This window comes from Humulus lupulus, chromosome 6 (genome assembly GCF_963169125.1).
Source record: "Humulus lupulus chromosome 6, drHumLupu1.1, whole genome shotgun sequence".
NCBI classification, from domain to species: Eukaryota; Viridiplantae; Streptophyta; class Magnoliopsida; order Rosales; family Cannabaceae; genus Humulus; species Humulus lupulus.
Window position 1 is genome coordinate 24,495,667 of NC_084798.1, and position 72,089 is coordinate 24,567,755.

Sequence of the window (72,089 nt, forward strand, 5' to 3'; positions counted from 1 at the left end):
TATTAGATTTAGTGAAAGTTATGTTTGAAAATTAGTGAAGTAGGCTCTGGGAAATTTGCGTGCTGTGGTGATATAAGGATGAATTGATTTATGCTTGATTATTTTGTTTGTTTGTATTGTTGTTATAGGAAATTTTGAAATTGCGGTATGCTATAGAAACAGAGGATACTCTGCCGAATTTTTAAAAAAATTTATAAGACTAGAAACTAATAATGATAGATTCATCTATGCTTGATTATTGTGTTTGTTTTAAATGGTTTTATAGGTAATTTTGAAATTACGGTATGCTATAGAAACAGAGGATACTCTGCCGAATTTTTTAAAAAATTTATAAGACTAGAACCTAATATAAGTTTTTTTTCTAACTTATTAGGAATTGAATATTGTTATTAGTATGGATAAATCATGGATGCTTGAGAGGAGAGAAACATCACAATTTCAAGATGGATTCAACAAATTTTTAGAGTTTTGCCTAAAGAATTGTAGTGATCCACAAAAAATTCGTTGTCCTTGTATCGATTGTGGTAATGGAGTAAAGGGGAATATTACCATGATAAAGGATCATGTATTTTGTCGGGGATTTGATATGAGTTATAGTAAATGGTATTGGCATGGAGAATTATTAAATGATGACCCATATCCATTAGGTAGGCGAGGTGTAGATGATTTTGAGAGTAATGATTTTGATGATCATCCTATAGAATTGCTTGATGAAGCACAAGAAGAGTTTTTTCATAATCCAGAAAAATTTGATAGTATGGTTAGAGATGCAGACAGACAATTGTTCAGTGGTTGCAATAAACTAAGATTGCCCACAATGGTTAAATTTTATAACATAAAAGCAGAAAATGGAGTTAGTGATAAGTGTTTCAGTCAATTTTTAGCTGCTTTCAAGGAGATTTTGCCGCTAGAAAATTGTTTTCCGGAGTCTACATATGAAGTAAAGAAAACATTAAGTTTGATAGGGTTGAAGTATGAGAAGATTCATGCATGTCCGAATGATTGTATTTTATATCGTAAGGAGTATGCAGACATGGACGCTTGCCCAGAATGTGGTTTATCACGGTACAAACCTAACAAAAGTAAAGAGATTAGGAAACTTATTCCTCAGAAAGTGCTATGGTACTTACCTTTGATTTCGCGGCTGAAGCGATTATATCGAAGTGCAGAACACTCTAAGAACTTAATATGGCACGAGACTGGACGAGTGAAAGATGGTAAACTCCGGCATCCTGCAGATTCACAGGCCTGGAAGAAGGTAGATTATATCAATCCAGAATTCAAAAATGAACCAAGACATATTCGTCTTGGTTTAGCTGCTGATGGAGTAAACCCGCATAGATCTCTTAGTAGTAGGCATAGTTCATGGCCTGTCTTCCTGGTTATGTACAATCTTCCTCCTTGGTTGGTGATGAAAAGGAAGTTCATGATGCTTTCATTAATGATTTCGGGCCCAAAACAACAAGGACATGATATCGATGTTTACTTGGCACCATTAATTGATGATTTGAAAGAGTTGTATGAAAATGGTGTTGAGGCATATGATGGTTTTAAAAAAGAAGTGTTTAATTTGAAAGCGGTGTTGTTATGGACTGTTAATGATTTTCCAGCATATGGTAACCTATCAGGTTTAAGCACAAAAGGTTACCAAGCTTGTCCAATTTGTTGCACCAACACAAGGGCCCGTCGCTTGTCAAATGGACGCAAAATGTGTTATATGGGTCATCGACGATATTTGCATTTAAGTCATCCTGACAGAAATAAAAAAAAAAAGCATTTGACGGTACTGTGGAACGAGACATTGCTCCTTTGCCATTGTCAGGTGAGCAAATTCTTAAGGAAGTAGAAAAAGTTGACTTTAGGTATGGGAAGAAGAATAAAAACAAAAAAGTCAATGGATGTTTTCAAAGAAAATCAATTTTCTTTCAACTTCCTTACTGGAAAGATTTACTCGTTAGACATTGCTTGGATGTCATGCACATAGAAAAAAATGTATGTGAAAGTATAATCGGTACATTACTTGATATCCCAGGTAAAACCAAAGATGGTTTGTCTAGTCGTTTAGATCTTGTTGAAATGGGTATAAGACACCGCTTGGCACCTGAAGAAAAGGGGGCTCGCACATATTTGCCTCCTGCTTGTTTTACATTGTCTAAAGAAGAGAAGCAAGCCGTATGTCAATCATTGGCAGGGATGAAAGTGCCTGATGGTTACTCATCGAATGTTCGAAACTTGGTGTCTATGGAAGATTTGAAGTTAATTGGAATGAAATCACATGATTGTCATATATTAATGCAACAATTACTTCCAATTGCCATTCGGTCAGTTTTACCAAAAAAAGTTAGAGATAGTGTGACAAGTGTGTGCATCTTCTTTAATCAACTATGCGGAAAAGAATTGGAAATGAAGAAGTTGAATGCATTGCATGATGAAATAGTTGAAACCTTATGCAAGCTTGAAAAATATTTTCCACCATCATTTTTTGACATCATGATACATTTGATGGTCCATTTAGTAAGAGAAGCCAAGTTGTGTGGGCCAGTTTGGGTGAGATGGATGTATCCATTTGAAAGGAATATGAAGGTGTTGAAAGGATATGTACGTAATCACCATCGCCCTGAAGCTTGTATGGTTGAGTGTTATTTAGCTGAAGAAGCTGTGGAATTTTGTTCAGAGTACATGGTTGGAATCGACACAATCGGAATTAGCAAACCACGGAATAACTCGGATGGAGTTGATAGAGGATTACGAGGGAAAGGAACAGTAGTGACCATATCTCGTGCAGAATTAGATCAAGCTCATTTAGTTGTGTTGGAAAACAATCCCGAAGTTCAACCCTATATAACGTAAGTTATAGATTTAATAAACATTATACTCATTTTTATGTATAATTGAAATTTTAATATGTTGTATTTTGTATTGTAGTGAGCACATGGAGTTATTACAATCAATGATTCCCAACAAGGTTAAAAATAAACAGAAATGGATTATAGATGAGCACAATAAAACATTTAGTCGATGGTTGAAAAATATTATTCTAGCAAGGTTGGGAGAAGAAAACCATGGAGTGTCGACAGAGTTAAAACGCATATCATTTGGACCAAGTGTTCATGTAATAAAGCACAATGCTTACATTGTTGGAGGAAAACGATTTCACACAAAGTCACGAGATGATGCTCGAATGGTTCAAAATAGTGGAGTAAGTATTGTGGCAGAAGCAGTGCATTTCGCTAGTGCAAAAGACAATAATCCAGTTGCTGGTACTATGGCATATTATGGGGTTGTTGAAGAAATATGGGAACTTGATTATTCCTTATTTCAAATTCCTCTGCTCAAGTGTTCTTGGGTGGACAACAATGTTGGGGTTAGAATTGATGAACTTGGATTCACTTTGGTTGATTTAAGTAAGAAAGGTCACAAGAATGATCCTTTCATCATGGCTACCCAAGCAAAACAAGTGTTTTACATAACTGATCCTGCTGATAATAAATGGTCAGTTGTTTTATGAACCCCAGAAAGGCAGTTTATAGAAGATGAAAATGACGAAGAAAACGATGATTTGTTCCATGACAATTTTATTGTTGGACAACCAATACATGAGCAAGTTGAGAAAATCCATGATTTCCATGAAGTTGATGATGATGGGGAATATATTAGAAATGATATTAGAGACGGAATATGGGTAGATTGTGGATCAACCAAGAAAAGAAAAAAGAAAAGAAAATGTGTCCAGTGAGTAATGTATTCATTTTTATGTTAAATATGTATTTATTTATGTCATAATTGTAACGTTAATTCTTGTTTATGTGCAGATGACAATTTCTGAAGGGGAGAACACACCAAATAGGCGAGGCCCAACAAAGAAGAACAATATCAATAATCAAAAAGCTAAGGGAATAAAGAGAAATATTCAGTTTAATGATAAAGGTCAACCTATAGGGAAAGCATATAGTGAGATGCAATCGTACCTTAGAGTTAAAACTAGGAGAACGGTCTCTCTCAATTATAAGGATTGGAGACAAGTCCCACAAGAATTGAAGAATAGAATATGGGAGGATGTATATGTAAGAAAATATTTTATGAATATTTTAATTACTTTAATATATTGATCATTTTCATAAATTACTTTGCATTTCATTAATCATTTTCTTTCTATTTCAGGGTGCCTTTAACATTCCAGAAAATTGGAAACCAGAATTAATGAAAAGTGCGAGAAGAATGATGAGAGATTTTAAGACCAACATCACTAGTGACTACATCTACCCTTTGGCAGAAGACGGTCTGATAGATGAACTCCAAATCCTTCCTAAGAAATATCCAGAACTTGACCTAGAAGATTGGAGGACATTTGTTAGCCACCGTTTATCTCCTGAGTTTATGGTACTATTGTGTATATCTATTATGTATATGATTTATTAGTTTTGAAATACTAATAATTGCTTAAAAACTTATTGTTACCTATTTAATGTAGGCTTTGCGGGAAGCACAACGTGAAAGATCTCTCAAATATACTTCGAGGCATCGTACATCTCGTAGAGGGCTTGCCAATGTTAGAGAGGACCTGGTAAGTAATTCACATCACTATTTTATAACTGTCAACTTGTTATGAAGAATATTGCACTCACCAACTTTAATTAATTATTGTATGTTGTAGAAAACTGAACTAGGTGTGGCAGATGTAGAACGGTACCAAGTATGGATAAGAGCATGAGAAAAGAGGAAGGTTCTTGTTACAGATTTGGACAAACAAATTGAAGCAAGAATTGTAAGTGGTTTCAAGCAAGTATTTTAAAGTAATTTAGGAATGATAAAGTTCTTATAAGTCACTAATATAAGTGACCACTAGTTTGTTCCACAGAATGAGCTGAAAGAAAAAGTTAGTAGTGGAGAAATCATTGCAAAGGGTCGGAATGACATATTAATGCAAGCTTTAGGGACACCTGAGCACCCAGGGCGTGTTAGAGCACTTGGGTATGATATTATTTTTTATTTGTTGCATTTAACTTAATTCTATAATATTTTAGTTTTAAAATAAATTTGGTTGATTATTGTAGGTCGTTTGCGAAGATTTCGTCCGTCTTTGGAAGAAAACCAAAAATAGCAACAGAAATGGCTGATGTTGTTAGTAAGAAAGATGCAGAAATTGCGAGGCTCAAAGCAGAACTTAAAGCTTTAGAGGAGGAAAAAGCTAAACAAGCAGGTGGGTTAGATGATATGGATGAACACGACAATGATGACGAGCAGAGCGACGAAGAATACCACACACCGCACATGCAGGATGACACACCGTACATGCAGGATGTGTTACTTTGTTCGGATAATATTCATAATGTGGTGGCAGAGGGTGTTATCATTGATGGGGTGGGTCCACTGACTATTCATGGTGTCCAACTGACAGACGAATATGCGAGGGTGCGAGTCACCAAAATGTTACAAGAGGATGCTGAAATCCCATGTTCTGTTGGGGAGATACAATATGTTCGAGATACTTATGACACATTTCTTCCTTGGCCAAAAGATTTAATTATGACTGACCAGGTATAAACAAATTCTTTAATTTGTTACCTATTAAAATATTTGTTGGTCCAGTATTTTAATATTATTTTAACTTGATGTTGTGTAGAGTTCTCTAAGAAAGAAACCTCCTATGTCAAAAAGTTCATCCAAGGATATGTCAAAACCTCCTATGACTAGCCCGCATCTGTCATCAGCTGGGTCTCACATCAATCCAGAAAACACTCTGACCGAAGGCCAACCATTTGCCGATCACATCATGAATCGCATCCATGTTAGCCTTCAGTTTATGGTGAGAGAATTTTGCAGAGTTAAGGGAATAAACTCAGTCGTCTCCATTCCAGTGGACCCAACATTCATGAATCGCGAGTCAATATTCCTAACTTCAGAGGATGTGGAACAAGTTGCTACCTTGCATATGATTGGAGGCTCAGCAATGATATTCGGATTAAGGTATCCCTTAAACTAATTCTTTGGAATGATAGGAATTTAGAATCAGTTATGAGTACTGCTCTGTGATCTGTTGAAAATTTTCATAGACATTGAATGTTTACAGGTTTGGGAAGTCCTATTTATAGGGGAAACTCTGCCGAAATTTTTCAAAATATTTAACACTAAAGAAAATTTTGCAGATGCATTTGGGAGTCTCTATTTCCAAATCAGCGTGTCTATTACAAGTTTTATGACATTGAACGTCTTAGCATTAATAATGTTAACGATGTAGAGCGATCAACCATTGACTTGGCGAATTGGTTGATGACCATGGATAGAGTTGGTCAACTTTACTTTATACCTTGGAACATACGGTAAGAAATAGTGTAAAAAAATTTTATTTGATTAGTCATATATTAAAAATTTAATTATTTTACTTAACATACGCTTCTTATTTTAGGGAACATTGGATGTTGGTGATTGCTATGCCAAAAGGAAAAATCGTGTTCTTAGATCCATTGAAATCACACAAACGTCCAGAAGAAATTGATTCAATGATAATGAGGTAAGTTTTAAATTTTTTAAAATATTTCTTAATATGCAACAAATATTACATGTTACTACATTTTAATAACTTTTGTTAATAATTTTCTTTTTAAATAGTGCATATTATAGAGCTTCTTCCAATGCATTACTCGGCAATCCCACAAAGATATTCAATGTTACATGTCGAAGACAACCACAAAGTCATGAATGTGGTTTTTATGTCTTGAAGTACATTAGAGATCTTGTACGGGCATCAAATGCAATGACTACCCTAAAAGAAAAAGTAAGTTCATTTTTTATAATTTATTTGCTATCAATAATCTATGAAATTAATTTATATTTATTAATTTTACAGTTTGGTGGGAAGACGCAATATTGTGAGATTGCAGACCTCTTGCCAATCCAACACGAATGGTTAGCCAAATTGATACCATACATTTATCAGTAAGCCTATTTTTGTTTAGTTGTAAGTTTAGTATTTTGTAAATGTATTAATGTTAAGGCTATGTAAATGTATTAATGTTAAGGCTAGTTATCTTACTTAAGTACTTGTATTTTATATGTTTATGTACAACATTTTTAATTAATAAAAGTTATCATATATTTATTCAAAAAAAATTCTTAACCAATTTCAATTGTAAAAATATATATAATTGTAATATTATATAATTAAATTGTTGAAAAATAATTAGGCCAAAAAAAATATATATTAATTAGATCAATTAAATAAAATCAGGCCAAAATATATATATATATATATTTATATAAAAATAGAAACCATCCATTTAAAAATAATTAGAAACATATATTAAATAAAAAATGCGGGCACTTTCTACTTCGGTTTTTAGGTAAAACCGAAGTAAAATGTACACTTTCTACTTCGGTTTTACCTAAGAACCTAAGTAGAAAGTCCCCTTTTACTTCGGTTCTTAGGTAAAACCGAAGTAGAAAGTGTACATTTTACTTCGGTTTTACCTAAAAACCGAAGTAGAATCCCCACTTTCTACTTCGGTTTTACCTAAAAACCGAAGTAGAAAGTACCCAGGATGCTAGCGTATATACACTTTCTACTTCGGTTATTAAGTAAAAACCGAAGTAGAAAGTGGGGATTTTACTTCGGTTTTTAGCTAGTTTTTACTTCGCTCCGAACTACTTCGGTTGCGAATTTTAGCGAAAACCGAAGTAAATCAAGCTTAAAAACCGAAGTAAAAGCCAATTTTCCTTGTTGTGTCATTTTAATCCTTAACCTCTTGATAAGTCCAGAATCTTTTTGACCGAGTCTTCTGCCTCTGCTGAACGATTATTAAAATATTTTTCAATTAGAAAGCCATTATTTTATTCAAGCTAAATGAATATCTTTTCATTCTTGAACTCTATAAATAGGAGCTAGTACCCAACCATTTCTTCATTCTTCAAGCTGAGTTTAGAGCCTACAAGCTGCTGGGATTACTTTAGAGTGTTAAACACTTGGGTTGGGGTTATAAACTTTATGATTATAAGCTTATCAAAGAGTTGGGAAGTATGATTGATAGTGTATTTCGGTTTCGAGGTGTAGTTCGGGTATAGCAATTTCAAAGGTATCCCTATTCTTAGTTCCTTTTTGTATTGTTTCATTAAGTTCTTATAGTTTTTCTCTACTCAAATCCTAACTCAGTATTCTTTATTCTTGATTAGGCATCTAAAGTTCTTTGAACTTGAGGTTCTTGTTGGTAAGTATCTTCCTGATGGTTTAGTCCATTCTTTTCATCTCTTTTCTTTTAGAATACTCACCTCTCTATTAATGGCTTTTGGGAGTGTTCCAAAATCCCGACCTTGTTCTCATCATCCCGGTATTTTGGTAAGGAAAATAGGATAGTTCTTATGTGATATGTGCTATGTTTATATAAAAGTGTTATAGTATGATTTTATGTGTTATGATATATGCATGTTTTGGGGCTTATAGTTGTTATATAGCAAACCCTAACATTTTTATGTTTTGGGCTTATAGTTGTTATATAGCAAACCCTAACATTTTTACATTTTGGGGGCTTATAGTTGCTTAACTAGCAAACCTCATTGTAGTTTGAGGCTTATAGTTGCTTAGTTAGCAAACCTCAATAGTGACCATGTACATGGGTTAGAATTATGATATATGTGTTATAGTATATGATAGATGTTCATAGCTTATGTGTATGATTATGTTTCATGCTTGTAGTAGATTTTCCTTGCTGGGCATTAGGCTCATTCCTTTATGTTTTATATGTGCAGGAAAATAGTTATGGTGGCGGGAAGGTTCTTGGCAGCTTGGGAATGTGTATTGAGGAATAATGGAATCGGTGGAGTGTGTGAACGATTCGAGAATGAAGTTGTTTCTAGTCATTTAAAATTATGCTTTACATGTATTTTCCGCACTTTGTTTTGTAACGAATTTTAAGATTTAAAGTTATGATTATTTTAATATTTACAAAACAATGAGATCCCATATCCTAAATATATTTTCATGTATTTAACATTTGCTTTACAATTATTAACAAAGTTATGGTTATTTCATATGTATGTTTTCTTAAGATTAGTAGTTAATGGTCCAAAGTCTACAATAGTTGGGTAGTTACAGTTGGTATCAGAGCAACGGTTCATTCGCATGAAGTTCTCCTCGATACACACACTCAAAGCTCTGAATCTAACCACCAAGTAAGTGTTTAAGTTATAGTTATTATGTTTATATGTATTGCTAACGATTTTAGTCATTATGTTTTCAATTAAGAATGAACGGAGCATTAACTTATGAGGATATCCTAGCCATTAAGGCTTTAAAAAGAATTAGAGAACCGAGAAACACCGTAGGAGTGTTAGAAAGAATCACTCGGAGGCTGCTTTTGTTCCACAGAGAAATAGGTCACCTCCAAGAATCTAAGCAGATCATGGTGAGAGCAACAGAGCGATACATTTTAGTAATTAGACTATTTAGATATTATCATACTGTAACTGCAGCCTTAGAGGAAATATGGGAAACAATGGATGATGAAGATGAATTGTCGGTAGCAATGAGATATTATTTTCTCTTAATTAGGTTCACTTCAAAATTAAAATTTTAGTTTACAAATGAGCAAAAGCATAGAATTTTTACGAACCTTCCTCGAGGGCATTTTGGGGCACATGATAATGAGGACTATGAGGATTTAAATGATGATATGCTAGATGAAGGATTGGATATAGAAGATCCCGATTTTTAGAATAATTAGTTTCATTGTTTGTTTTAATTTATTATTTGTTTTCTTTTATGGTTGTAAATAGTGAAAACTTTATTTTCCAAATTAATATCATGGTTATTTTGTTATCATGTATGAGTTTGATTTTCTTTTGCAATCATAATAAATAATAAATAAAATAAATAATGACTAAGTTCGGTGAGGGTGGATACAAATCAATGAACCAAGTTTCTATATTGAGAGTTAGGGGGCCATAGTAGTGGGAACGATTTTACTGATCCCAGCCCTGCCTCAATATGGTTAACTTTGGAACAAAGATGAGTTTCGAGCCTGAGAATTAAGTCATATAGGATGATTAGAAACAGACTTAGAAATAATAAAGATGGCTTGTTTTTCTAAGTATAGAAACCCACTCTAATAATAAAGAAGACTTATATAATTTTCATAAGAAGTCATAATCAATAGGTCTGAGTTATGTTTGTTTAGATTAACTTTTTGCCTTAGAGCCTATTAGGGTAAAGTTCTGACATGTTTCTCTCAACTTTTAGAACTCTGTTGCGACGTCGCTCTGAAGATCTGCTCGCACCAACGGAAACGCCTCCAATGTTTCTCTGGTGAACAATGAAGCCCCTCCAGTTCACAGAAGGGGAGTGTGTGCTCTTGCCAGCCGCAACGCGCCGCCGCCAGCTGACAACACTGCAGAGATCACCAGACTGTGACAACAAGTCGAGGAACTATTACAGCAACAGCAACAATAGGCTCATCCCCAGACTCAACCTTCGCCGCCGCCGCAGCCGTAGCCACAGCAAATGGCCTCAGCACCCCAACAAGTTGGTCCATATGGGGGATGGCCAGTGGCGAATTATGCGATGTATCCAGTACAGCACATGGAGCCATTTTACGAGCGATTCCGTAAGCAACACACTCCAAACTTTGAAGGGACTACAGACCCCTTCGAGGCAGAAGAGTGGCTAAGAAACGTGGAGCCAATCCTGATGCACATGAACCTCAGAAACGCGGACCACATATCTTGCATTTCGTCCTTGCTCAAGAAAGATGCCAGGATATGGTGGGACTTAGTCCAGCAGACGCATGATGTTGCCGCCATGACTTGGACTTGATTTGTGGAGCTGTTCCACAAAAAGTACTATAATTCGACTGTAATCACTTCAAGAGTTGAGGAGTTCACTGGCATGAAGCAAAGAAGTTTATCAGTGGTAGAGTATGCTCGGTAGTTCGATCGTTTGGCTAAGTTCTCACTGGAAATGGTTCCAACTGACTATTTAAGGGTGTCTAAGTTCTTTAGAGGACTTCGACCGAAGATCGAGCTAGGGGTTAAGTTAGCAAACCCAGGAAATACTACTTATGTCGACGTTTTAGAGACGGCAATAGAAGTAGAAAGGTTATAGGCTAACATTAGTAAAGAAGAAGCCAGTAAGCCTGAGCCTAGACAGCAGGGTCAATCTCAGACAAGTCAGAACAACAACCATAATAACAACAATCATCCCAGCAAGAACAACAACAACGGTCAGAAAAGAAGGCATCCTGACAATAAACATTCTGACAGTGATAAAAGGGCACGGACAAATAATGGAGGTAATAAGTCGGGTTATGTAGAATACCCTCCATGTGCTAAGTGCCAAAGGAAAAATCCTGGGGAATGCCGAGCAAACACCAAAGGATGTTACAACTGTGGTCAAGAGGGACACCGAAAGAAAGAATGTCCTCAGCTTAAGACAGAAGGGGAAAAGGAAGATAAGATGGTTCCTACCAGGGTTTTTGCCTTAACCTAAGGAGAGGCTGATTCTAGCAATAAGATGGTCACAGGTCAGGTTTCTATCCTCAATAGTATATATTCTGTATTATTTGATTCGGGAGCCACTCATTCGTATATCTCGTTATGAATGATAGAAAACTAGACAAACCTTGTGAAAGATTTAGAACTAGGTTTGTAACTGAGTTTCCTTCAGGTAAAGTAGTTCTATCATCACGGATTGTACGAGGCGTACCGATCAAGATTGAGGACGTAGAACTAGAAGGAGACCTGATAGAACTGGAGATCAAGGACTTCGACGTGATACTAGGCATGGACTGGCTAGCAAAGTATGTCGCGACCATCGACTGCAAATGCAAGAAGGTGATGTGTGAAACTCTTGATGACCAGAAATTATGCTTCATGGGACAAGTTTCCGGACTACGTACACCGCTAATATCATCTCTCAAAGCTCAAAGGATGATAGAAAAAGGGGGTCAAGAATTCTTAGCCAACATCACAGATGGAGTAAAGGAAACACCGCTTAAGGTTAGAGACGTCCGCATTGTAAGAGAATTCCCAGAAGTATTCCCCGATGATTTACCAAGATTGTCGTCGACTCGGGAAATTGACTTCACAATAGAATTAGTACCAGGCACCGAGCCTATCTCCAAGGTACCATACCGGATGGCTCCTACGGAACTCAAGGAGTTAAATACACCGCTGCAAGAACTCCTAGACTTGGGTTTTATTAGGCTAAGTTGTTCGCCATGGGGAGCAACAGTTCTATTTGTGAAGAAAAAGGACGGAAGTATGCGGATGTGCATAGACTACCGCAAGCTGAATAAAGTAACGATTAAGAATAAGTACCTGCTACCCCGGATTGACGACTTGTTTGATCAACTCTGAGATGTGATCGTATTTTCAAAGATTGATTTACGGTCTGGGTACCATTAGCTCAAGGTGAGGGGAGAAGATATTCCTAAGACAGATTTTAGAACTCATTATGGGCATTACGAGTTCTTAGTTATGTCTTTTGGTCTTACCAATGCACCAGCTGTGTTTATGGACTTGATGAATAAGGTCTTCAAGGACTACTTAGATAAATTTGTCGTAGTGTTCATCGACAACATCTTAGTATACTCCAAGGACAAAATTGAGCACGAGGAACATTTGAGGTTGATTTTGTCACGACTAAAGGAGCATCAACTCTACACCAAGTTCAAGAAATGCGAGTTTTGGCTTTCGCAAGTGGCGTTCCTTGGGCACATTATATCCAAGGAAGGAGTTACAGTAGACCCATCAAAGGTAGAGGCCGTGAAGGATTGGCCAAGACCAAAGAACGCATCCGAGGTAAGGAGCTTTTTAGGATTAGAAGGTTATTATAGGAGGTTCGTAGAGGGCTTTTCTAAGATAGCCACACCACTCACCAACCTAACCCCGAAACAGCAAAGATTCAACTGGAATGATAGATGTGAAGAAAGCTTCCAGTTGCTTAAGGACAAGCTATGCTCAGCACCAGTACTCTTATACCGACACCCAATGATAAGTTCGTAGTCTACTGCGATGCGTCGAAGCAAGGGTTGGGTTACGTGCTGATGCAGAATGACAAGGTGATAGCCTATGCCTCCAGGCAGCTGAAGGAGTATGAGCAACATTATCCAACGCGCGATATGGAGTTGGCAGCGGTGGTCTTTGCGTTGAAAATCTGGCGCCATTATCTTTATGGAGAACGAAGCGAGATTTATATGGACCACAAAAGTTTAAAGTAATTCTTTACTCAGAAGGAGCTCAACATGAGGCAACGCAGGTGGTTAGAATTAGTAAAGGATTATGACTGTGAAATCCTATACCACCTGGGAAAGGCAAACGTAGTTGCCGATGCACTAAGTAGGAAGAATTATGAAAGTTTAGCATCACTAGCAGGAATATTAAAGCTGCTGCAGCAGGAGCTGATCAATGTTGGAATATAAGTAGTTGTTGGCAAGCTGGCTAACTTGTCTATCCAGTCAAATCTGCTATAAGATATACGGATTGGGCAAAGGCATGACGGCACACTAGTGGCACATATGGATGCAGTCAGAGAAGGGAAGTCCACAGATTTCTCAATATCGACGTTGTATTTGTCAATAGCGTCAGTTTAACATTGATGCTAACTTCACTAATAATGAAATGATGTGTTTCATTGGATCAGAGGTGTCCATTTAGAACCGATGCATTTGAGTCTCATACACAAGCGTCGGGGTAGTAATTGACGCCATTAGTTAACGATTGAGTCAATTTTGAACCGACACTATTGAACTGAGAATATCAATGGCGTCGGTTTACACTGTAAATCGACGCTAACAAGCGACGACGTAGGTCGTTTTGGCGTAGTGAACACATTTAGGTAGTTTAGCCATAAAAAATAGACATTTAACTATAACAAACTCAAAAGACTAGGTAGTTTAGCTACAATTTATCCCAGACAAAAACTTGTTTTTAGTATTACCAAGTAATTAATTACACAAAATTTTAAAGAAAGTATAGTTATAAAATCTTGTGAAAGCATTTAAAATAGTTGCTCTAGAAATTCATGGATTTGCTACTCCAATATAAAACACTAAATTGAAATGTAAATGACACAAATAATTTTTACATGGTTCGATTTCCCTAGTCCATAGGGCCATTATGCCCAAAGATAAAACGTGATTAGTAAGATTATCAAATGTACATACAATTCACTTGACTTATGCACAAAAAGACTTACTTTTTATTTGAGTTGCAAAAACCTTGTACCAATCTTCAACTTGTGTTTTCTGCAATCACCTTCTAGCCTGAACTCCCTTCAACTGATGTTGATAAGTCTTATTCTGAAGACTCTGCTTTCTTTCTCCCAAAGAAAGTTTTACACCTCTTCTTCCGAAGAAGCCTTGAACCAAATAGTGAACAAGATGCACAAATAGCTTAAACAAAAACTAGTCCAATGTGTTAAACTTAGACTCACATAATAAAGAAACTCCAGAGTTTTTTTACACTTTTGAATCACAAAGATTAGAATTAAAGATACAAAATTATTCTGTCAAAAGTGGTAACAATGAAATGACATTGGTCCTTTGTTTTATAGCTGATGAAATTCCTTCACAACTACAAAATTGTTTTGCAATCAAGGAAAAAATACTTTTTATTTCTAGAATGATTTGGCTAGCTTGAATTCACAAGTTGTTGTAGCAATGCCCGTAGTTGACTCATCAATCGATTCTAAACCTAGTACAAAATGTCGACCAGGTCCAGTATCAACGTGATACCATGAACAAATCTGCATCGAATGATGATAGCTACTGCATGAAAGATATGAAATTAACAAGGTAATAATAAAAGTATTGCAATCAAAGTCATGTAATAAAAGGGAAAAAAATTCATAATAAAGAATAAAATTATTTCTTTATAAAAAATTTATAAGAATTTTTTTATGTAATTACAACATATAGCTAGCTGTGGAACCAAAGTCAAAAAAATCTAAAAATATCTCTTTTTTATCACAAAAATATTCAAAGTGATAGATTTAAGGAAAGTAGGATATATATATATATATTGGTAAATACTTATTTGGTACCATGTGTTTTATCGAAATACATACTTGGTACCCTATGTTTTCAATAATACTCATCTGATACCCTGTAATTTGAAATCGTACATAATTGATTACCTGGACTTAAATTTTATCAATATACCCTAACTGTTCTCAATAATATGAGTTTCAAATTCAAATTTAAGTACTCGATTACATATAACTGAGGGCAGTTTGGTCATAATGATAAAAAAATTTATTCAAATTTGAGTCCAGGCTACCAAATATGTACAATTTCAAATAACAGGGTACCAGTTGAGCATTATTTAAAATATATGGTACTAAGTCTGTATTTTGATAAAACACAAGGTACCAAATGGTTACATTCCCTATATATTTTCTTAAATAAATAATAATATTCTTAATTGGGTATGTAACTGTAATGTCCCAAATTTGCTAATAAGGCTTAGTACCTTGATTAGCATGTCGGGAGGGCATAAATGAACTTATATGTGAATTTAATTGAATATATGTGTGATTATGTGAAATATATGAGTTGTATTATAAGATGACTATTTAGGCATGCTTATATGTATTAAATGTGATTGTGGGCTCGTTTTTGTGAAAAATGACATTTTCATAATTTTGACCCGTTGATAGACCCAAAACGGGTATGTTTTAAAAATTTATAACTCGCAAGCGCACGAATTGTATATAAAATATAGTGTTCGTGTAAGCACGAGATCAAACCCAAAAGAGTTGTCTAAAATAAAAAAGAAAACTATTTTAAACCAAAATTAATAAATTCTAACCTAGCTCCAAAGATTGATGAGATTTAATGTCATGAACATAAAATAAAAGATTTAAAATAAAGATATTAAAGCAATAAAAATAAATAAGATAGGAATTGTAAACAAGTTGTAAGAGAAAGATTATTAAGCTAATAGAATCCACAAAATATAAGTTTAATAATATCTATAAGTACATTGATTCCCAAGTTGTAGAAATTAATCAAACTATCACCTATTCAATTTAGATATTCTTTTTAAGTACAAATTATTATAGAATTGTAGGATTTATCTTCACTTTTAAAATTATAATTTCAAAGTATTTAATGTAAATCAATTTAATGAAATAACAAATAAATCAATGAATATTATTTATAAGGCAAAACATAATATTTTTTTTCTAAGCATTTGATGTGCACAATTTAATGGCACACCTTAATCAAAGAATATTATGATTTTGCACTAATGAAGAACAAAGTGTAAATATGTTCTAACAATAAAAAAATACATGATATTTAAGATGAAAGAAAATATTTGAAGAAGAAAAACTATTTAGTTACACAAATGGGAAATCAACATACAAAAAAAATATTATTTAGTTATATATTGTTTCATCATCACCTTAATAATCTTAAAAATATTAGAAACTCATAACTAGAATAGAAATTACAAACATAAATAGGAAAATTTGGAGGAGGAACCACCAAATTTTTCCTCTAAAATCTCATAGAAAAATGACCAAAAAGAAGAAAAAGATGAAGAGAATGGAGGGTCTTGAAAGTGTAGAAATTGTAGTGTAACCTCCTCCTCAAATTAAGCACACCAAATGGTCTTGAAAATTCCCTATTTATAGCCAAAATGAGAGTATTAAAATAATCAATTTAAATTAATTAAATTGATTAAATTAATAATAATATGGCAAATAGGGGTAAATTATAGGGTGTAATGATGATTTTGGGGTAAAATGTGTAGAAAAGTTTGGGTAAAAAATTGCATTTTTGGGCAAAGGGGAAAAGGGAACATATATGCTTTTGTTGGGCTCAAAAAGGGGCTATGGTAGCTGATGGCAGCTGTGTTGGAGGCTTGGGCCGTGTTGGCCTTGGAGCTGGGCAATTGGGCTTGGGGCGTGTGGGGACGTGGGCTGCTGGGAGGAGCTGAAGGAAGCAGCTGGACCGAATGGGGCCAGGCCCGTGGGGTGCCGAAGGTGTTCGGCTGGGAAGGAGGCCCGAGTGGGCTTGGCTGGGCCTGAGGTTGCAGGTGGCCCAGGAGGCTGAAGGAAATGGCTGGGCAGAAGGAATGGAGCAGGCCTGGGGCTGGACGCCTGGGCTGGCAGGGATTGGGCCTGGGCCCGCGGGCAGCTTTGGGCTGGAAAATGCCACTTTTTGCTATTATCTTTCAAAATTACACCTTTCTCTTCTTTATTTTCCAGCATAAAAATGCAATAAATTCCCTACAAAATAAATCATAATAAAATATTTTCTACTATAAAATAAATCAACTTAATTCTTGAAAATATTTATTATAATTTAATTTATATTTAACATTTAAGTTCAATAATACAACATTTTTTTACCTCAAATTAAACAACAATAATTCAAATAATTAACTACAACATTTTACAACAAAATAACTATAAAAACACACAAAAATATATAAAATCAAAATAAACCCAATAAATTCAAAATTACTTTAAAACTTAATAAATCAATTAAAAACTCAAGAATTAAGCAATAATTAGAACATAAAAAGTGGTAAAATAACTCTATTTTGTAGAGTTATCACCCGTTAAGGGAATAATTGTAATTATATGTGTTATGTGATTGAGACATCATTATTATGTGGATATATTTGTGATAACTAGCTTAAGTCGATCATTTAGAGCGATTTGGAAGAAAAGTCGCAACGAGGATTTATTCCCGGCTTGGGGTAAGCCAAGGGGTATTTTGGTAATTTTGTGTAGGTTGGGCATTATTGGAGGAAATATTCATATTTGGAGGGTTAGTAATTTAATTGAGAAATTAGGGGTGTAAATTGAGGTTTAGTGGGATTAGTGGCAAAATGACTGATTCGCCCTTATGAGATGCTTTGAATAGGATTAAAGAGTAAGGGTATTATGGTCATTTGACCTATACACTAGAGCAATGGGCAGCAACTCTTGGGAATACACTTGCACGTTTTTCCCTTTCCCTTGGCTCTCTCTTGAAGTGCTTTAGGGTGCTAAGGAAAATGTCTTGAGTTTGAAAAGAATTGTGGAGATTTGAGAAAGCTTGAAGAGAAATTGAGCATCAAGGAAGGGTTTGGAAACAACTAGGACTTATTTTATTCATTGGAAATCAAGTATTTCAACCCTAAGGTAAATTCATTTGGTGTTCTTCACCTATGTTTATGTGTTCTTGGGCTAATAGGGGGATTCGGTTTAATTTCAAGAAAACAATGGTGTTAGGCTATTTAAGTGTGTATATTGATGGTGGGAATGTGTTGATAACCTTGTGTAAGCTTCGAATTTTGATTACAAACCAGGGTATTGGATTGAGTTATTGGATTATAAGCTGAAAGTTTGAGTTTGAAACTCAAACTTATGAATTGTGATTCTAGAGTATGTTTAATTTTTTTTAATGATGCTATGTTGGTTTTTTGATGTTGTAGTACCGGCTTGTGGGTTGTTTTGTGGCCAAAACCTATTGGAGAGTCAGTTCTGGGTCGATTTTCTAGATATGGTAGGCAAGGGATCGCAGGAGCTCGATTTGGGGAAGAACACAAGAACCTGGGATCATTTTTTAGGTTTCTAGCAACCTAGTGCGACCGCACTAGGCTACGGCGCAACCGTGCTAGTACCCCAGAAATCCCAAATTTTTTGTGGGTGTGACCGCGCCATGGGCAAGTGCAGCCATGCAAGGTACCCTGAAAGGTGGTCTTGTTGTTTTTAGAACTAGGACTTGGGGAGTTCGAGAACCCGTTTGGTGGCCCACTTGGGGGCTTGGGAGGACGTTTTCAACATTCTGACAACTGGGTAATCTTAAGTATAAGGTATAGGGTGAGGCACAGAATTTGGAGTTAATCCCTAATAAGAGTATGTTTATTGTGTGACTAGATTACCACAAGGCTCTGGATTAGAATCGTACTTTAGGCTGTATCATCTATTGCACGAAACTTGAGGTAAAAAAAATTGCACCCTTGTTGAAATTAGGGCTTGAGCCCCCGTGACTGAACTAGCTGTGACTCTGTCTGGAATTGTTTGTTTGTGTGTGAATAATTGTGCCTTACATAGTTGAGTTATGTATGCATTGTATGTTTGTTCATATCTGGAAGAACGGTACGCATTGGTACGACCTTATGGCCGTTTGAAAAGATATTGGAGCGTGAGTTACGCTTGCCCGGTTCTATATCTGTCTGAATGAAACAAGTGTGGTGCGCACTTGGGTGACCCTATGGTTGCATAAATAGATTGAATATTGCTGAGCATGTTTATGAATACTAGGCAATGGCATGCTATTTATATTTGTATCATGTTGACTTTTTGTTATGCTTGATTGAGTTTTCTTGTTGGGCCTTGACTCACGGGTGCTACATGGTGTAGGTAAGGGCAAGGGGAAGCTGGACCAGCAATGAGTTGGAGAGCTTCATGTACATAGGCATCCTACTTGACCACCATAGTTGAGACTTCTTTTTAGAGATCTAGGGTTTAGCATTTTGTTGCTTAGGATGGTTGTTATGTACCTTGTTTATCTTCCTTTGTATAAATTTTTAAACTATTTTGGGATCCCATGTACATACCAAATCTTTTAATGAAAAGTAGCAACTGTTTGACCAACAACTTCTCTACCAATTTTTTAATTAACCCTAACTACACGTTTTAATCCAAATGACTCGCTTAACGAGAGTTAAACACGATTTTATACACAACGTGTAACATTCCTGGTATAGTACGACATTACAGTAACCATTTGATATCTTGTGGTTTTTTAAAGTATCGTTTTGGTACCTTGTTTTATAATAATGCTCATTTGGTACCATATATTTTGGAATCGTACATATTTGGTACATTGTATCTTGAAATCGTACATATTTGGTACCCCAAACTTCAATGTAATTAATAAAATTTTACCAATTTAATCAAACTACTCTCAATTATACGAATTCTAAATTCTAATTTAATTACTTAATTACATATAACTTATGACAATTTATTCATATTGATAAAAATTTATTTATCAAATCTAAGTCTAGGGTACCAAATATGTGTGATTTTAAAATACAGGGTACTATTATTTAAAAGATAGGGTACCAAAATAATACTTTGCAAAAACACAAGATACGAAATGAGTAAATTCTCTTCTTAATTAAATACATATATTTCTTTGTAAATTTTGCAGACAAGAGACACAAAAATAAATTAGACGATCACCAAGACGTTAGAAGACAAAACTCAAAATAAAGAAAATCACAAAATTGTGCATTTGGAGTTGCAAGAGAAACTTCACATCTTGACTAAGCACCTCACCCCACATCTCGTCCTTTTACTAAAATGAAATTAAAGCATTCTTAATTCAAGCCTATTCATCTAATTATTTTCTAAACTCAATAAATAAATGACACATCTGATTATTTTCTTAATAATTACATTAGTTAATCCAAATCTACTATTTTATATCATTTACCTAATTCCTTAGTTAATCACTTAACACGTAATTAAAGGATACCTTAGACTCAATTTGGATCAATAAGATTTTATCAATATATGACTAAATTACCCTCAATTATATGTAATTAAGTTTATAAATTTGAATTTGAAACTCATATAATTGATTGTGGTTTGGTGATATTGATAAAATTTTCATGATCAAATTTTAGTCCAAGATACCAAGTATTTACGATTTTTAAATTGCATGATACCTGATGATCATTATTAAAACTATAGGGTACCACTACAAGAAAAAATGCTTTTAATAACACTGAAAATGTGTTATCAAAACATACGATAACACTTTCTAATGTGTTAAGACCGACTATGTTATCGTAGGTCAGGGTACTTTACATAACACTTTATCAGTGTTATACAGATGTGTTATTGTACTGGCAACGATGACACAATTTCTGTGTTATTTTAATATATAGATAAGTGTTGAATTATGTTATTTATAGTCGATTATATAACATTTTTTTTGTGTTATACTACACTTTAGTATAACACTTTTTTTGTGTTATACTACACTTTAGTATAACACTTTTTTTGTGTTATACTATACTTTAGTATAACACATTTTTTGTGTTATACTACACTTTAGTATAACACATTATTTGTGTTACACTACACTTTAGTATAACACATGTGTTATATTAGCTTAGATAAACATAATCTTTTTTTACTTACACACAACTAGGAAAACAAATATGAAAGTTGAAGCCAAATAAGGTAACATAAATAGATTTTTATTAATTACCCAAATGTAATTACAATATTTAGTCTACTAGTCTAGGTTTAAGAAATCATATTACAACATAATTTATGCCCAATTCAGATTCCTTTATCACTAAATACAAAACAAGAAATGTATACAAAAATTAGTGAAATACATTCTTCCATTCTAAAGGCCTCAACTACAAATGTTGTCAAGAATTGCTCCAAAGAAATCATCTCAATATACCTGCACATTGTAAAAAAAAATTCATTTTATTATTAAGAACATAAGACTTAAGCCTGTTTCCACCTGTAAGCATATAAAGTTTAAATTAAATTCGTCAATATCCATACTCAAGAGCCTTTTCTTACTTTCTTCTTCATTCTTCTCTTCTTTAAAAATTTCCTCTGCTCCAAATCTCAAGATAGTTGAAAGCTCATTCTGCAATGGTGTAATAGAAAATGGCAATTAGAGAAGACATGAGAGAGAAAAATAGTATAGAAACTCTACATTGCATTTTTTTTTAAAAACTAAGTTTCCTGCCTAACCCTACAATATTTGGGGACCAGAAAACTATAGTAATTGCAATTGCAATGTAGGTACCCAAGAGGGACTCAACCTTGTGGAAGCAAACCACATGGTTGACCATTGGAGCTACCCTACTTGGGTTACTCTACATTAAATATTGATGTACAGAGAAAGAGAATTAGGGGCCTGGGAAAGGAGTTGAAGGGCCAGGGGAAAGATAACCACAACTAATCACCCACTGATAATCTACTTTATCATTTTTTAACAGAAAAAAAAATTGTATATAATCCAACTAATTCAGGAAATTATTTCAAAACACCCCCACAGGACCCGTACCTTGTCAAAATAACTCCCCTTCTTTGCTTCTTTCTTCTCCAATCTGCCTTCTGCATTCAATTTCTGGATCACCAGGTGGTCAAGAACCTAAATGATACATGTAGAGATGTAAGTAAAACTTGTGAGAGACAACAAAAGGCATTATTAGACTCTATAAAGCCAACAAATTTCTCAAGAATTTGAAGAGAATATCATCAACCATCTTTTTCTTAGCTCGCTCCAAGATATCTTCCTCAACACTTTTGCTTGTGACAAATCTGTAGATGTTCACAACTTCTTGTTGGCCGATTCTATGAGCTCTACTCATTGCCTGAAAATGAATGCATTAATTAAGTAAAACCATTTTCTCTGATTATATTCTGCAATGAAAAAACCCATAAAAAATAACATAAAATACCCAAAAGAAATTAAAAAATTAAAAGGAGATTTCATTTCAATCAAACCTGTAGGTCATTTTGAGGGTTCCAGTCCGAATCAAATATGATAACTGTATCTGCTGTTGCAAGGTTGATACCTAGGCCACCTACCCGAGTTGAAAGAAGGAAGCAAAAATCATCACTACCAGGTGCATTAAAATGATCCATTGCTTGCTGACGCAGTTTAGCCTTAGTGCTGCCATCTAGCCTTTGAAATTGAAACCCTCTATGTGACATATATTTTGCTAGTATATCCAACATTCTTACCATCTGCAATAAATCAGTATTATTAATTTAACCATCAGCAAATACTTATTTGGGCATTGAGTAATACAATATACTGCGAAGACATAATCACAGTCTTAGATAGATAACTCCCATACATCAATTGTAAAGATACAAGAACACTGAAAATCGGCAACATGCCTTTTATTTATCTGGATATATTGGCATTATAATTTTCTTCAGTATGAAAGAAAACTAACATGGTCATCAAAATGAAGATAACAATTAAAAGAGCGTAGAATAACAAGTCTCGCCTTTTCAAAATAAGTAAAGAAATAAATCAAAACTCTCACAAAGTAACCCAAGGAACCAAAAAACCATACACTCAGAAAAACAATTACTTATTTTATTAAACCAAACTGAAGAAATAATCTGAATTGGCCAGCGGCCATGCAAGGAGGAAATATGAGAAAGGGAAAAGAAACACAAACAAACATAACATGGGAGAACCAAACAAAACACTCAATCTCATACACACAATCGAAGAACCAAACACTTGAATATTGTCTCAAATAACCAAGTTGTATACCTCATTCTCATTAAAAGAGCCAAGATTCTTGTAATTCTGAACAAAATCATCTTTACTCCTGAACTTATATGGATCAAGGAAATGAAGCAGGGCCCTACAAGAAAACAAAAGGTGAATATGGAAAATCAATAAGCATGAGTAGGAAGGTAAGACAAGTTAAGCGAAGTTTCCCTCATCGACATAATAAAAATTTATTCAGAAAAATCGTGATAATAATTCGGCTTTCCTATATATTTTTCAGTCTCAAGATCTACTTCTTAAGTTGTTCCTCGGAGCTCTAACAAGGTCAATAAAATGGTGGTCTAAACAATTGCAAAAGTATAAAGTAGGCAAGTGAAGCACCTGACATAACAAGAGTACATAAGCAAAATACCCATTTTCCATATGTATATATATATACATATAAATCTATATATTGTTTATTTTATTTCACGAAATCAAATAATCAATAAAGCAAGGGTTTTCAAGAATTTATCCACCTCCCTTTTTCTATATTTCCATAATCTCCTTTCTAGATTATTATCAGTCACAATATAAGCTGTAATTGTACAACTATGTTATGCATTTTCTTGTTTATAATAACAAAATTTTATTGAAGAATTCAAATAAGAAGAACATCTGGGAATTGAAGCTAATTCTGAGAATGATTATGATAACTAAAATGTAATAAAAGCCAAGAGAAGACAGAAGAGTCAACAACATTGTAAGAATAAAAAAGAATAGTACTTGAAACAGGAGTAGTTTAGAAATATATTATTAAAATGATATCTAGACACCAGATGAAATTGATGATGGTTCCACTATAACAGCTAACAAAACAGTTGCCCAACATCAAAATTTTAGCATATCTAGAAACTGTAGCTGCTTCAACCTCTCCACACATAATTAAAGATGACAAAAATTATCAAATAGAACATAAGAAATTCAAATTTAATAAGTCAATATTTCTGCAAATTTAAACATTAAAGGAATTACTAAGCACAGAGTTTAATCCCGTCCAACAGCTAAAAGATTTGGTATATGTGCTCATAATCACATTTGGTGGAGGGAGAAGAACAAAAATTATTCCCATACTTCCCACTTCCCAGGCACCATAATCAGCTCTAAACATAAAACTCCAAACAAGCTGGACTATTTTGTTAAATGGGTAATCACATGCATGTATAGCAAATTAACAACAATGCATAACACACAAAATCTTATATGTCTGTGTTAGTGAAAAAGAGAAACTATTTACCACAAATCTTCCACACTGTTCTGTAATGGAGTACCAGTAATCAACAACTTGTTCTTGGTGCTAAATTCCTGTCAATCACAGCACTAGCAAATGGTAACAAACTAAACTTGAAAAGGAAAGATAAAATGGGCAGTTATAAATTCAATTGCCATGATTAACCTACCGAAAGTGTTGTATACAACTGTGCTTCACTATTTTTTAACCTGTGTGCTTCATCAACCATCAGATAGCACCACTTGATCTTTGAAAGGACAGCTTTATCTTTCAAAACTACTTCATATGTAGTCAATAGTGCATTAAACTTTATTAGCCTGCCAACATTTTTGTTATTGTAGAATTCATACTGCTGACAAACCTGCATCCAACATACAACTTTTAAGAAAAAATGAGGCACTAATTATGATAGCACTAAAAGAGACAATGGTCACATGTCTGTGACCTCCTCCCAAGTTATTAAAAAACCCTCACTTATGATGGACACTTTTTGACATAGAAAAAGTAATCATAATGCAGCATGTAGACTATTACTAATATTAATATATTTACATTAAACATCTATGTGACATATACCAATATACATGTAATGGAAAAACTTAAACTCACCTCTCGACTTGCACGAGTACCAACATATACAATAATATTCATCTCAGGTAGCCAATTCCTAAATTGTTTTGCCCAGTTTGACAATGTGGATAATGGTACAACAATAAGAAATGGCCCATGGATATGTTGAGCATTCTGTAAAGAGAACAAACAAAACCTTGATCTCAAGTCTAGCTCTAAAGAAAAACTCATGACCTCAAATTTCAAGAAATTTTCAAAATAACTACATTTACACCTGTAAAAACCCAAGCATGGATACTGACTGAACAGTTTTACCAAGACCCATCTCATCAGCTAAAATAACATTAGTATCATTTCGCCAACTGCAAAAAGAAAGAGATTTTAAACAGATAACTGCCAAAGTATAATACTTTTATGGTAACACTTAATCATGGAAAAACAGTTCCAAATAAAATGACATACCTATTAACAAGAAAATTCAGACCCTCAAGCTGATAATCACGCAGCTTTCCTCCCCTCAACCATTCAGGCTGCTCATCAAGCTTCCGTAAACTTGCTAAACATTAAAAATGCACCCATTATGTCTGTTGCATATGATAAACCAAATTCTAGACAAAGATACAATGTTTAAAAGCATAGTTGAAATAAAAATCATAGTAGAAATAAGCTATGTTTAGCAAACCAATGTCTGGAGATAAGTGCACAGTTAAAATGTTCTCCTCCCACATATAAAATAAAGATAGTATTTACATTACTAAAAAGTTTGCCTATATTTCTTTGTATAAAATACCAACGTGTTCTTTATATTTCATATTTTCTATCTGAATACAACTGGTTCATTAAAAAAATAAGAAATGTTTGCCAATACAGAAGAAATTGTAGGATCACAAAGTTGATGCATATGAGCATCAAAATGGTTGTATTTACCTACTTTTGTTCATATTTAGTAGAAAAGAATGACATTGGAACTTTCATAGGCCACTCAAATTTGAGCACACCATCGTTCAAGTTTTTAGAACTCCAAAGAAATACCAACCTTTGCTCTTTTTGCGCTGGGGATCTACCAATTTTCCCTGTACAGAAATTTCAGCCTCACGGGCCTCCTCATAGATGACACACTACAAGCTCAAGGCCAAAACACTTTCTACTTGAGTGAGAATTTGTGTCTGCATACAATCAAAACCCAGTGAAGTAAACTACCCAATGAGCTCAAGGCCAAAACAATGAAGGAAATCAACCCTGAAAAGCCAAAGCAGAAACAACACAAACTAGGGATCCAAATGCATATTCATCTGATGCTAACAAATGATGCATTGCATGATAGCCTTGGTGTGATGCCCCACATCACTATGGCTGCTTTCTGGAATGACGACTGGCCCTACAAACCAAGACAAGTCTTTCCAGCGTGCTTTGTCCTCACTCGCACACTTCCTAGGAAAACTTCCCAAGAGGTCACCCATCCCTAGATTACTCCAGGCCAAGCACGCTTAACCATGGAGTTCTCAAGTGATGGGCTACCAAAAAGAAGATGCACCTTCCTGATATACGTAGTACCCATCAATCCATTTAAGCCCTCTTCAACTGTGTAGTCCCATACCTACACAATCTTAGAATCATTACACTGGACCTTCCCTAGGCGGTGTGGGATTGCACAGCTTACCCGGTCTTTCCCCTTACAAATCACGGGATTCTGATTGTCACAATCGCCCCCCCCCCTTACGGGCCCGACGTCCCCGTCGGCCACACTTTCGGCTGGGTCAAGGCTCTGATACCATTATGTGACGCCCTACATCACTATGGCTGCTTTCTGGAATGACGACTGGCCCTACAAACTAAGAAAAGTCTTTCCAGCGTACTTTGTCCTCACTCGCACACTTCCTAGGAAAACTTCCCAGGAGGTCACCCATTCCTAGATTACTCCAGGCCAAGCGCGCTTAACCATGGAGTTCTCAAGTGATGGGCTACCGAAAAGAAGATGCACCTTCCTGATATAGGTAGTACTCATAAATCCATTTAAGCCCTCTTTAACTGTGTAGTCCCATACCTACACAATCTTAGAATAATTACACTTGACCTTCCCCAGGCGGTGTGGGATTGCACAGCTTACCCGGTCTTTCCCCTTACGGATCACGAGATTCTGACTGTCACACTTGGTTGAGGATCAAAATGCTGGATAAACCTACACAGTTTTAGGAATGTAAAAGGCTCAAGGGTAGAAAACTACTTATGGAAGCATCGGTCGACATCTAATGTAGTGAATACATACTTGAGCAGAATACCAATATTTTCCACAAAAAAGAAAAATAAAACGTTCCTATGTCAATTTTTGTTTTCTTTCAATCAATTGTTAGAAAGATACAGTTTTTCAAGGCAGAGGCTCCGGATAATGAAAATCGCAAGCTAAAACTTAAATTCACATGCAGATATGCTATGCACTTGAAATTAGTAAAGAGAACAAAAGGGCTAGGAACAAGATGATGATGATAATGATCAAACAATTATGTTGTTGTGACTTTTACAATTAATGAAAACAATTTAAATGTTAGGAAAGTACCTGGCATCCATATATGGTTTAAGATCAATTGTTTCTCTGAAAGTAACATGGCCATTCAATTTACTTAAGCGACCCCGAGCATAAACAATCTCAAAAACCATTCGAATAGCTTCAATAACAGGCGAGCGGTTTGTGAAGGATCAACTACCCAATTCAATTCCCACAACCTTACATTCAAACAACCTCTTAATAATATCAACTAGTATCTTATCATTGATTTTCTCTTGTATAAACAAGCATAACTTTTCTACATGACGATAATCAAACTTCTCATGATTAAAGCTAACACTAAACCATCAACTGGGATTCTCCACTGTGTTCTTGAGGTATCTAATGGAGGTGTGTTGTCCCATACCAATTCGACCACCATAAGAAAACGTCACAAACCTCTCATCATAAACAATCTCCAAAACCATTCGAATAGCTTCAACCAAAACCTTCAATTTCAAATTGGGCAAAACCAAGCACTCACCTCTATTCACAGAAGGCGCCATTCTGACACAAGCAGCCTCGATATTGAACCGATTCTCGCGTATCTCCTGACCCAATTCGTCGAACGAAAAATCGCTTAGAGACAGAACAAAACAGGGACGAGAACTCAACCAGGTCGGAGCCATTTCCTGATTGAGTGGTGGCGAGGTTTTGGTAGGCGGCGAGTAGAACAGATGGGAAAAAGACGAAGTTCAAGACGAAGTCAGTGAAGTTTCCATTGGAGTATCAAGCGAGAACCAGAGATTGGAGCTGGGACTTGGAAAGAGGGTTTACAGAGTTTAGCGATGGATTTTGTTTCAAAAATCACAGCTTTCAAACAAAAAAACACTCCCTTTCTTCTTCTTCTTCTTCCTCTTCTTCTTCTTTTTCTTCTTGTTCTTCTTATTTTCTAGGGTTGGGATTTTCAGTCTAGATTTGCATAAATGAATAAAGCCAGAGTTAATCAATACCTTTCTCCCCTTTTTTAGATTTTGAATATTCGATCTCTCTCTCTCTCTTTCTATCTCTCTCTGAATGAATGAATAAATTTTCAGGGTCCTCCAAGAAGAACTTCAACTCGGAAGCTCTCTTGACGGAATTAAACCTCACAACTCGGAAGCTCTCTTGGCCCGCGTGGTTGAAGCTTTGACGGGTCTGGTGGGAGAAAGAGATCCGAGAGAGAGGAGAGAAAATGATGAGGAAAAAAGAGAAAGAATAGAAGGGAATGAATTGGTTCTCTCGGGTCTAACATATTTTCAGGTCTTGAAAAAAAAAAACTAAGTGTGGCGGGATGGTGAAATATTGCCGCTTTTTTTTTCAGTGGCCCACTATATTACTATAGGATAACACTTTTTTATTAGTATTATATTTGTGTTTTATGGAAATGGGTATTTGGTGTAGTGTACTAAGTCTGTATTTCGATAAAACACAAGGTACCAAGTAAGTATTTACCTTTAATAATTAGAAAAACAAATCTAAAAATTGATATAATAATCTTCATACGATTTTAAAGTATCAAGTGCATTTCTTGTTATACCACACTCTTAACACATTAGGTATTCAAAAAATTAGGTTATCTATATAGAAAGGAATTTACTCATTTGGTACCCTGTGTTTTTTCAAAGTATTGTTTTTGTATCATCTGTTTTCAATAATGCTCATATGGTACTCTGTATTTTAAAATCATACATATTTGGTACCCTAAACTCAAATTTGACACATAAAATTATGTTAATATGACCAAAGTGTCATCAGTTACATGCAATTAATTAATTAAATTTAAATTTGGAACTCATATAATTTAGAGGAATTTGATTAAATTAGTAAAATTTCATTAATTAAATTTGAGTTTAGGTTACCAAATGTGTACGATTTTAAAATAAATGGTACCAAATATATACGATTTCAAAATACAAGATACCAAATGAACACTATTGTAAACACAAGGTATCAAAATGATACTTAGCAAAAATGCAAGGTAATAAATAGTTACCTGTTTTGTGAAAAAATTACCGATCGGACCTTCTGTTTTGTTAAATGAGAATTCGGACCCTACGCTTTGCAAAATGAAACAAATTAATAATTGTGTCTGATTTTGGTCAAACAATTTTTTAATATGACGAAAATACCCTTGGGTTTCATCAATTAATAATTAAAAGTATATATATTAATGTATTTTAAAATAAAAATATAATTTTAATTAATTATAGTTTTAAAAATATTGATAAAAAATATATTTATTTCTCCTCTAGCCCTAAGAAATGAGATCGAAGCCAACCCCAGCCAAGGAGACGAATATTCATATTGTCTCTCCTCTCTCTCTTTCTCCTTCCTCTATTTCTTTCGTTCTTCTCTTCTATAGAAACTCATACCGTAGATCTGAGGAAGGTTGACGTCGGAGCTGATTCGTGTCTTCTGGAATGGTAGGGGTTGGCTCTTGGGTTTGGGCTTCGGGAACAATGACTCTTGAGTAAAGCTCTTTAGTGGTTCTAAGGAAACTCCTTTTATCTCTCTATTTTTTTCTGAAATGATTAAGCAAAGCTCGTTGGTTTTTTAATTCATTTTTTATCAGATTATGAGCATTCAAAGATTATAGATATGGGTTTTGAATGTTTTTATTAATTTGGGTAATTTCAAAATTGAAATATAAGAATGGGGCGTACATTTGAAGAAGATGAAAGGCCTTAGGGACGAGGACGACTTGTGGGTATTGGTCCAAGAACGATCTCTGGGCAACACTAATTTGGTTGTGATGATGATGAAAATTTATTGAGAAGAAGATTAATAGATTTGTGGTATTTGGTTGTGATGATGATGAAAAAAAAGTTTAATTTTTTTTCAAGATACTACAACAAAAATCACTGTTAAGGGCACATAACCATAAAAGTTGCCCCTGATGTGTTGCCCCTAAAAAAATGCGTCTAATGGTGTACATCAGGGATGACTAATGGGTCACCCCTAATATTGCATTATCAGCGGCAACTGTGCTGCCCATAAAAGTTGAGATGTCGCTCCAAATTTTCTCACATGTGGCATAACTTTTGGTCGATGTGTCGCCTCTGATATGTCACATGTCGCCCTTGATAGTTAATTATTAGGGACGACGGTGTCACCCTTAATACCTTTTTATTTATAAATAACAATAAAATTATTTTAAATAATTAATTAAAATTTAAATCATAGATTAAAATGTAAATTATTAATTAAAATTTAAATCATTGAAAACAGATATATATTAAAAATAAAAATATTATATTAAATATTCAAATTAGTTCATTGAGATAACAGATATCCATATTCTTCTTGTTGCAGTTGTGGTGGCTACAGCAACATCATCGACCAGGGATATTGGGGAGGTAATGTGGACGATCATGCTCCATACATGTAGGGATACGACGACTGCGATGACGGTGGAATGGGCCATGGATAAGATGATGGTGTTGCTCCATACATGTATGGAGGTGCCATAGGTTGAGACGGCGTTGCCCCATACATGGAAGAATAGAATGGAGTTGGAGATTGAGAAGAAGAAACTCCAGAAATATTGTCGCTATCAGGCATAGGCGGCATCTGAACGTTTGGTGGACGAAATGAAGGTGAAAAAATTGAGATAAGAATTTGACTTTTTCAGTCAAATTCTTTAGCTTATTCTCCAAATTTTCTATATGTTCTGATGAATGTTGAGAAGGAGCTGGAGACTCGCTGAAGTAAGAGCGCTGGGTAGATGATGACCCTGACCCCTTCAATTTGTGGCCCACTCATTGCACGTGTCCACATCTTTGGCCCAATACTTTTGTCGCACCTCCACGTGATCAACTGTTGTCAGACAATCATCATTGGAAGTGACACCAAATGTTTGCTGAGCTTATAACTCAAAATCAACCTTCAGTTTTTTCGTGTTTTCAGAAAATGTTAGACACTAGAAATTTTCTCAACACATTTTATGATTTCTTGCAAAGTGTTATGGTTTTATTAAATTCATATTATAATGTTTTATTATTTAATTATTTTATTCCAAACTCCAACCTACCCTATTTCAACCTAGTGGATCTCTTCGAGATAGTAACCAGACATCTAGTACTACCCACTTTTTCAAGATATTTGAAGAAATATCTTGAAAAAACGAATAATACTAGATGAATGTATTGACTCTGATTACTATCCCCAAGGCATCCATTAGATGTATGTCTATGGCTTTTCGTTATTTTTATTTAATTAATTAATAATATAATTATAAAATTAATTGATTATTATTTAGTTATTTTATTAATTACTAAATTAATATTTTATTATTTAATTATTACATTAATATTGTATTATTTAATTATCTTATTCCGAACTCCAACCTACTCTATTCTGACCTAGTGGATCTCTTGGAGATAGTAAGTAGACATCTAATACTCCTTATTTTTTCAAAATGATTGAAGAAACATCGTGAAAAATGAGGAATACTAGAAGAATAAATTGACTCGGATTACTATCCCCAAGGCATCCACTCGGATTAGAAATAATAATAATTATCTTAATGTGATAATAACCATCCTATCATATATATGATGTTTTAAAAGGTCTTATTTTATAATGTTTAAAGTTACATGTTCTTTAAAAATTAAAACTGCATTTATTTAGAATGTTATTATAGTTATGATTGTTATTAATTTTTATTTTTATTATTGTTTAATTAAATACAATTGAAATTAATTATAGGTAATTATTTCCATTCTTAGTTTTCAAATTTGTCAAGATTTTCATAATTAGTTCTTTTTTAAATTATCAAACTTATTTTTTCTTCTTTCAAATTAATGTTAAATTTATGAATAATCATTTTTTTAAATTATTTAAAAGTATATATTTATTATTTGTTAGGTTTATATTACTAATTAAATATAAATATGAGTATCAAATTAATTATTTTTAATATCACCAAATTTAATTTAATTTTAATTAAATATTACATTTATTCATCATTTTATATTTTTTAAATATTAAATTAATTCTTAATATATTTCTTAATTTAATTAATTAATAATGATAAACTCAAAATTAAATAATTATTTATTATGAATTAATTTTATAATGATTTATCCTAACACTACTAAAATTTCAACAGCATAACTATATTCTTACCTATCCCAAAAATATAAAACCCTACAAATAACACTCAAAAAATTCTCAAAGTATTCACAATGTACATATTATTAATCAAATTCAAACACTAACACTTCATACAATTTTATATACACATTCACAATATGTTATTTTACACACACATATAAATATCACTAAACACATCTTACTTTCTACACACATAATTCACATATTAATTAAAACACCATAATAGAAAAACAAATACCTTTATGCCAAAAAATTAGAAATACCCTGGTCACCAAATTTCTAAGAGATACTCTTTCAATTTCTACTCAAACATAATATACATTATACATTGTTAGAAATAAAAAACTAAAAATATATATAAATTTGAATATATACACTCGGCACACACATAATATATATTTATATAAAAAATTATATATACATATAAATATATATGCTCTCGGCATATATTTATAAGCAAACAAATATATATAGGGGCATACATATATATATAAACTAAACATATATATATGTTGACGCCGTTTTTCGTCAACAGTGAAAGAAGAGCACGAAAACAATTACTAGTTATGGCCAAATGAAATATGATAATACAAACGAGTTTTTTTACATGGTTCAGCAGTTAAATCTGCCTAGTCCACGAGTCTTTTTTATTAAACTTAAGATGATCTCTGAAAATTCTTCAAGGATGAATTCTCCAGAGTTTTCTCCTAAGATCACAAAAATTCCCTCTCTTACAATGGTGCATGACTTCTCTATTTATAGAGAAGATTTCATAATACAATCCCACATATTTCGGGAAGTCATTCTGTATATGCAAATAAATTAAATGGCATTAAAAGCCAGCAATCCTATATACAAGGAAACGTCCCCTGAAGATCAGGGGGTGTATAACTGAACAAATAATATCCCTTGATTGTAGGGAATTTATAGCAATCAACGTAGACCGTGTCTCTCATTGATGATTCGTAAAGATATCCAAAGTCATTATCTTATATTGCCAAGGCCCTATTCACCCAGGTATCTTACTGACTTTCGAGCTATAGCATTTTTCCGAGATCACATGACTTCGAACTCATACGTGTGCCAGGCTTGGAGCCTTGATCCGAGATCATCCCGTGAATAGACGTACCTCGGGGTCTGTCTTTCGAGCTTGTGAGGATCTTCGAGGCTATCATCTTCGAAGTCGTCTCTGCTTCGCCGGCTCGATGCTTAGATTTCGGACATGTTCCAGACTTTACGAGTTCATTTATTACGAATCCATCTTTCGAGGTCACAATCTTTATGGCTCGAAATCTGGGTGTAACATTTTGCCCCCTTAAAAGTATTTGTTCAAATCCTATGAGAAGGAAACTTTTGAACTACTTTCTTTGGGAACCGCACCGTCGCATATTTTAAAATGGACACGTGTCCGTTGGGTATTGCTTATTCAGGGTACTCGAGTACCTTGGAAATCTTCCCACGATCGTTCGTCTGCCACCTTTCTAGTACCATCATATCATTAATCCTCATCCATTGGATTTTACAAGGATTCTTGTCCAAAGGCTCAGATTAATCCTCTTTTACCATCTATATATAAGACCCTAAATCATCTTCTTCCTTTTATTTCGCACTCATCAGAAGAAAAAAAAGAGGCAAAACCAGAAACTATCTCTGAGAACTTTTTGCTTGTGCATGTTTTCTCAGCCGAAGAAACAGAGGACCGCTAGTTTGTTCGAGACTGTGTGCTCATACCTGCAGCCTCTCCTCCAATCAACGATTTCTCTGCAATCGCCATCCTTGTGTAAGTATCTGATGTCTTTTCATTTTCCATTATGCCAGTTTATGTCTACGTTGTTCTTGTGTATTTCTGGGAATGCACTAGTTTATTTTCTTAGTATGATACGCTAGGAAATTTTTTACCGATAGGCTTTCACATTTAAGCCTCCATACTAGGTTTAAACCACTGGTTCCAAATCCAATTTTGGCGTAGAACAAGGTCTCTTTTTTCTAGGTTTCAAAATTTCAAAAGACATATCTTGCACACCAAGATATCGGGTATAAAATCTTGGTTTTAAAGAATGCACGATTTCCAAGATTACCATTTCTGAATAACCGCCACACTTTTTCCATGATATTTCGGGATTTTCAAAAAAATTTATCCACTCTCCTCCTTACCCTCGTAGAGTACACGTTCCAACTCTTTAATCGGGCTCTTAGTATCGAGCTCATTTCATATTCAAGCATCCTTCGAGCTTGTCTTGTCAAGCTCGGATTTCTTGAGCCCTTGCATGCATGGCCCTCACCATTTTTTCTTTCTCGCTAGATGTCACAGAATCTAGAAAGACAGTGGGGGTCGTTGCAGACAATCCCTTACTCGCCAAAAATCTCGAGCCCAGAGTCACTGTTTGCTCGGAATCAACGTTTGATTCGTGAATACGATCTCACACGCGAGTAGGAGGAAACCCGAGCTCACTATCGCCGCCAAATTATCGAGGTCATAGAAAAGAAGAGGAGAACACTTCGAGAGGCTCTTTATCAAGAATCTAATTCAGAGCCCAAGCCGATCCCCCTCGACCCCGAATTAAAAGTCACTATCGCATATAGTCCAGGAGAACTCCAATTTTCACTGATGGGAGAGCCTTCTACCTCGCAGCCGAGGAAAGAATTCTTTGAGGCCGAGCACTACTGGAGCTCGGCACCTCGATAAATCAGGTAACTGATATCCTGGCCTTCCATGGTCTTAGGTTGTCAAGCTCCTTAAGGTTTCGAGCTCCAACCTCTAGTGACCGAAGCTGCAATGCTCCAGGGACTGGAAACCCTGACAATAGGCTGAGGTATGCGGCATGGAGCCAGGAACACATGAAGGCAGGAGCGCTACTGCCTTTGAAGTCTTTCTTCAAGGACTTCACGGACTTTGTTGGGTTGGCCCTGTTCCAGCTTATCACCAATTCTTACAGGGTTCTGTCTGCCCTGAGGTCGTTATACCACGAGCTGAAGTGGAAAGGACCTTCACCGCAGGAGATTTTATATCTCTTCTGTCTAAAAAGTAACCCCTCCCGAGCTCGAGGAGGGGACGGCTTCTACAGTCTCTCGAGCTATCCCAAAGAGAAAAAGGTATTCGAGGACCTCCCTAACCATCCGCTTGACTTTAAGAAAGCCTTCTTCTGGACAGATGGCTTATCCCCGTCTCGATGCTACTCATTCAGATGGAATCGTAAGTACTCCAAACTTCTTTATCTCTGTGCTCGGGCTTTTATTTGTGGGTTTGTACTTAGTTGAAATGTGTCTTATTTTCTATCCAATTTTCACCGTCCTACCCCGGACGTCGCGATGAAGGAGCATAGAGAGACTCTGCTCCAACTCCCTTACGGCAGGAGGTCTCTCTCATACCTTTTGCATAAAAGTAAGCTCCAAGCTTGCGGGCTTTTACCAATGGGAGCTCGTGCCATTGCCAACCGGCATCCTCCCTCCAAGGAGAGAGGTGAGGCCCCCGCCTCTAGCTCGCCGAAGAAGCCCGCCATCGGGGAACGAGGCTAACGATGAAGCCTCGAGCTCGGACTTGGATGATCAAGGTAAAGCCATCCTTAGCTCGAGAATGTGGTCCCCCACCTTATTAAAACACAAACCCGATAGGTTAGTCTTGTGCCTAGATGATAGGGACCATTTCTATATATGGACTTGGGTAGATGACCGCGTTCATAGGTTTGATAGTTGGCTCAGGAAGTATGACACTATGTATAGGCTGAACGAGGTCTGGGACGGGATAGTTGTCCAATATGGGACCAATGACTATAGGGACCTCTCGAGGTTGACGTCCACCTATAGGGAAGGTACTCCCCCCGCCTTTTCTGAAGATGGGGGAATTTCATGGTCTCCGAGCTCGAGCTCGGGGGAAAGTTCCAGTTAGGTTTCTTCTACCATCACTTTGTATATCTATGCGATGCTGAATCACTTCATATATTTTTTCTTTTTGTTATGACTCACATTGTGGCGTGACTATGCAGGCACAATGGATTCCGACCTTGACAACATCCTCAAGAGTGGTGGCGCCAAGAGGAGCAAGCGTCCCAGGGCGAGGTCGCGAAAGGTGGACCGGCCTGCCAAAGTCCCCAAGAGGACCGAGAAGACACCTCCTCCCCTAACTCCGCCTGTTACAAGTTCCATCGCGGCGCCGCCTTCATAGGTCAGTGCCTCCACCGTGGCACCGACTTCACAGGTCGATGCCTCTATCATGACCGAGCCTCAACTTCCTGTAGTGGTTCGGCCGACACTCGGTCCACCTCCCAGAAAGCCTTCTGCTTCTCGAACTCACAAGTTGTCAGTTTCTACTCACATGGAGGAGTATGTAATTGACAATGCAGCTAGGTCCCATGGGTCTACGCTGGGCTCGGATGTTATGTCCCGAATTGGCCAGAGCTTTAGCAGTTTAGACGCTCCTCAATGGAAATTTTGAACAATGCCCGAGACTGCACTGCCCTTTACGAGAAGAGTATCGAGCTCGCCACCGCGGTAATTTTTCTTCTACTCCTTAGTTATATTTATATATAGTTCTGGTGTTGATGACAATTCTATTTTTTATCAGACTCTTGCTATTACTGCCTAGCTCAACTATAAGTTGAATAATGAGATCCATTCGAGCAAGTCTTATGCTCAGGAGGCGAAGGATCTCTACCTCAAAGCAAGTGATGACCTGAAGGCAGCAAATGCAAAGCTTGAGGCAGGGGCTAAGGAGCTTGAGGCCAAGGCATCCGAGCTTGAGAAGGAGAATTCCAGGCTCGCAGAGCTTGAGAAGGAGAACGCTCGGCTCCAGGAGGCCAAAAGAAAGCTTGAAGAAGAACGGGCCACCACCTTTGATATTATTGAGGGTGAAAAGGCTCGCCTCCTTGCTGAGTATAAAGAGAAGAAGGACCAGGCGGTTGATTTGGCAATGTACAGGATATGGGCCAACAACGAAGACCTCGATACCAGCTTCCTAGGTCCTCATGAGGCAAAGCTTCTAGATAAGTGGAATGCTCGGCTTGAGGCGGAAGAGGCTGCTCGGGAGGCCGCCTCCGAGGGTGCTCGGAAGGATAATCATGCTATTCGTCCTGAGGGGTCCGATGTTGCTGATGCTGAGAAGGCCAAGGAGGGTGCTTCTTCTTGAATCTGATTTCGGGGGAAATCTTATCCTGGGGCTGTGTCCCCTTATTTTTTGTAATTACTTTAATTTATGCCCGTAGGGCTGATACAATTTCTTTTTATATTAATACGTAATGCTTTACATTTCTTGGCTCGAAATATTTTGCACATTTTATATTAATGAATCGTTTATGTTTATTTATTCATACAAACATAGTTTGGATTTAGGCTCGAAACCCGACGCATTCATGCATCGTTTGCTCGAATTATCCGCTTCCGATCTCGTTATTTATCAAGGTCGGATATTACTTTAACCATGAACCCGAAAGTACTTGTATGGTTGTGTAATGCTAACGGTTTAATTATATCTTATTGCTTAGTTACTTTTTCTCGTCCTCGGTTATTTCTCCGAGGTTATGAGTTTGAAACTATTTTCCCATAAGATCTTCCAGCCTTAATCTCGACTTATCTCGAAGTAGGTTTAAATTCCAACTTGACGATTAGTTTTAGCTGGTTTGTTCCAAACCTATTAAGGTCGTGTTTGGTTTGTAATCCATACACTTATATTTTTAATCTAGTTCACACATTTGGTTATATCCAAACGTTTTTATCTTTTGATAATTTGGTTACGTCCAAACTGTCTAAGATCGCGCATCTGGTTATATCCAAATGCTTGTATGTTTTTGATAATTCGGTTACGTCCAAACTATCTAAGCTCGCGCATCTGGTCGTATCCAGACACTTGTATGTATTTCGTGTATGTTATTTTATTTTTTAAGCTGATGGTATATGTACCAATGATGCCCCCTTAATATCCTATGAGTTTGACCATAGGTTATTAAATTAAGATAGATTGCAAAAATAAAAAGGGACTTAACATTTTGAATGAAATAGATCTTTATTTGATGGAATTCAAAAGCAGACAGATTAATATAGATAGAAAAAATCATGGTTACAGGCAACACTTTTCCTATACTATTTGTAGTAAGGTCTAAGGTGTTCGTCATTCCATGCTCGCGGTACCAGGCTCCCATCCAATCTTGCTAGCTTGTAAACACCGGACCGGATGACTGACTCTATCTGGTATGGTCCTTCCCAATTCGGTCCGAGCACACCAACTGCTGGATCTCGCGTTGCAAAAAATACACGTCTCAACACCAGATCTCCCACACCGAACTTTCGATCTCGAACCCTCTTGTTGAAATACCTGGTTGCTCGTTGTTGGTAGGCAGCGTTCCTCAGCTGAGCCTCGTTTCTTTTTTCTTCAATCAAGTCTAAGGCTTCTTCGAGCTGAGTATGGTTCGAGCTTTGGTCATAAACATGAGTTCAAATTGTAGGGATGTCGACCTCAATAGGCAACATAGCCTCATATCCGTATGCTAGAGAGAACGGGGTATGCCCCGTTGATGTTCGAGCTGTGGTCCTATATCCCCATAGGACTTGGGGCAATTCTTCGGGCCAACGTCCCTTCGCTTTCTCAAACTTTTTCTTTAATGAACTCTTGAGAGTTTTGTTTACAGCCTCGACCTGGCCATTTTCCTGAGGATGAGCTACTAACGAAAAACTCTTTATTATTCCATTCTTTTCACAAAAGTTGGTAAAAAAGTCGATATCGAACTGGGTTCCGTTGTCGGATACAATCTTCCTCGGCACCCCATATCGGCATACGATGTTTTTTACCACAAAGTCAAGGACCTTTTTGGAAGTTATTGTTGCCAACGGTTCAGCCTCAGTCCACTTTGTGAAATAATCCACAGCGACTACAGCATATTTTACACCGCCCTTGCCTGTTGGGAGAGAGCCTATAAGATCGATTCCCCATACCGCGAATGGCCATGGGGATGTCAACATGGTCAGCTCGGATGGTGGAGCTCGAGGAATCGTGGCGAATCTCTGGTATTTGTCGCATTTCTTCACGTACTCAAAAGAATATGTTTTAATGGTAGGACAGAAATATCCTCGGCGTATGATTTTCTTGGATAGGCTATGCCCCCCGGTGTGATCTCTGCAGAATCCTTCATGAATTTCTTCAATGATCTTCTTAGCTTCAGGTGGAGTTATGCACCAAAGTAATGGCATGGAATACCCCTTTCTGTATAACTTTCCGTCTAAAATGGTGTAACGGGGAAGTTGATACACTAACTTTTGAGCCTAGTTCCAATCTTTAGAAAGGACGCCAGTCTCGAGATATTCCACTATCGGGGTCATCCATGTAGGTTCGGATTCAATCATACACACGTCTTCCTCCTCTGGCTCGTTAATGCTAGGTGCCGAGAGGTGTTCTATCAGAACAACGTTTAGTTCATCATTCTCAGCGGAGGTAGAGAGCCGAGCTAAAGCATCTGCATTTGAGTTCCGCTCCTGGGGAACCTGTTCGATCGCATAAAACTCGAAACGCTCTAATACAGATTTTGCCTTCTCTAAATAAGCTGCCATCCTCGTACCACGAGCCTGGTATTCTCCCAAGATTTGATTAACCACGAGCTGGGAGTCGCTGTAGCAATGTATAGCTTTAGCTTTGAGCTCTTTGGCTATACGAAGTCCCGCCAGTAAAGCCTCGTATTCGGCCTCATTATTCGACGCTTTGAAGCCAAATCTTAAGGCAGAATGAAATCTGCTCCCTGCGGGGGTAATCAAAATGACTCCTGCCCCCGATCCATTTTCATTGGATGAGCCATCGACGTTAAGTTTCCACAGCTCGTGGGCCGGGGTTATAACTTCATCGTTGGCCATGCCAGTACATTCCACTATAAAGTCAGCCAAAGCCTGTGCCCTAATGGTCGTCCTCGGGTGGTAGGTGATCTCGAACTGTCCGAGTTCAACTGCCCATTTAAGAAGTCGACCAGAAGCCTCTAGTTTAGACAAGACTTGCCTAAGTGGTTGATCAGTCAACACATGGATGGGATGCGCCTGAAAGTAGGGTCGAAGTTTACGAGATGAATGTATTAAGCTGAGTGCTAGCTTCTCCATCAAGGGGTACCTCGATTCTGCCCCCAGTAACCTTTTACTGATGTAATAAACAGGTCTCTGTACCTTCTCTTCTTCGCGTACGAGCACTACGCTTATCGCATGTTCTGTGGTGGAAAGGTATAGGTACAGTACTTCTCCCGTAACAGGTTTTGACAAGATGGGGGGTTCTGCAAGGTGCTTTTTGAGCTCCTGAAAAGCCAGCTCACACTCCTCTGTCCATTCAAATTTCTTACCTCCCCTCAAAAGGTTGAAAAACGGAAGACAACGGTTCGTAGATTTTGATATGAATCAACTTAGGGCCGCCATTCTGCCGGTCAAACTTTGGACATCCTTGTGTCTTCAAGGTGAGGGCATGTCAATCAGAGCCTGAATCTTGTCGGGGTTAGCCTCGATTCCACGAGCGTTCACGATAAAGCCTAGGAATTTTCCTGAAGATACCCCGAAAGTGCACTTCTGAGGATTTAGTTTCATGTTATACCTTCGGAGCACGCCCAAACACTCTTCGAGGTCATCAACATGGTTCTTGTTGAGTTGAGACTTAACAAGCATGTCGTCAACATAAACTTCCATGTTGTTCCCTATTTGTTCTGAAAACATCATGTTTACGAGCCGCTGGTATGTGGCCCCAGCATTCTTGAGCCCGAATGGCATGACATTATAGCAGTATAGCCCCTTATCCGTTATGAAGCTCCTATGTTCTTGGTCGGGGGCATGCATGGGAATTTGGTTATATCTAGAATAGGCATCCATGAACGACATTAGTCCATGCCCCACCGTAGCATCCACGAGCTGATCGATCCTTGGTAATGGAAAACAATCCTTCGGGCAAGCTTTGTTGAGGTCCGAATAATCAATACAGGTTCGCCATGTCCCATTGGGCTTCGGGACCAACATCGGATTGGCTACCCAGTCAGGGTAAAAAGCGTCCCTAATAAATCGGTTCGATTTTAACCTGTCGACCTTCTCTTTTAGTGCCTTCTTTCTGTCATCATCCAGCTGTCTTCACTTTTGTTGCTTCGGAGGGAAGCTTTTATCTATATTTAATGCGTGGCTTGCTATACTCGGACTTATCCCCACCATGTCCGAATGTGACCATGCGAAGACGTCCTGGTTTTTCTTTAAAAAGCAAATTAGTTGCTAATTTGTTTCTTCCTGGAGGTGTTTTCCAACCTTTACCTTTTTCGAGGAATCGATTTCCTCAAGTTGAATTTCTTCGAGCTCTTCTAAGTGTTCGAGGTCAGTTTTCTCCTCAACCCTTGGATCGATCTCTTCATCAATCTCTAAGACCATCCCGTCTTTTCTTTGAATAACGACGAGTGCTTGTGCGCTCGTCTGTTTCTTTCCTCTTAAGGAAATGTTGTAGCACTCCCTCCCAGATAACTGATCTCCCTTCAATGTCCCGACGCTGCTTGGGGTCGGGAACTTAAGGGCCAGATGCCTTACTGATGAGACTGCCCCCAGCCCAACCAGAGCGGGTCTCCCGAGCAGCACATTGTAGGCTGAAGGTAGATCCACTACCACGAATTCCATCATCTTAGTTGTCGAGACTGGGTAGTCTCCTAAGGTTACGGGGAGCTCGATGGAGCCCATGCAGGCGGTTCCTTCTCCTGAAAAGTCGTATAAAGTAGTTGCACACGCTTTCAGGTCACAAAGGGAGAGTCCCATCTTCTCGAGGGTTGCTTTATAGAGGATGTTAACTGAGCTCCCATTGTCTATGAGAACTCGGTGGACCCTTTTATTTGCCAGCTGGAGAGTGATGACCAGCGAATCATGGTGAGGAAATTGAACATGGGATGCGTCTTCCTCAGTAAAAGTAATTGGTTGGGATTCAATCCTCTGAATTTTTGGAGCTCTAGGTTCAGGTTCATAGGGAGACCCATCCCCGGTCTTCAACTCATTAACGTATCTCTTTTGGGCATTTCTGCCCGTTCCTGCGGGATGAGGCCCTCCCGAGATGGTTATTACATCCTCTCCATCTATCGGCGGGGGCCTATCTTCTTCCCGAATTCGGGAATTATTGTTTTGTGTGGGCTGGGAAGCGGCTGCTCTCTAGTTCGCGGTCGCCTGATTAGTACTCTGGTTCTTGACATATTGTCTGAAGTAACCTCTCGAGATCAATCCTTCGATCTCGTCTTTCAGCTGTCGACATTCATCAGTAGTATGCCCGGTGTCTTTGTGAAATCGGAAATACTTGCTAGAGTCCCTCTTGGACTTTTGATTTCTCATCGGGTCCGGACGTCTAAAGGGGACCTGGTTTTCATTAGCCAGGTATATGTTCTCCCGAGACTCGTTGAGCTCGGTGTACACCTTGTACACGGAGAAATATCTCTCCCCTTTCTTTTTCTTTCCTCCTTCGGCCTCGGGGTTACTCCCTTCGTTCTTTTTCCTCTTGGAAGGGTTTTCCGCAGTAGGTTTTGAAGCTACTGGGTCCGCCGAGGTTGAGGCAGAGTCGATGTTTATCGTTGTAGTTTCGGGCTGGGAAGTCACATTAAGTGTCGACCTTGCTTCCTCTACATTGACAAACCTCTGCGCTCGTCTATTAAACTCGGTTAGGGACCTCACTGGTTTTCTTTGCATATCATCCCAGAGGGCACTTCCTGGCATTACTCCGGCTTGGACAGCCATTAGGTGTCCACTGTCATCCACATTCCGAGCTCGGGCAACTTCCAAATTAAACATTGTAAGGTAACTTTTTAATGTTTCGCCTGGTTGTTGCTGAACATTAGTTAGGGTTGACGCCTCAGGTCGAACCCCCATCATGGCTTTGAACTGCTTCTTGAAGTCTTTAGACAGCTTCTCCCAAGAAGTTATTGAGTGTCTCTTATATTTTTCGAACCATCTTTTAGCTGGTCTTGTCAATGATGTTGGAAATAACATGCATCTGAGCTCGTAACCCACGTTACTGGCTCTCATTATGGTGTTGAACGTACTCAGATGACTATACGGGTCGGTCTTTCCCTCAAACGTCGGGACGTGAGGGATCCGAAACCCTTGGGGAAATGGAGTGTTGGAAATATGGGGAGCAAACGGTTCAAGCTCCTCATCAGAATCTTCATATCGATCATGTCCTTGCTCATTTTTCAAAAGCCTAAATGCCTTTTCCAGCTGATCAATTCTTTCTTGGACTGGGTCCGCGAGAGGCACTGTCTGGAATCGATTGCCATTGATCACAATTCCAGGCTCGCGCCTCCGTAAGGGATCTTTACGCCTATTCAAGCGATCCCTCAGGTCCGAATTTATCGGGTCAACATTACCCCGACTTTGATTCAAATGTTCTCGTAAGTCGGAGCGATTCCTGCGGCTCCCAGTATTCTTACGACCTCGATCATGCATGCTGACCGACCTGGTGTTTCTAGAGTCGTCATTAGTAAAACTTGCCGCAAGATTATTTTGAGATGGGTCTTTTCCATGCCGCCTCGTTTCCACCGTGCGAGACCGAGATGTTTGACTCCTTTCAGATAGGGCACCTCTCCGCTCCTGAAAAGTTCCCCTGCTTCCTTGTCTCCTCTCCGCATGCCTTTCGTCCTGATCTCGAACTGGTTGTGTATTCCTGCGAGGAGGTGAAGGATACCTTATAGGCGATGGAGGGAACCGTATGGGTGACGGTGGCTGCCACCCATTTCGTGGCCTAGATGGTCCGGAGTTTGCCCGAGATGAGTTGGTTGCGTGTGGTGCGCTCCCAGGGACTTGAGTCCGAGCCTCTGTAGGGGCCCAGTTGTTGTCAGTTCCCGCAGGTACTTCCATAGGTGGATTAACCGGGGCCCTAGCTTGAGTACTTCTCTGGGGCCTAGGGGGAGCGGACGGTTCTGCTAGTGCCGGAGGTTGTGCCGGCCTTCTTGTGGCAGCATCCTTTCGCGGACGCCCACGGGGCCTACGGGGAGGAACATGCACATCCCTAGGAGGAGGAGCTTGGTTTTCACGCGGAGGCGGGGGCTGAGCCACCTGCGCCTCTGCGACTATCCTAGCTAACTCCTCATTCCGCTTGTTGGCCTCTGCCAACTACTGTTTCAGTTGTTGGTTCTCAAGTTCCACAATGGGAACATATCGCTCAGGATTGTAGTACATATCCTCATCTCTTGGTGGAGGAGGTGATCCCCGAGAATCGGAGGATCCACTCCTTCCTTCGACATCTGGGTTTTCCATCGGTTGTTTCCCAGGACGTCTTGGATAATCTTCTTCAGGAATGTTCTGATTATTAGCGGCCATAACTTGTTTAGGGTGAGTGCTTAAGGCTCTCAATGAAAGCACCAAACTGTTGTCGCCGTTTTTCGTCAACAGTGAAAGAAGAGCACGAAAACAATTACCAGTTATGGCCAAATGAAATATGATAATACAAACGAGTTTTTTTACGTGGTTCAGCAGTTAAATCTGCCTAGTCCACGAGTCTTTTTTATTAAACTTAAGATGATCTCTGAAAATTCTTCAAGGATGAATTCTCCAGAGTTTTCTCCTAAGATCACAAAAATTCTCTCTCTTACAATGGTGCATGACTTCTCTATTTATAGAGAAGATTTCATAATACAATCCCACATATTTCGGGAAGTCATTCTGTATATGCAAATAAATTAAATGGCATTAAAATTCAGCAATCCTATATACAAGGAAACGTCCCCTGAAGATCAGGGGGTGTATAACTGAACAAATAATATCCCTTGATTGTAGGGAATTTATAGCAATCAACGTAGACCGTGTCTCTCATTGATGATTCGTAAAGATATCCAAAGTCATTATTTTATATTTCCAAGGCCCTATTCACCCAGGTATCTTACTGACTTTCGAGCTATAGCATCTTTTCGAGATCACATGACTTCGAGCTCATACGTGTGCCAGGCTTGGAGCCTTGATCCGAGATCATCCCGTGAATAGACGTACCTCGGGGTCTGTCTTTCGAGCTTGTGAGGATCTTCGAGGCTATCATCTTCGAAGTCGTCTCTACTTCGCCGGCTCGATGCTTAGATTTCGGACATGTTCCAGACTTTACGAGTTCATTTATTACGAATCCATCTTTCGAGGTCACAATCTTTATGGCTCGAAATCTGGGTGTAACAATATATATACCTATATACATATAAACTACACATATAAACATATACATATACATATAAATAAATAAAAAAACTAAATATATATGTATATATAAATATATATAAACTATACATTATATATATAAATCTTCAAGGCAGAGGCAGTGGTGCTCTCGACATGGTGGCGTGGTGGTCCTCTCGGCGTGAAGGTGTTAGCGTCGTGGGCATGTGGTGGAGGCGCAGACGTCGTCAGCTAGTAATACTCCTCCCGTCATGGCGTGGTGGTGCTTCTCTCATCGTCGGCGTGGTGAGGGAGATAAAGGGGATAATGGCAAGGAGATTGAGAGAGAGATTTGTGAGGGATTTGAGAGAAGGGATTTCAGGTTGTGAGGGATTTGTGAGTGTTGGCGTGTAAAGAGAAGAAAATGAGGGAGTGTGTAGGCTTGGTTATATTAATCTTTCATGGGCGACATGTGCGAATATTATCGCCCCTAATATTAAAACGCACAATTTTGGAAAATTTTCCCCAAAATAAGACCACGTATATTTTACCTCTAAGTTTGGCTCAAAATTTGTCAACTATCAGGGGCGACGTTGCCCTTGATATTGTTTTCCAATATTTGAGGCGACTAACGACATGTTGCCTCTAATAATCTCAATATTAGGGGTGATGTAGAGTCGCCCCTCATATTGTCGCATGTAAACATTGTTTTTCTTGTAGTGATACATTTTAGATTTGGGGTTTCAAACTTTCAATGTAATTAGATTTAGGGTTTCTAAATCTAAGTTTTGTTATAATTTAGTTTGTTAATTTTATTTAATTAGTTTTTATTTTATTTTCTATTTTAAAGTTAGTTAATAAATTTTTTCTAGTTTTTTTAAGAAATATTGTAATTTATTTTCTATTTAAATTATTTAATTAATTAATTAATTAAAAAATGTGAGGGTATTTTGGTCATATTAAAAATTCTTTGATCAAAATAAATCCCAGGGTATTATTTTGTCCCATTTTGCGAAATGTATGGTCCAAATTGTCATTTAACAAGTGTCCGATTAGTAACTTTTGCATAACACAAGGTCCAAAATAATATTTACCCATGAAAGAATAAAATATAGATGTGAATGTGGATATGGATATGGAAGATTGTGATTTTATTATGTTTTTATTTTATTTTCATATGAAGTAATATTTTTTTTTAAAATTTATTATTAAATGTTTGTATTTTATTGTGTAGAAAGTATAACTCTTTAAAAAGATGTTGTAATGTAATTTTTGATTGGATTTTATTAATAAAACTGTTTATATTGGATGTGATAAGTAATATTTGTAAGAATTAGATAATAATATAGAGGGGTGGGAAATGCTTATTTAAAATTTGAGACGGGTGTAAAAAGAAATATTATATTTTATGGGGGTGTGAAAAAAAAGGGTGCAAATAAAACCAGCCAAACATGAGGAATTCGCTTAAGAGTAAGCCTTTGACATTTGACTAACCCTTAAGCCAACGAATCTTCATAACACTAACTCATACATCTCTGATATTACATAACTTAGTACTTATAATTACTACATTAAATTTTAATTCATCCTTACGATCTATTCGTTTTCGCGTAATTTTGAAATCAATTTTGGGTATATTAATCTTTTTAAGGCAAAAAAGTAAACCATTTGTTCAACTGCCTAATTAGTAACAGGAATGACTGGGTAAGCTTCCAGCGATCCTAAATTCCCACCAACCAGTTTCTTAGAGCAAAAAATAAAAGTAAAATGCTAGATTGTGTAGACCAATAAAATATAAAACCCAAAATTCATAAATAATATTAATACATAGAAAACGTTTTCCTTTCCAATAAAAAGCCATACAAAATATGACCATCAAATAAAAGGAAAGACTACGCTGCACATGATGTAATTGATTAATGTGGAAATGTTCACATACCTGTCAATCATGGTAGTTTGTATATATGCATGCAAGTAAGAAGTTGATCAACACCACACCTACCCCTACCTTTCATGACTTTAGTCCATTCTTCACGTCCCATTACCTATAAAAGCATATTATCAATTAGATTTCTATACACAAACAAGTCCTCTATCTCTTCTTCGCAGAACACTATTCTTTTATCAGATTTCATCGATATTATCATGGCTTATCAACGCCTCCCAAACATCATGTTACCATTTCTGATTCTTACATGTTCATTCTGTATCAGCAGCATAATGGTTGCCGAAGCATCACGCCAGTTGTTAGAGACTACTCCTACCTTTCCAAAGGTACCTGAGATTCCAAAGCCCGAACTCCCCAAGTTGCCCGAGCTGCCAAAGTTTGAAATTCCTAAAGCTCCTGAACTACCAAAGCCTGAAGCCCCTAAATTGCCTGAGGTTCCTCATGAGCTGCCAAAGCTTGAAATTCCCAACGTTCCTCAAGTGCCGAATCCTGAAGCCCCAAAGTTGCCTGAGCTGCCTCATGAGCTGTCAAAGCCTCAAATTCCCAAGGTTCCTGAACTGCCAAAACCTGAAGCCCCAAAGTTGCCTGAGGTGCCAAAGCCTGAACTCCCAAATGTTTCTGAACAACCAAAGCCTGAAGTCCCTAAGTTGCATGAATTGAGCCATGATGATGCCCCTAAGGTACCCGAATTGCCAAAACTTGATGCCCCTAAGTTGCCTGAATTGCCAAAACTTGAAGTTCCTAAGTTGCCTGAAATGCCCCATGAATTTCCTAAGCTTGAGATTCCAAAATTACCTGAACTCCCACATGAGCTTCCTAAACCCACTTTGCCAACCATTCCTGGCCTTTCTAAGGACAACTCTATGCCTTCCCACAACACCCCACCTCACACCAGTAAGCCTTGAGCATTTAATGGAGTGATTGTTTCAGTTGCAGATTTAAATATTGCTTGATCACTTGTGTGTTGTTTCTTAATTTATGAAAGCTAATTCTTTAGCTACCTATAGGATTCTGTTATCCTTTCATAGTTACAATTTTTTTCACCAGTATTATTGTATACGTATGATGGAATATTTATTATAATTTTCTATCGAATATAGTTATTTTTATTGACATCCATATAATAAATTATATATGTATCACACACCTTAATTATTGTGTTCACGTGAGTTATAAGTTTCTTTCTCAAACAGTAAATATCTGCAAGAAGAAGAATATCCTTACCCTGATCCAAAGGAGTACAATATCGTATTGTGTGCTGGTCATTAGAACTTTTAATAAGGATAGCTAGCTGACTAATTTTTTTTGTCAGAACTTAAAATTATAATTTGTATTTCCTTGTAGACAAATCACAAAATGAACGCCAAATTAATAGAAGCTATATATATTTTCAGCAATTGCTGAAGAAAAGACATAAGAGTTAGTTAGAGTTCGTTTATGCTCAGTGTAGTTAGTTGATAAAGTTTGTTATGGTCTACTGTACTTTGACCCGCAGCTCCATCGGGTTTGACTGGCCCGCCCAATTTATTAAACGGAGCAGAACGGATTACTTCGCAAGGCGGGGCAGGCTTTGTTGCGGGTGCGGGCTGACCCGCCCCATTGACATCCCTAAATTACTGCTGTTGCTCAATCAGAAAAGCAGAGCTGATTTCATCAATTTCATTTTTCATCATTTCCATTTACTCTAAGCTTTCTCTCAAAGTTTCCTCACTGAAACAGTAATAAAATGAACGATATATATATATATACATCAATTGTAAACATATGTTAAAACCGGGAAAGATTTATCTGCAACTCATTATATATCCAGTTGCCAAACCACTAGAATCAGTCTCAATATTAATTTGTCCTTAGAAGTTACTACACATTTCTTGAATACTCTAGAATATTCTAGACATTTGTAGAATAATTTACTCAAAAATTTTCTAGATATTTGTAGAATTGAAGAACTTCAAAGACATTTTCTAGAATACTCTATACTCTAAAACTTCCCGGAAGTTATATGCTTAAATAGTCTAAACATTTTATTGTGTAGAATAGTCTAGAAGTTGTATTTATAAATCAAATGCACTAGAAAAATCTAGAACAAATAATTCTAGCCACAAATGTAAAGTGAGCTAGCTACTATAAATACCACATCATAAGTAGCAAATGGTGTAACTAAAAACAACAAACTATCATTAAAACTCTATCACTTTCTACTATCATATACTCTCTAAAACATAAACCTTACTCCTCCAAACCCAAATTTATTCACTTGTCCACTCAACAACATCAATTATAATATCATAACTCATCATTACTCTAGCCACTACTACTACTCATCAAATATTATAAACTACAACAAATCATCATTATTTTCTCTATCCCAAATTCACAAACCATCAATGGTACCAGAGCCAGGTCGATTCAAACATTGGGCATAATACTTTCCGAACATCATGACAACCGATTACAACCACTCTTTTCTACCTCTTCCAATTTTCCATGGAGAAAACTATGGTTTTTGGTCCATCAAAATGAGGACCTATTTTCGATCACAAAATCTATGGAAAATTATTGAGGTAGGATTTAATATTCCGGAAGACACTTCGTCTCTCTCGGAAAATTAAAAGAAGGCCCTGGAGGAGAATCAACAAAAAGATTCTCAAGCGTTATTCTGCTTGCAGCAAGCTATGGCAGATGATATATTTCCATGGATTATGGGCGCATCAACTGCGAAAGAAGCATGAGACACGTTGCAGGAGGAGTTCCAAGGAACAATCAAGGCGCACTATTAAACAACAGAACCTCATAATAGATTTTGAAAATCTTAAAATGAAAGATAATGAGACTACAAAAGATTACTATTCTAGAATAAAAGAAATAATAAATAAAATGGGTGCCTATGGAGAAATAATTTCTGACAAGAAAATAGTAGAAAAAAATACTAATTTCTTGTACAGAAAAATATGATGCAATAATTTATGTGATAGGGGAAACAAAAGATTTAGAAACACTATCACCAATTGAATTAATGGGCTCTTTTGAAGCATATGAATGTAGGCGAGAAAGGCATAGTAAATATTCGACTAAAAATGTCTTTCAGTCTAAAATTAATTTGCGGTCTCAAAAATCTAAAGCTGATGAGAGAAAATCACAAGAAAATTTTAAAAACAAGAATCATTTAAAAAAACAAAATAAAGACAAGTATCCTCCATGTGGTATTTGTAAAAGGAAAAGCTACTTGGAGAAAGATTTTTGGTTTAAAGGAAAACCACAATGCCAAAATTGTAAAAAAAAATTGGCTACATTGAAAAAACTTGTCGTTTGAATAAATATCATCAAGCTAATTTTTTAGAAGAGAAAAATGATGAAAATAATATATTCTATGTCTGCCAAGCTCCATCAGAAGAAAAAGATACTTGGTATCTAGACAGTGGTTGTAGTAACCATATGACAAAAAATGAAAGCATATTTTGTAGTCTTGATAAATCCAAGACTAAAGTCAAAATTGGTAATGGTGACTTCATGGAAGCAGTTGGCAAAGACACCATTGTCATTGACACTAAAAAAGGCAAGAGATACATCAATGATGTACTCTTGGTACCCAACATCGTTCAGAACCGACTCAGTGTAGGACAAATGATTAAAAAAGTGTACTATTTGCATTTTGAAGGAGATTCTTGCACAATCTATGACAAGCAAGAAAAATCCTTTGAAATTGCAAAAATAAAAATGAAAGAAAATAGATGATTTCCTTTACAATGGAGATATGCAAGTGATGTCGCAATGCAAGCGCAAGCAGATGAATCGTGGCTATGGCATAAAAGGTTCATACATTTCAATTTCCACGGGCTAAAGATCCTCCAACAAAAGAATATGATGTGAGACCTCCCAGCAACCAAGGAGCTCAACATTGTCTGCGAAGGGTGCATGCTCGGAAAACAACATCTACAACTTTTTTCATCTCATAAAGCTTGGAGAGCCAAAGAGCCACTAGAGTTAACCCACACAGACGTTTGCGGGCCTATGTGTACTCCATCAAATGATCAAAATAGGTACTTCATTCTCTTTATCAATGATTTTACTAGAATGACATGGGTTTATTTTTGCGACGAAAATCACAAGTTTTTTATATTTTCAAGAAATTCAAAACCCGTGTTGAAAGCGAAGTGGTCGCAACATCAAGACAATAAGAAGTGACAAAGGCAAAGAATACACTTCAAACAAGTTCTATGAAGAAGAAGGCGTGGATCATCAACTCACAGTTGGATACGCACCAGAACAAAACAACGTGTCTGAAAGAAAAAACAGAACTGTTATGGAGACAGCAAGAGCCATGCTCATGGAGAAAGGTCTTCCAAAGCATTTTTGGGCAGAGGCAGTAAGCACTACAGTCTATCTGCTGAATAGATGTCCAACCAAACTGTGCAAGACAAGACGTCGATCGAAGCTTGGAGTGGACGAAAACCATCAGCAAAGCATTTCAAGGTCTTCGACTGCATATGCTACACTCACATTCCAAAAGAAAAAAAATGCAAGCTAGACGAGAAGAGTGAGAAATGAATTTTCTTAGGCTATAGTAGTCAATCAAAAGGCTATCGAATCTATAGCTTAGGAACGAAGAAGCTCATAATCAACCGAGACACACAATTCTACGAAGATGCGACATACAATTGGGAGACAGATGAAGTTGAAAGAAAGATTTTCAACATTCCTCTATTTCCAAGACAAGAACTTAATCAAAATGATGTTCCAACTCAACCAACCACGGAGGAGCCGACACAAGTCATAGAATCCCTTCCAGACTCACCACCACTGCGAACGAGATCATTAGCAGAGATCTACAAGACATGCAACTTAACGCTTATGGAGCTAGAAAGCTTCGAAGAAGCTTAACAACAAGAAGTATGGAGAAAATCCATGAATGAAGAAATAAAGATGATTGAGAAGAATGAAACATGGGAGCATGTAGATCTTCTACAAGGCAAAGACACTATAGGAGTCAAGTGAGTTTACGAGACAAAGCTCAACCCAGACGGCTCGATTCAAAAGCATAAAGCAAGGTTAGTCGCAAAAGGATACTCACAACAACATGGAGTATACTACAATGAGACATTTTCTCAAGTTGCATGGCTGGACACAATAAGGGCCTTAATTTCTCTAGCTGCACAAAAGAAATGGAAGATTTTTCAACTACACATAAAGTCAGCAGTTCTTAACAGCTACCTTGATGAAGAAATATATATGTAGAGCAACCTCAAGGGTTCGTGGTGCAAGGACAAGAATACAAAGTTTTCATATTAAAAAAGGCTTTATACGACCTAAAACAAGCTCCGCGAGCCTGGTACAACAGGATTGATAGCTACTTCACTGAACAAGAATTCAAAAGGAGCAAAAGTGAGCCAACACTCTACATCAAGACTCAAGGTATTAGTGACACACTTATTGTCTCTATATATGTTGATGATCTCATCTATACAGGCAACAATAAGGAGATGATCAAGAAATTCAAAGAAGACATGATGAAAATTTTCGAGATGACTGATTTGGGCCTAATGCACTACTTTCTCGGGATTGAAATAACTCAAAAAGAAGATAAGATCTTCATTTCACAAAAGAAGTATATAGAGACACTATTGAAGAAGTTCAAAATGGAGGGATGTAAGACAGTATCGACTCCACTAGACAACAACAAAGCTCTCAAGAAAGAGGACGACTCACCAAAAGCAGATGGATTGAAGTTTAGAAGTTTAATTAGCAGCTTACTCTATCTGACAACTAGAAGACCAGGCATTATGTATGCAGTCAGACTCCTATATTCAAGCACGGTCCAAGTCAAGTTCACTACGGAGTAGCCAAGAGAGTCCTTAGATACTTGCAAGGGACATAGAACTACGGAATATGGTATGGAGTCGTGCAAGAGTCAAAACTCATTAGCTCCACAGACAGTGACTGGGCGGGATCACTAGACGATATGAAAAGCACAACAAGATATGCCTTCATAATTGGATCAGGGATATTTTCCTGGGCATCAAAGAAACAAGCGACAGTTGCACAATCATCAGCTGAAGCAGAGTATATTGTTGCAGTAATGACTACAAGCCAAGCTATATGGCTGAAAAGAATACTTGAAGACATGGGAGAATCACAAGACGAAGCTACAAAAATCTACTACAATAGCAAATCAGCTATTGCAATGGCCAAAAATCCTATATTTCACAGCAAAACGAAGCATATAAAAATCAAGTATCATTTCCTCAAAGAAGCTGAAACAAATAAAGAAATAGAACTCAAGCACTGCAGGATTGAAGAACAATTAGCAGATATATTCACAAAGGCACTACCAAGAGGAAAGTTCGAGCTACTACGAGACATGATTGGAGTTACTGAAATGTGTACCAAGGAGGAGTATTAGAAGTTGCTACACATTTCTTGAATACTCTAGACATTTGTAGAATACTTTACTCAAGAATTTTCTAGATATTTGTATAATAGAAAAACTTCAAAGACATTTTCTAGAATACTCTATAGTGTAGAACTTTCTAGAAGTTATATGCTTAAATATTCTAGACTCTTTATTGTGTAGATTAGTCTAGAAGTTGTATTTGTAAATCAAATACACTAGAAAAATCTAAAACAAATAATTTTAGCCACAAATATAAAGTGAGCTAGCCACTATTAATACCCCATCATAGGTAGCAAATGGTGTAACTAAAAACAACAAACCATCAATAAAACTCTACAACTTTCTACTATCCTATACTCTCTAAAACATAAACATTACTCCTCCAAACCCAAATTTCTTCACTTGTCCACTCAACAACATCAACTATAATATCATAACCCACCGTTATTCTAGCCATTACTACTACTCATCAAATATTCTAAATTACAACAAATCATCATTATTTTATTTATCCCAAATTCACAAACCATCAGTCACATCAACAAGCTCAACACTAGCTCGAGAGGCCTCTTGATTCCAGAGACCACTTTGATCTTTCCATATCTTATTTTCTTTAGTCTTCCAATATCAAGTACTGGGGTTTATTTTCTTTAGTCTTCCAATATCAAGTACTGGGGTCTTTCTCTCTGTTCTGGTGTCCTCATTTGAAGCCTTGATCTCTTCTTGCCTGGAATCCAATGCCTCGATATCGTTTGTATCGACCCAACGAGACCAAGTCTCCATGGCCATCTCAGTAATTCGAGCTCTTAACCCATCGAAAAACTGATATGGATTTCAAAATATAGAATTTTGTAAAAATATATGGATGCAAAATTCTTTTATTTTAAATGGAATGGTATACAATTACCATTTTTTTTTTTTGAAATAGTTTATTTCCCATATAAATTGTGTATATGAACAAAAAGTGTAACTAATTAAAAATGTTTAAATAGATTAATAGTGTTCCATATATGTTAAATATGTGTATTAGTGATGCAAACATTACGCGTCACACATTTTGCATGGCAAAGAGCCGAAACAACAGCTTCTAAAAAAACAAACTTTGAACAGATGTCCCATAAATAGAGGCTACTTACTCTCATTGGTAGACTGTAATAAGAATAAGAATAAGAATAAGAATAAATAGCATTTTTCCCCTCGAATTATGACTGTATGATCGTGCCCCTCAAATGATTTGCGATGTTAAAAATTCCCTCGAACTATGCACGTTACTAAAATACGGAACTTCTGCTAGATTTCGTCCTAGGTGGCTAACGGATTAATGATGTAGCATTTTGTCTCGTGATGTGGCAGTGCCATGTGTAGAATAATTAGAAATTTTGCCCCCCGAACTTTGACAACTACCAAATTGTGCCATTTTTATTAAGACTAATTATTTTTTTTAAAATGATAATTAAATCCTTAAAATTTTAAAAAATAATTTTACAAGATTAAGAAAATAATCAATACTAAAAGTTTCAAATTAATTAAATAAAATTCAAATACTCAAAAAATAAAAATCTAATTAATAGCAAATAATTTTTTTTTACTTTTTATTTTCCTTTATAATATATATGTTAATATAAAAATTAAAAAATAAATCCTAAAACAAGGTTTTTTCCCCTTTGTCCTCCTCTTAAATTAAAATTTTTATTTATTTATTTAAGTCTTTCGTCCACCTCTTTAATTAAAAGTTTTTTCTTTGTTTTAGTATTTATTTTAAATGTTCATTCTAAAATAGTTTTAATTAATATTGTAAAAGAAAAAGTAAAAAAGAGTTATTTATTGATAATTAAAAAAATTTATTTATTAATGATTTAATTATTATTTTTAAGAAAAAACATATATATATTTTTTATAAAAGGGGTATAATTTGATAGTGGTCAAAGTTCGGGGGCAAAATTGATAATTATTCTACACATGGCACTGTCACATCAACAGAAAATATGCTACATCATCAATCTATTAGCCACATAGGACGAAATCTAACAAAAGTCTTATATTTTAGTAACGTGCATAGTTCAGGGGGAATTTTTAACATCGCGAATCATTCAGAGGACACGATCATATAATGATCATAGTTCGGGGGCAAAAATGTTATTTATTCTAATAATAATAATAATAATAATAAAGAGTTTATACATTTTTCACCATGTGTTTTGTCCAATTACTTGTTTGGACATTAGATTTTGATAAATTCTTTTTTAGACCCTGTATTCTGTAAAATTGTTTAAACAGACTCATAAACCCAATTTTGATGAAGGATAAATTTAATATAACAACACAGTTGTTAGGCAAAATGATTTTTTTTTTTTAAATTGTTAGTTTGGTGAATTATTTGTAATTTTAGCTCAGAAAATTTTGACCAAAATCGAGTTCATGGTTCTATTTGAATCATTTTACAAAACATAGGGTCTAAAAAGTCATCATTTGTTAAAACACAGGATCCAAATAGGTAATTGGACAAAACACAGGGTCCAAAAAAGTATAAACCCTAATAATAATAATAATAATAATAATAATCATGTTGTTTTACCAGTAGGCTAGAAATTCGGGTCATGACAAGATAACATGAAAATAAATGGATTTGAGTGACATTTTAAAAATTGTATTATGTTCATGTTTGACTTTTTGACACGTTTAATAATCATGTCATATTCGTATTTAGCTTAATCTTCTTGTGTCATAATTTGATGCTCATCAGTATACTTGACCATTTAATTTTATGCCCAAATTAAATTATATATTAAAGTCTTAATTTGTCATTACATACACTTTTCATTTATCAACAACCAGTGAAAAAAAAAAATTTGACAATGTATTGAACCCTGGAGTGCACCACAAGAATATAACGGCCCAACCCCACCCCACCAACTAACCCTTGTAGCACTAAATAATTCATACACCTAAAATGGTTCTAAATTTATATAGAGAAAGACGTACAATTGTTGGTCGAAAACAGCTTTAAAACTATAGTTTATCATGTACTTTTAATGGATCATTAAGAAGGTGAACTAACTAGCTAATTAAAAAATTAAATCACTCATCTCATCTTCTTTAAATTTAAGTTGGCTTTATCATATATAATATGAATCGCATATATGATATCCTTATATATATTCCATTAATGAGAACTTCTTGCTTTAAAACACATTACAAGTTCTAATCATCTCATCATATATAGCAATGGCCTTACTAAATTGCTTAATCTTAGCCATATTGGTTGCCGCTGTAAACATTCTAAGCTTTGATGTTGTGATAGCAGCTCGTCATCTTCTCCAAGAAAATCCTGTTAACGTGCCGGCCATGTCGATTCCGGTCACTATTCCGTCAGTTCCTGGGATTCTCATATTTCCATTCCCATTTCCGACGCCCTCTCTCCCACCACAATCTTCCCCCACTCCTTGATTAGAACATGAAAGAGAACTATAGAGATCAATTTCATATGGTCTATGTGTTTTTTTTCTCTATTTATTGATATTACTATAAAATGGTTAGTTTGTTATGTTGTACTTGTACTAGTGTGGGTATGTTATAGTTACTAAACTTATGGCTAAAAATATTTTTCTGTATTTATATGTGTATGTAAATTAGATAATATATTATTAAATAAATTTACAAATACTTGGTCATATCCCGTACATTACAATTAATATCATCTATATTCAATATACTTTATCAATATATACAGCATATATAAAACGCGTTAATATTGGTTGAATCCATAATAATTAATTATTCTTAAAAAAATTAGAGTTTATATTATTATGCCCTAATTTAATTTTTCGTGGTTAAAATTTACACTCAAACTAGTCATTACAGTACTATAGTAAAGTGGGACATCTATAAAGCTTTACCTCATATAATAAACGTTGATGTAATTCTTTACTTGTTAATGTGTGTTGGTTATATCAGACAAAAAATAATTTAAAATTTAAAAAATTTATTTTCTTATTAAAAATTGATTTAAAGCTTTGAAATATATTTAAAATTCAATTACAAAATCAGCAGCGACAAAACATGTTCAGCATTGATATCACAATGATTGTTTTTTAATTTACAAAATTATTAGTGGTGACTTTTTTTATATTAGCACCAGCGACTAATAAATTAAAAAAAAAAAGTGGAATTTCCCCACTAGATTTTTTCAGGCAACTATTAGTGGCGACAGTCGCTGCCAATAGTTGCCACGTGTTTAAAAAAATATCAGTGTCCACTATTAACGGCGGTACGTGTCACTGCTAATAGTTACCGCAATAACTTCCCCTTAGAATCATTTTTCTTCATTTCGCTTCTCCCATCAGCCGCCACCCACAGCACCTCCCCAACCCCACCCTCACCCTCACCCTCACCCTCACCCTCACCCCTCCCCACCCCCAACCCTCCCTGCCGCCCCCGATGCCCCCACCCCTCCCCCCTAACGTTGCCACCCCCATCCCTAAAACCCCACTCACGTCATCCCCCCCATCCCCCCCGAAACCCCATCTCTCCCTCTCCCAATAATTGTTTGATTTTAGTTTTAATTAATTAAAATGAGTTTCAATAATTATTTTCGTTTTAATCTTGATTAAGTTTTAAGTTGGTATTTTTAATAAAATTTTAATGTTATAAATTACTTTTCATATTTATTAATATAAATGTATTGTATTATTTCGGGGTGATATGTATTGTTTTGAGAGATAGATTTTCTTTCTATGATGACAACATGTTCATTTGGAAGTGGTTTTAAGGAAATATTTTTTTAAGAGTAAATATTTATAGGCTCGTTTGCTTGCTCCCTTTATTTTCCCCTAAACAGGTGTATAATTCGATTACAAGATCTGCTAGTTACTCTTTGATAGGTACGACTGGGTGCTATCTCTTACTTCTAATTGGTTTTAAATTTAGTCATGTCTATTACATGTATTCAAGAGGATGTATATGAGGGTGTTTCTATAAAGTAACTCTTTTATATATATTTGAAGGTCTATAATTTTTTGTAAATAAGAGTTATATATTTATTTATTTTCAAATTTATCTTCTTAAATAAACAAATTCGAGTTGTATCTTTTTGAAGATGTTTTAAGATAAATAAGATTTTTTTTTACTAAAGCCATAAATAGGACATATTGTTTTGATGGGATTTATTAATGACATAAATTATTGTTTTCAAACTTAAAAAAAAAAAAAAATTATTTGGTTTAGTTATATATTTTTTAACTTGAATTATTATTCCTAAGTCTATTTTTCATTAAAATTTCTAAAAGGTATCCATATTCAAATAAATTATTTAAAAAGTCACTGCCTAGGTTTTTGGGCGTGGCAATAAGCCGATTGGCGTTAGTGATCTATGCTAATAGACTTTGATTAATGGCATAATATTGATGTCATTAATAGCGACGTCATTTACTTAATTGTGACTTACGTAAAAAAATTTAACTCATTCTAATATATGTTTAAATTTATTTAAATAATTCATTTTTTAAATAGATAAATGAAGAACATTAAATACTTCATATAACTCAATATTTGCAAAGTTAAATGATTTTTTTTTTAAACGAACATTTATTATAAGACACAGCTAATTATTTTCACTAAAATAAAATTAGAAAATTGTATTTCACTCAAATAATAACAGTAAATGTAGTAATAATTAGTGGAAATTTTTGTGACTTTTTTGTAACTACATTATTTTATGCCCGAGCAGTTTTTAAATTAAGTCTATATCAGACCCTTGGATTTGCTACTGATAATCAATAGTCTACTTATTGTTGTTTTATTTATAGAGAATTCAGTTTATTATGCATTCTTCATGTGTACTACTAATAATGTACACTTTTGGAGAATTATTGAGAGATGTTGTAAACATTTCCACTTTTTTTTCTTTAACTAAACTAACGTGCTTTCTAAATTAAGAATTTGCGTTCTTACCTTTTTAGATTTGGAATGATGAAATAGTTTAGGACATTTACATAAAGACATACATACGATATATACATAATTATCATGTCATTATTATTATTATTTGATAGAAGGTGTTAATCAATAAAAATTGATGACTGTAATGTTTTTAGTTGACATGGCAAAACTGAGATAAAAAAAAAAGAGTATGGTACAAAATGACTCTTAATAGTGTGTGAAAGTAAGTAAATGTCTATATTTTTAATTTTGTAGTAAAATAGCCTAATCATCTCTTTTATATTACATATTACCAAATATGTCCTTTAACAAATTACTATTTTATTGTAAATATTTTAATATTATGATATATATATTATTTTTGTTTAATTAATTAGTTTTTATTTTAAAGTTATTTTGATTTTTTTTTCGTTTTTTATAAGTTGTTAAATGATATACATACCATAAAATATATATACTGAATTGAAAAATAATATATCATCAAAACTTACAAAATTATTACTAAAAAATATATATACTATACCAACAAAATTATATACTACTATTAAAATATATATTATACTATTACTGTGTATAATAAAGGCAACGGTGTTGTCCCGCTCGGTACGGACACGGTTTTTATTCCGCTCAATGATCCTCACCGTTTATTTCAATAATTGTGATCTAAATTTGATCGAACAGTTAAGGATAGTGGTGAGAGTTTTCGGTTTTGTGTTTCTTGAGAAGAGTGATGTCAGGCTAGTAGTAGGGGTATGAGTAAGCATTTATGCATAATGAAACCAGCACAACCAGTTAATTATCCAAAATTCAGAATTTTGACCAAAAGAAAAAGAAATTAAAAGGTCTCTCCAAACCAAGTGTTCTTCGTCGAAGAAAAATCAAGCAACAGGTAAAGATTTTGCTTTCAAACTTTTTGCCATGCAAATATAATCATCTGGTTGTTTTTCAAAAGATTTGATTATTTTTTTTTATTTGTTGAGGGTTATGGTTATATTTTTTTTTTAAGTACTGAAGTTGCGAACTTGAGACCATTGTCTTTTATATTTCCTGGTGTTTTGTTTTTTTAGGGGACGTTGGTGACTTATTCAAAGCCCTATTATGGTCATTTTATTGTATTTGCTTTGCCATTTTATGGGCATTTAGGTAAAACTATGATTCTCATTTAAACGAATACTAAGTTAAATTTATTCACTGTTAGAATTGTTGTTTGGTGAGATACTATATGGGATTTTTTGGGAAATTTATAACTAATTAAAGGGTAGTGAATTTTTAATTTTGGGTTTTGGTTTTGGTTTTGGTTTTGGTTTCCATGTAAACTATAATTTTTTTTTGGGAATTGTTTTGTTGTCTGAAATATGTATTATTTCTGTGTTTAATGGATGAATAAGTTTTTGTAGTTGCTATGCACACCAAAAAATTTGGCATTAAGCTATCCGATGACTACATCAATTATTTTTGTAAAATTACTTATTGTACTCTAAAAATAACTTGGCCTAGTTTCTGATTGTAGAGTGTAACTTACAATGTAATTGTGTCCTTGTTAAAAAAAAATCACTTTTTCAGATTCAAATCTTTCTTTTTTATGCCAAAATGCAATATAATTCCTACAAAAATAATTCAAATTAAATTCAAACTAAATTTATTTAATTGTAAAATATATTCTATTAATCTCTTAACAATATTAATTAAAATTTAATTTAATATGATATTTAAAATCAATAACGGAGCATTTTGACAACCAATCAATAACAAAGTTCGTTTACTACTGTGACTGCGAGAAGTTTATCGGGTGATAATAGTGGTTAAAGCCTACCACCTAAGGACAATATCGGGTGTGATCGACAAAGAACACGTTTCTTTGACAATTTTCTTTCATAAATAACACTTTTGAGTAGGGTCATTGTTATCTTGTTGATCTTGTAATACATGGGTCAGCAATCAGACCATTGGATATGTCCAAAATGGCACATAATTAGCAAAGGTGGCCAAAGCCTACCACCTAAGGCCAATATCGAGTGTGATCGACAAAGATCGCACTACTTTGACTACTTTATTTTTTTAAAAAAACACTCTTTATTAGCACCGTTGTTGATATTGGAACACATGGGTCGATGATCACACCGTTAGATCCGTGCGAAATGACACATAATTAGCAAAGGTGTTCAAACCCTACAATCTAAGGGTGAGATCAAGTGTGATCGACAAAGATTGCACTATTTTGGCTACTTTATTTCATAAATAACACTATTTAGTAGAACTGTTGTTGATCTTGGAACGCATGCTTCGGCGATTGGACCGTTGGATACGTTCGAAATGGCACATAATTAGCAAAGGTGGTTGAAGCCTACCACTTAAGGGAAAAATCAAGTGTGATTGACAAAGATCGTACTACTTTGACTACTTTATTTTAAAAAATGAACACTATTTATTAGCACTGTTATTAATCTTGAAATGCATGGGTCGCCGATCACACTGTTAGATACGTCTGAAATGACACATAATTAGCGAATGTGATCAAATCTTAGAACCTAAGGGTGAGTCGATCGCACTACTTTGGCTACTTTATTTAATAAATAACACTATTTATTAGGACCGTTGTTGATCTTGGAACGCATGGGTCGGTGATTAAACTGTTGGATACGTCCAAAATGCTACATAATCAACAAAGGTTATCAAAACTTATTACTCAAGGGAAAGATTGGGTGCGATCAACACAAATCACACTTCTTTGACCACTTTCTGTCATAAAAGCTGAGATTGATATATTATATGTTAAACAAGTACTTGAAATAATATTTTTCATTTGTTCATGGTGTTTTTTTTTTAAACCATTTGTTCTTGAGGTCTTGATTAGTACATGAAATTTTTATTTTATTATTCTTAAATATTAAATAAATTCAGTTTTAAATAATATTTGTTGATGACGTTTTTTCGTCAACCAAAATTAAATGTTTCAAATGTTAGCACTATTAGTGGCGTTAGACATAGTTAAATGTTTCAAATATCATACCTAGTAACCTGATTAGATAATGGTTACCAAATTCGTTCTCAAATTATGAGAGATTAGCTTGGCAGTTGCAATTTGTGGATACAAATGATGTGGTTTCCTCATTATTAGGGCTCCTGAGTAACAAAGTGGGATATTAGGGTATGTTAGTACAATTAGGGGAACTATGCATAGTCAGTTGCTCTAAATATCATAACTAGTAACCTAATTAGTGGATGGTTACGAAGTTAGTTCTCAAGTTTTGATTTATTAGCTCAGAGGTTGCAAATTGTGAGTATAAATCATGTAGTTCTCTTCATTAGAAGGGATGTTGAGTGAGTAAATGAGATATTGAAGATATAAGTAACAATAGGCACAGTCAAAATCTTTCAAATATCACACCTAGTAACCTAATTAGTGAATGGTTACCAAATTAACTATGAAATTGAGAGACATTTGCTTTGAAGTTGCAAATTGTGAGTACAAATGATGTGGTTTCCATGTTATTAGTGCTCTCGAGTAATTAAATGGGATATTAAGGGATATTAGTACTTTTAGTGATACCAGACATAGTCAAATTGTATAAATGTCACACCTAGTAACCTTATTAGTGAATGGTTACTAAATTAGTTCTCAAATTATGGTAGATTAGCTCAAAGGTTGCAAATTGTAGTACAAATTATGTGGTTCCCTTCATTAGTAGGGTTGTTGGGCGAGTAAATGGGGTATTAAGGATGTTAGTACCATAAGTAACACTAAACACAATCAAAATATTCCATATATCACACCTAGTAGCATAATTACTAAATGGTTACCAAATTTGTTCTCAATTTATGAGAGATTAACTTCGAATTTCTGACTTGGTTTTCCTCATTAGTAGGGCTCTCAAGTGACTAACTGGGATATTAAGGGATGTTAGAATAATAAGTGACACTAAACATAGTCAAAATGTTCCAAATGTCACACCTAGTAATCTAATTAGTGAATGATTACCAAATTAGTTCGCAAATTGTGAGAAATTAGCTTGGAGGTTGCAAATTGTGAGTAAAAATGATGTTAAGTGTGATATTAAGGGATGTTTAGTATTATTAATGACGCTAGACATAGTAAAAAAAAATTCTAAATATCAAATCTAGTAACCTAATTAGTAGATGATTACCGTATTAGTTATCTAATTGTGAGAGATTAGCTACACCGTTGATACCAGAATTTTGAATTTCTAGGTTTTCTCTTCGTGTTCTTCGAGCCTCAAAGCTCCAAATCCAACCCCAACGGGTCCCCAACCCCTCAAATCAACATTTTAATCATCCAAACAGTTCACCCAATAGGTTAGCAACATTATAACAACAACAAATGCCCAAAATCCACATAGGAACTCATAACCCAAGTCTTGAGTTTGTAAAACTCAAGAACACCAAGAACAGAGTAAGAACTCAGAAATTCAAAGCTTAAATTACCTATGATTATGTCATTTTTCTACTAAATCTTCCTGCTAACAAGCTTCTAATCCTCCCTAGAATCATTATGACTCTAACCTTGCTTAAATATGAGTTTTAAAACTCGAGTTTCCTTAAAAAAAAATGCTATCGAACGCCAAATGAGAGAGCGAGAGAGAGAAAGAACTGTACGTTCTCTTTTATTTATTTTGTCAAGTTACTTCAAGCTCGGGGTACCCAAAACGTCCCTCGGGGCCAAATAGTTAAAATCCCCAGAATTTCCTCCTGATCTCTCTAACTCCAAATATATCATCAAGTATTCATTCCCATTACCCAATAACCCAGTAATATAATAAATACCCAATATACCCCTTGACTCACATTGAGTCAAATATGGGTCCCGTTGTGACTTTCCCACTAGCTTGCTCCCTAATATGTGATTGAACATAGATTTTAATATTGAACGAGAGTATCAATATAATTTATGTAGTTTTTGAGCTTTTGATCTTAATGCCTCTTATATGTGAGTTTATCATAGAAATATAGAAAATTCATATCTAGGTCGAATTTTATATATCTTAATCTGAATATAAAATATTTTTGTAAACTTGCTATCTTAATAAGAAGAGTCATAGTGAAATCTAGCATTAATGAAATAGTAGAGTTGATAGAAGAGGATATTAAATTTCCTAATTCGCTTTTTATTGAAGTAATTCTCTTTTGTTTCTTTAATTTCAGTGTTAAGCTCATGTTCTTTTTGTTAGTTTAATTTTGCAATTTACATTTAGTTTCTATATTAGTAGGGCTCTCCAATAACTAAATATGATATTAGAGGATGTTAGCACTATTAGTGGCGTTAGGCATAGTCAAATGTTTCAAATATTACACCTAGTAATCTAATTAGTTAATGGTTACCAAATTCGTTCTCAAATTATGAGAGATTAGCTTGGAGGTTGCAATTTGTGGATACAAATGATGTGGTTACCTCATTATTAGGGCTCCTGAGTAACAAAGTGAGATATTAGGGGATGTTAGTGCAATTAGTGGAACTATGCATAGTCAAATGCTCTAAATATCATAACTAGTAACCTAATTAGTGGATTGTTACCAAGTTAGTTCTCAAGTTATGATTTATTAGCTCAGAGGTTGCAAATTGTGAGTATAAATGATGTATTTCTCTTCATTAGAAGGAATGTTGAGTGAGTAAATGAGATATTGGAGATTAAGCAACACTAGACATAGTCAAAATCTTTCAAATATCACACCTAGTAACCTAATTAGTGAATGGTTACCAAATTAACTATCTAATTGTGAGACATTTGCTTGGAAGTTGCAAATTGTAAGTAAAAATGACGTGGTTTCCATGTTAGTAAGGCTCTCAAGTAATTAACTGGGATATTAGTACTTTTAGTGATACCAGACATATTCAAATTGTTTCAAATGTCACACCTAGTAACCTTAATAGTGAATGGTTACTAAATTAGTTCTCAAATTATGGTAGATTAGCTCAAAGGTTGCAAATTGTAGTACAAATGATGTGGTTCCCTTCATTAGTAGGGTTGTTGGGCGAGAAAATGGGGTATTAAGGATGTTAGTACCATAAGTAACACTAAACACGATAAAAATATTCCATATATCAAACCTAGTAACATAATTACTAAACGATTACCAAATTAGTTCTCAATTTATGAGAGATTAGCATCCGAGCAAGTCCAGGGCCGCACTCCTGACTCGAACATGTGTCTCGGTGAATCGAAACGAGTCCAAATCTTGTATAATCACCCTAACGAGTGCCTCGGTCACCCGTAATGATTTGCATGGAAGTCAGTGCACCCAAAAGGGCGCTGAAAAGGGTGATAATAACATTAATGCGTGACTCGGTGCATCTGAACGAGTCCAGCGCCAGACTTCTGACCCAAATCCGTGTCTCATTGAATCGAAACGAATCCATATATTGTGTAATCACCCTAACGAGTGCCTCGGTCACCCGTAATGATTTGCATGGAAGTCGGTGTACCCGAAAGAGCGTTGAGATGGTGTTAATCACACTAATGCGTGACTCGGTGCATCCGAGCGAGTCTAGAGCGGGACTCCTAACCCGAACCCGTGTCTCAGTGAATCGAGACGAGTCCATATCTTGTGTAATCACCCCCTAATGAGTGACTCGGTCGCCTGTAATGATTTGCATGGAAGTTGGTGCACCCGAAAGAGCGTCGAAAGGGTGTTAATCACACTAATGCATGACTTGATGCATCCGAACGGGTCTAGCTCGGTACTCCTGACTCAAATGCGTGTCTCGGTGAATCGAAACGAGTCCATATCTTGTGTAATCAACCTAACGAGTGCCTCGGTCACCCATAACAATTTGCATGGAAGTCGGTGCACATGAAAGAGCGCCGAAAGGGTGTTAATCACACTAATGCGTGACTCGGTGAATCTGAATGAGTCCAGCGTCGGAATTCTGACCCGAACGCGTGTCTCGGTGAATTGAAACGAGTCAAAATCTTGTGTAATCACCCTAACTAGTGCCTCGGTCACCCGTAATGATTTGCATAAAAGCCGGTGCACCCGAAAGAGTGCCGAAAGGGTGTTAATCACACTAATGCGTGACTCGGTGCATCCGAACGAGTCTAGCTCGGTACTCTTGACCCAAATGCGAGTCTTGGTGAATCAAAACGAGTCCATATCTTGTGTAATCACCCTAACAAATGCCTCGGTCACATGTAATGATTTGCATGGAAGTCGGTGCATCCGAAAGAGCACCGAGACGATGTTAATTACACTAATGTGTGACTCGGTGCATCCGAGTGAGTCCAGAGGATACCAACAACCACAAAAAACATATACACTAATTGAAGAATAATATATCAGCAACCTATAAAAAACTTAAGAATCAATATACCTTTAAAATAAAAACTAATATACATATGCTACTATATTAAAGTCATACAGTTCTAAATAAATAAATAAATTATAAAAAATGGTAATTTAGGTAATCAACAATGTAAAATGATTATTTCTCTACAATTTAAAAAATGAGGACATGAGTTTCTTGATGTCTTTATTTTGGGTCATTTTCTATAATTTCTCAAAAAAAAAAAAAAAAGTGTGTAAACTGAAAAGGATATTCTCTAAAAAAGAATTAAGAAAAATAAGAAAGAGAACTGGAAAACATGTGATCTATAAATATATATATTTTAATTTTGACTAACTACAAAGTCTCATGGAAATAATTTACATGCAGGGAAATTATTTGATATCTGAAACTACTACTATTTTTATGATATATAAATATATATATATATATATTAGATAACTAAACATGAAAGTTAAAAACCCCATTTTCTAAACTTCATTTTTAGTCATTTTATAGTATTTTACCAATAGTACAAGTTTAGCTAACCAAAACATGTTTCATTATTCCAAAATAAAGATGTTAAGTATGAATGTTGACCTAACAACATCTACAAAGTTGTCTTTGTATCACAACCAAACATGCACCAACCCATGAGATCTTTCTCCATATATAACCCAATGCAATTCTCGAAGTCCTCCACAAACTCTAAAGTGCTTTATCCTAAGATATCAAATATCTGTGTGCCTGAAATATCAAATATCTTTAGTTTTGATTTAACACAATGGTCTTCAACAATCGAATCACCTTATTTTTGTTGGCAGTTTTTTCCCTTATGAGCATCGATGTTGGGCTGGCAGCTCGTCATCTTCTACAAGTAACTGGCCCACCATCTCTCCCACAGCCCAACTTGCCACCTTTGCCAACTGGGCTAAATCTTCCCAAGCCCACATTGCCTCCAATGCCTAGCTTACCCATTGGGCCCACTATCCCAAAACTCAGCTTCCCACCTCTGCCAAGTGTAACTTCTTTGCCAAACATCCCCACAATCCCATTCCCAACTACAATGCCTTCAATTCCATTCCTCTCCCCACCACCCTCAACCACTAGTCCTTGAAACTGTACGGTTCCATAAAGTCTTTTAAATGATCGTTATCTTATAGTTGGAAGAGATATTATTTTCATTCTACTTTATGTTCCATATAAGATATGTTTGTAATTATTATTTTGTAACAAGAAAATGCATGTAAATTTGTTTTATTCTTCTCTGCTTTTGTGTAATGAATGACAATGATTAGTCACTCGTCATGATCGCGTTACCGCGTATAATTAAAATATGCCAAAAATCAAAATTGTTCGGTATCAAAAGTCACATTTATTATATTGTCAAAAGAGCAAGGATACGTGTACCCAAAATATACACTAAAATATTATACATAGTGATGTGGCAGTTTAATATAGCCAATCACATTTATTAGAATTGGGACCCACTGATTTAAAAAGCAGTGACATGTCACTATATGTAATATTTGGGTGCATATTTTTGGTGTACATATCATTACTCATTGTCAAAATGCGGTGACATTTATTCACGAAGTAGCTGATCTATTTTTCTAATAAATTATATTATAAATAAAAGGTCCAAATATTTTCCAATGAAATACCAATTCAAACAAACTTAGTTACTTTAAGAAAAAAATATTATTGAATCAGTAAAACCACAAAAGATGATTTTGTTACATTTCTTTAAAAAGAAAACTTTAACGAAGTGTGGTTTTTTTTAGTAGGTCATAAACAAAATGATCTTTGCATTCCTATATTGAGAAAAAAGTGAGAGAAAAACATGTAACCATACCTAAATAAATTTATATATATTAAAAAAAAAAGAGTCACGTACAATTATAGAAAACCAACTCTCAAACAATGTATAGCAAATTTAGGTACATCCAAACACTTGGTTTTTATAATTTTATCTATATCGTTTTTCTATGAACAAACATGATCATGCATCAATTTAAATCATCTTCCACGAACTAATCTGTTTTAATTATTAGTTAGCTCTCTAATTTTTCATAACAATCTTAGTTATAATAATATGACTAATTCATCTCCAACCCCATAATTGGTGACCAATGCAAGTATAAATCTCCAACTATATATATCTCCTATATCTTAAACTCATTTTTCTTCACAAAACAACTTTAAACATTTCAATTTTTTTGAGGTTGGAAGAGCTGAAAGAGACCGAGCTAGCTATGGCCTTCGGTACCTATTTATCCTTGGCTCTCTTAGTGGCTTTCACATTTTCGAGCTTTGGTCCAACCTTAGCAGCTCGTAAACTCCTACAAACAACCTCATTACCAAGTGATTCAACTTCAAGTAGTCTTCCATTTTTACCCTTTTTGCCATACCTTCCCAAGTTGCCAATCCCTTTTTTATCCAATGCACCTGTGGATAACCCTACGGCACAGCCTTCAGTTCCCGGCTTGCCTCAGGCGACTATTTCGGTGACGACAAAAGGCTCTCTTACTTCGCCGGCGACTCTTCCAACTACCACTCCCTCCATTCCATTCCTCTCCACACCAACTGCTACAACCACCAGCCCTTGAAGACTTCTATAATTGTTTACAATTTACTACTTGTTATCTTCAAATGTATTTCTTTACAATAAATTGAGTACTTGGTGATGTGTTTGTTTGAGTACTTGTACGTATAAACTTGATTATCTATTTTATAAGGATATTCATGCATGTATGAATTATTTCAATCATGGCAAATTTGTAGTTACCATGAAAAATTTGGAAACTCATCTACTAAATTGATTTGTAATTCTTTTGATTTTAATATTTAATCTCCCACACTTTGAAATGTTTAATATCATAAAGATAAGCGGAGGGTTTGATGAACTCTTTCAATTTATATATTAATAGTTAGAATAATATTACGTATACAAAATTTGTATAAAAACCATAGACGTATTATAATTAGTAACCACTTTTAATCTATTTTGGAATACAATAATCTGCAATAATACAAAAATAGAATAAAAGAAAAATGTCATTAAATAACCGGGGTGGGGGAGTTATTATCACAAAGCAATTTGGATAGTAAACATTTTATAAATAAAATATATTTACAGTTTGCCTAATATATTTGGTACCAAAAATTATATAGAAAAACAAATAGTATTATTCAACTTATTTAAATATTAAAAAATAAAACATTTAAAGATGAGAGAAAGTATAAGAAGGGCAACATTCACTGTTATACAGCGCACACTAGTTAACATACGTTCCTTTTTAGCAATTAATCTATGGGTACAAAAGCACCCGTTTGACTATATGCCTTTTTTTAGGGTACAGAAGTTCCATTGTAAATATATTCTTATAAGAGTTTATACTCTTTTGTTATTTTGTCAAATTATATGTTTGAAAACAAATAATTTTTTAGACTTTGTATTTTATGAAATTATTCAAATAGAACCCTAAATTAAATTTTGATCAAATTTTTTTGAGCTAAAATTACAAATAATTCACCAAACTAACAATTCAAAATAAAAATAAAATTATTTTGTCTAACAATTGTGTTGTTATATTCAATTTTTGTCTTTATCAAAATTTGGTTTCAAGGCCTATTTAAACTATTTTACAAAAAGATAGAATCTAAAAATAAATTTGTTAAAACATAAAGTCCAAACAAATAATAAGATAAAACAAATGGTCTAAAAAAATATAAACTTATTTTATAATGTTTATAGGGTAATTCTATGGTATTTTTATTAGAAATGTCAATATCATAGTAGCGCTTTATTATTTTTAAATAACATTTTGAACAATCCATAAAATGCATAGTTTCAAATATATTGATAGATTTTTTCTCAAAATATATATATTTATATACATATATATATCTTTTATATAAAAAGTATGTAAATAACGAATTTTTTTTATTTTAACAGTTTGTTTCGTTAACTGTAATGGAATATTCTAAATATTTTATGGAATATATACTTAAAACTAATTATATATAAATTTATGAATTATATTAATATAAATTCAAATATTATAATATATATTCAAATTCAAATGTTATAAAATATTATTATTATAATAATATATAATACAAAACTAAATATTTAATAATTATATTAATATAAATTTAAATATTATAAACTATTATTATGACAATAATAATATATAATACATAATTTCTATTTTTATTCAAAAAAATTACCATTTATATTTAAAAATGTTGTCATATTTTATATATATATTTTAAAAAATCATAACAATGTTTAATTTTTTTAATATATTTATGTAATTATTTTATATATAATATTTTTTTATTTATTTGAAATATATATATGACAATAATATAAATTTAATAAAATTAATTAATAAATTATGTAAATAAAATTAAACAAACATAAATTGCATATATATATATATACTAGATACAATTAACTTGCAATGCAAGTTTACTTAGTTTTATTTATAGAATTTATTAATTATTTTTATTAAATTTATATTAATGTCATATAAATTTTAAATAAATATCTTATTTTAATTAAATAATTTATTTATTTTTGTTTAAATTTATATTTGGTCTAGTTTTTGAATTTATGAGTGACAACAAGAGATTATATATTATATGTTTAATATAATATTAAATATTATACGTGAATTTTAAATTTAAATTTTTTGCTAGTTTTTTTAAAAAGTAATTTGTTGCTAATTGACAG

The 72,089-nt window shown here is 35.2% G+C and overlaps 4 protein-coding genes across 4 annotated transcripts; 2 read left to right on the top strand and 2 right to left on the bottom strand.

The window, feature by feature from the left end:
• Positions 1 to 21,249: 21,249 nt before the first annotated feature.
• LOC133783901 (protein CHROMATIN REMODELING 5-like) lies at positions 21,250 to 22,686 on the bottom strand. Its single transcript, XM_062223500.1, has 5 exons — positions 22,478 to 22,686; positions 22,234 to 22,344; positions 22,035 to 22,121; positions 21,542 to 21,611; positions 21,250 to 21,416 (listed from the first exon to the last, which is right to left on the bottom strand). The coding sequence occupies exons 1-5, from the start codon at positions 22,616 to 22,618 to the stop codon at positions 21,403 to 21,405; spliced, it is 423 nt and encodes a 140-aa protein (XP_062079484.1). The 5' UTR covers positions 22,619 to 22,686; the 3' UTR covers positions 21,250 to 21,402.
• A 557-nt stretch (positions 22,687 to 23,243) lies between these two features.
• On the bottom strand, positions 23,244 to 28,236 carry LOC133784862 (protein CHROMATIN REMODELING 5-like). Its single transcript, XM_062224135.1, has 10 exons — positions 27,975 to 28,236; positions 27,792 to 27,866; positions 26,240 to 26,304; positions 26,102 to 26,183; positions 25,528 to 25,621; positions 25,340 to 25,427; positions 25,105 to 25,239; positions 24,665 to 24,856; positions 24,502 to 24,569; positions 23,244 to 23,358 (listed from the first exon to the last, which is right to left on the bottom strand). Exons 1-10 carry the CDS (start codon positions 28,234 to 28,236, stop codon positions 23,244 to 23,246), a joined length of 1,176 nt encoding a protein of 391 aa, XP_062080119.1.
• A 19,647-nt stretch (positions 28,237 to 47,883) lies between these two features.
• On the top strand, positions 47,884 to 48,872 carry LOC133783902 (protein PELPK1-like). The gene has a single exon (XM_062223501.1). The coding sequence runs from the start codon at positions 47,942 to 47,944 to the stop codon at positions 48,647 to 48,649; it is 708 nt and encodes a 235-aa protein (XP_062079485.1). The 5' UTR covers positions 47,884 to 47,941; the 3' UTR covers positions 48,650 to 48,872.
• A 20,731-nt stretch (positions 48,873 to 69,603) lies between these two features.
• Positions 69,604 to 69,957, top strand: LOC133784863 (uncharacterized). Its single transcript, XM_062224136.1, has one exon. It carries the CDS (start codon positions 69,604 to 69,606, stop codon positions 69,955 to 69,957), a length of 354 nt encoding a protein of 117 aa, XP_062080120.1.
• The last annotated feature ends 2,132 nt before the right edge of the window (positions 69,958 to 72,089 follow it).

Bases quoted from the DNA above. Each gene is read 5' to 3' on its own strand.
- LOC133784863 (XM_062224136.1), top strand. From the start codon at position 69,604: ATGGCCTTCGGTACCTATTTATCCTTGGCTCTCTTAGTGGCTTTCACA.
- LOC133783901 (XM_062223500.1), bottom strand. From the start codon at position 22,618: ATGGATCATTTTAATGCACCTGGTAGTGATGATTTTTGCTTCCTTCTT. The intron at 22,345-22,477 runs GTTTGATTGAAA...ATTCATTTTCAG, and splicing joins ACCCTCAAAATGACCTACAG to GCAATGAGTAGAGCTCATAG. The intron at 21,612-22,034 runs GTACGGGTCCTG...ACACCATTGCAG, and splicing joins AGGGGAGTTATTTTGACAAG to AATGAGCTTTCAACTATCTT.
- LOC133784862 (XM_062224135.1), bottom strand. From the start codon at position 28,236: ATGGCTCCGACCTGGTTGAGTTCTCGTCCCTGTTTTGTTCTGTCTCTA. The intron at 25,428-25,527 runs GTATGTCATTTT...TTCTTTTTGCAG, and splicing joins CTGAATTTTCTTGTTAATAG to TTGGCGAAATGATACTAATG. The intron at 24,570-24,664 runs GTAGGTTAATCA...TGTGATTGACAG, and splicing joins AGTTGTATACAACACTTTCG to GAATTTAGCACCAAGAACAA.
- LOC133783902 (XM_062223501.1), top strand. From the start codon at position 47,942: ATGGCTTATCAACGCCTCCCAAACATCATGTTACCATTTCTGATTCTT.